Here is a 72089-nt window from a genome sequence, read left to right as displayed (position 1 = left end):
ATAATGAATTTTTCAACCAATCAACAAGATAATTCAAATATATTTTCAAAGACACATGAAATTTTGCAAAATGTGACCATGTATTAGGCCACAAGAGGTGTCTCAACAAATTTCAAGGAATTGAAATGATGTAGAATATGTTCTCTGATCTTACTACCATAAACTAGAAATAAATCACTATATATATACGTATATATATATTTAATCCACACATCTGGAAATTTAAAAGAACAAAGAAAAAAAAACACAAAAACACCTTCTGACTAAACCATGGGTTAAAGAGGAAATGGGTATACTTGTGAGACTGGATTTGGTAGATCATTGGCTATGCTAAATAGTTTCAATAGATAATGTTGATGTAGTTTTCCAAAGCTGTTATACTTTTACTCTCCCATTGCAGTATATGAGAGTTGCACTTGCTCTCCATTCTCACTAACATTTGGTGTTTTCTTTTACATTTTCATCAATCTGCTGTGGACATGCAGTAGTAAAACATTGCAGTTTTAAATTGTATTTCTCTGATGACTAAGGAAGGTTAGCATATTTCATATGTTTATTATCCACGTGACTATCCAAGTCCTACTTTTAACTCATAGTATTTTTGGCTACTGTCTTTTCTCCCCTTCTTTGGTCTGTCTTACCAGAATTTTTCTGTATTATTAATCATTTCAAGCAGTGCATGTTTGTTTCATAAATCTCTATCATATTATAATATCCTTCTACTTTATTTGTATTATATTATCCTTTTTCTAGTTTTTAATAACAGTTTTATTGAGATATAATTCACATACCATACAATTTTAAGGTGCACTGTTCAATAGTTTTTAGTATATTAACAGTGCAAACATCACCACAATCAATTTTAGAACATTTTCATCAGCCCAAAAGGATCCCATACCAATCAACAATCACTCCTTATTTGCCCCCAATACCCACACCAGCCCCAGGCAATAACCAATCTATTTTTTATCCCTATGGATTTAACTATTCTGGACATTTCACATAAACAGAATCATACAATATGTGGTCCTTTGAGACTGACATCTTCTATTTAGCATTAGATTTTCAGTGTCCATTCATGTTGCAGCATGTATCAGAAATTCATGTCTTTTATTACCAAATAAATTCCACTGTATGGATACACCACTCCCCTCCCCACCTCTCATCAGTTGATGGACATTTGGATTATGTCTACTTTGGGGACATTGTGAATAATGCTGCTGTGAACAATCATGTAAAAATTTTAGTACAGACATGTTTTCATTTCTTTGGGGTTTATAGTTTTTTGTTTTTTGTTTTTTGTTTTTTTTTTTGACTTAATGCCTAATTCTTTTATTTCAGTCTTTTGGGTTGTCCAATAAATACTTCTTATAAATACCTCCTTAGTTGCATTCTGCATGTTATGATATGTAATGCTTTCATTGTTCACTCTTGGTTATTTTACATTTAAACTCTCATTTCCAGTTCTCCTCCCAGGCACATGGAATTACGTTTCCCATACCCTTGAAATTATGGGTAGACATGACTTGCTTTAGCAAATGAAATGTGATCAGAAGTGATACCTTACTTCCAGGTGGAGCATCAAGAGCAAGTGTATGACACACCATGCTTCACTTTCCTAACATCTCAGAGGTAAGCACTGCTCTAGATGGTGTCTACCTCTTCAGTCTGGACCTCAGTGAGAATAATGTGGAGCAGACCCCTCGGCTGACCCACCTAGGGCATGTAGCTTGAATGAGGAGTACAGTTTTACTTTTTTAAGCCGCTGAAACTTTTGGATTACTGGTAGTGCATAATAACCTAGCTTAGTTTGTTGATCACAAGGAATAAACATATTGCAAAGTAGGAAGCACCATTGTTATTAGTTCTCATCAATAGAATGACAGAGTTGGGATATCTAGAAGACTCAAAATAACAAAATATTAGTACTCAAAAGAATTTGGTGATGCAACTGGATATAAAATAAATTTATAGAGCTATCTATTGTTCTTTCAATAACCAGTTTAAAATAAAAAGAAAGATTCCTTTTCACAATAGTTGCAAGAAATTAAATATGTTAAAATCTCTTCAGATATATTTATCAAGAAATATATAAGGGGAAAAAACTATACAAATTATTGAAGCGTAAATCACGACCTTAGTAAATCCATTCTTTACATAAGGATACTTGCAATCATAAATATTTCAAAAATTCCAAAATTAACCTATAAATGCAATACTGTTTTTTTTATTTTCATACTTTGGGTGAATTCTGCCTTTATAAAAGAAGAGTCAGTGAAGCAATTTGGACTGTTCCATTTATGTTGTTGGTATACCTCGGTATTTAGTTGGAAGAAAATAAAATTATATCCCCACCTTATACTGTTGTAAAAACTAAATCCTTATACTCTATGCAAAAAATAAATTCCAGATAAATTAAAATTCTAAATTTAAAAAAATGGAACTATAAAAATATTTGAGTAAAATGCAGGGGAATAGTTACATAATCTCTGGATAGAGGCTGCCTTCCTAAATAAGACATAAAGAGGGAAAAAATAAAGATATTTGACTATGTAAGTCACAAGAATGTATCTATGAAGCACAATGTAAAGAATATTAAGAGGCAATGGTAATTTAATTTCACCAAAGATAGCAAAGGGTAAATATCCATCCTTAGCAAAGCTATCCTACAAATTAATAAGAAAAATAAATGAAAGGGGAAGTCCTTGAAGAAGAAACCAGAAATGAAAAAGAAGGAGTAGGACCAGGAGAAGCAGAAAGAAAGTATTATCTGCCAGAGTAATTATCAGGAAAATTGCAAATATAACCAAGGATGAGATACCTTTTTCCACTTATCATTGGCAAGAAATAAAAAGTTTCATAACATCAAGTGCTGGCAAGGTGATAGGCCCTGTATTATACTATTTGTGGAGATGCAAATTGATACAATTTATTTTTGAAATACAATTTTTAATTGACATTTAAATAACATTTAAAATCAACATAACTTTTGACTAAGCAGATCTGTCTTTATAAATCTATCCTCATTAGAGGGAGATATAGATGTTTAAGGGTGTAGACATAATACATTGGGTCCATCTGTTGGAGAAAAGTAAAATAAATTATGCTGCTGTAAAATAAATTATGGTGTGCAATTATTAAAAATAATTGAGTGGGTGCATTGAGGCTAAGTGGGAAAGATGAGAATGATATAATAGCAAATCAAAAAAAGTAAATAGAAAAGCGATGCATTTTCACTTTCATAAATATATGTATCCATTAGAGTATATATAATGCCTAAGATATACTTATGAAAATATGGGGAAAATGGAAGGCTATACCCCAAACTCTTTATTGTAATTACCTTGGGTGGGTAGTGCTGAATAGTGGGGAACAAGGGAGATTTGGCCTTTTATTTCTTAATTTGTAAAAATGTTGCAGAACTGTGGGTGGTTTTCCCTCTATGCTTGTGGAGAGGTGTTATTGATTTCCATGTATAAACCTTTCTGAAAAGAAGGTGTAAAAATTTCTTGAGAGGGACATTTGGATATAAATTTAATATACTGATGGAAAAGATACAGCAGTAGAAGCTTTAAAAGCAGTAACAATAATAATAGAAGTTGTACCAATCCAAATCTATCATCCAAAATCCTCCAGGCCAGATGTCTTTTAGAATTCAGATTTTTTCATATATCGTAAAAGTAAGATGGCATTTTTACTTCAGCGAGGTTGGGGGCAGTACCCCATAATAAAATACAGTTGTCTCTCTGAAGCAAAATATATGCCTACTCACACTAAGATAAGGATGAAAAATAGACTCATATCAATTTAGTTTTGCTCCAAAAGCATTTTCTGGAAAATTTATTTTGGTTTTCAGAGTTTTCTCATTTTGGGAATTGTGAATAAGGGAGTTGAAATTCTTTTAAATAAAATACCATGTCATCATCATATAACTAGAAAGAATAAAAGAAAGACAAAAATAAGGGGAAAAACAGGAAAAAGTGGAAAGAAAAGAAGAGGAGAAGAGAAGAGAAGAGACGAGGGGAGGGGAGGAAAAGAGGGAGGAGAAGAGAATGGGGAAAAAAAGAATAGAAAAGAAAAAGAAAGAAGGGAATGGGGAGGAATGGAAGGAGAGTTTGACACAGACGGGAGCCCTAGTGTGTTATGCCACTGGCATTATTTGGGAAAAAATTTTGGCCCTGAATTGTGAATCAGCTCTCATAAATGTAGAATAGTCTGGCAGAACCATGCAATGTAAGCAAGAACTATCAGATACTGGAGTTAGACACAACCTCTAGGATGTCTGTAGTGATGTATATGTGAGATTATTAGACCTGAACTAAGGTGGTAGTATTGGAAATTGTGGGAAAATTGTGAATTTGCAGGATGTTATCATTTGCTTCAAGATATTACAATATGAGACTGATATTGCCATGTTTCATAACAATTCTGATTTATGATGAAGCTAATAATATTTCTTATCTTGGAATGTCTCTATCTCAATATTATATGGCAATTTTTCTTCTTTATTTAGCCCTTGAGCTGAGGACAGCTCAGCAGAAACTTGCCCAGGAGGCTCATATGCAACCCACTCACACCTACACATCCCAGCGGATGCCACTTACAGATGGCGTTTCTCCCACAATTGTGATTTAATGTCAATCATCAGCAAATTAAGCCCAGAGATTTTTCTTATGAAACCTTTGTCCCAAAGTGACTTGTCCAGGAACACACAGTAAGTGCAAGATGTTATCTGAAACTTCAGCTCCTGGCTCAGTAGACCCACCACATACAGACAACCCCTTTCTCCTAAATCAGAACATGAACAAAGAGAAAAGCTCTCTCATGTAACTGACTGATTTCTAAACTTGTTCCATTTTTCTTACTTTTCACTTTGTCTTATTAAGAGGGCTCCTTTGAGTCAACTGTAAAAGCAAATCACTACCTTGCAACTATCATTTGCTATGATACCACTCACCAAAGATCCACATGGAGATAGGTATTTACTGTACATTAGGGGAACTGAACATGAAATATGAGCTACCCATATAAATCCTGTTCAAACCAAGGAGAAATCAAGAAAGGAAACAGAATTGACACTTTACTACAAAGGAGCCAAACTCATTCTTTAGGTTCAGTATTGCTTTGAGAGGTGATTTGGTATTTAAGTGATTTAGAATAAGGTTAGAAGCTGTTTAAACAATTCAAATGGAGGAAAATGACAATACAGACAACACTTCAACTATTACTCATGCTTTTATAGTATAAGTATTTCCAGATTCCTAGAACATTCAGTGATTTTTTTTTTCCCTGCTTTGCAGAGAAACTGAAAAACCTTTACAAAAACATGGTTAAAAAATAGTTTTCACTGAACCATAATAATGTAATTTTGTTAGTTTAAGACAAATGTTTCAAAACCCCGTGTTATAGTTTGGTATTTTTATTTGTTTCCATTTTTTTTTTTTTTGAACAAACAAATGTATTAGCATGAATAAGAGATGACTAGACAGAAGCCAGATGTTTTTAATATGGCTTGAGACAATTCACACCTTTCAGACTCCTGCCTATTTGGTTCCACGGGGTGTCTTATAAACCTATTCCTACCTGACATGATCTCTTGCCAAATCTTAGAAAGACTGAAGTAGGAAAACAATAGCCACTTTGCTGAGAAACTTTAAATGTTGCTGTAATTTGGACAGAAGACTCAAGGCCTTCTTCTTGTCAAGTTTTCTCTATGTCTTTGTTAGAGAATGTTATCACAATGGGTCGTATTCATAGTCAGAGTAACAAGGGTATCTTGAAGTTCTTCATAAAGCAATAATTAGTAAGAACTCTGGTTGGAAGTTACAAAACAAAATTGAGCTTTCATTAGTTAAAAGGAAAATGGAAATTTATAACAATATAGAAAGGTCCCATGAAAACGAATTACAGAAATGGCTGGAAATGTGAACAAGAAATCCATTAGAATCAGGTACTCTCTACTTTTTAACTGTGTTTCTCTAAACATCTTCATTGTTTCCTCTGCAGATCTCTTTTCCAGCTGCTCATTCCATGTAACAGAGGTCGCTGAAGTCACAGTTCCCAAGATTATAGCACCTTTCAAAGCAATGCTCAGTTAGAGTCTCTCAGTCCAAATTCAAGAACTATGGTGTAGAACTTAGTTGGCCTGGCTTGTGTCAGATATCTACCCCTCATTCAATCAGCTGATCGGAGAGACATTACTCTCAGAAGCCCACCACCATGGATTAAAAGTGAAGAAAGAAGACTGACTGTAGAATGTCATTTTATAAGGAATATACACTTTGGAAAGTGTCAACTAAAGCAAACTCTTTAGATCCTCCATAGGCAAAACACCCTCCTCTTCCCACACATACAATTCCAAAGACATCTTTATGTAAGATTGTTGGTAGACTCCTAGATAGTCCCCAATAATGTCTCTAATCAGAAGAAGATGGCAAAGGTGATAGGATGTTGCTTCCATGATTTGGTTACAATAGATGGTGGCTTCTAACTTGCTAGCACAGTTTCTCTATTGCCTTCTTGATTTCCATACTTTGATGAAGCTAGTTACCATATTGGAGAGGCATACATGTAAGGAACTGAGGAGATCCTCTGGCCAATAGCCAAAGAGGAACTGAGGCCCTCAGTCCAATGGCCCGTGAGAAACTGAACCCTGCCAACAATCACATGAGCTCCAGTCAACCCTTGAGATGACCACAGCCCAGCTGACACCTTGATTATAGCCTGGAAAAGACCCTGATACAGAGGACCCAGGAAAGCTGTTCCAGTTCCCTAAATCACAGAATCTATGAGATAATAAATGTGTGTTATCTTAAGTTCTTAGTTTTGATGCAATTTGTTACATCAGCAATAGAAAACTAATACATATAACATGATCCACCTATCTGATATACAACTGCAGTTGTTCTCATCTCCAGCCTAAAAAGGTGATCATCCAAAGTCATGACTTTGTCATACAGAGATGGTATCTTTAAGCCCTTGTGCCTGCAGTTATGATCTCTTGGTGACATCCTTTCTCATCTAATTTGATCTTTAATTGGTCCAGGGTGACTTCTTTCTAAATGATAAATTTAACATTCATTGAACACTTACTGACAATCTTTAGTCTGCCAAACATTGTTCTAACCTCTTGGGTATGAAAAAAACATACAAAGATTCCTGCCATTATGAGCTTATATACTGGCATAAGGAGATGGGGAATAAAAACTAAACATAATAAATGTATATTTCAATAAGCACAAGATACAAATTGTTTTCCACATTTTAACATCTATAAAATCTGGGTACATATAACAACTGGTGACACATCAAATTTGAAAGCTTTACTTCTTTGCTTGGTTTGCATAAAATAATGGTATGTCTTAAAATTGTTGATTCTTAGATGTGATGAAGTACTGAAGAAAATGATATAGTGTATTAGAAGGTACAAATGTATGAAGAAAAAGTTTAGAGATATAAGGAGGACTGGGGCTGAGGATAGATGGGAGGGGACAGATTGACGGATTCAATAAGGTGGTCTGGATAGACCTAACTCTGACTATTTAAAAAGTCACATTTGAGCAAAACATTGAAGATGATGAGAGACAAAGTCAAGAAGATACTTGGGGAAAAGCATTTCAACCAGAGCAAACAGCTCAAGAAAAGACCCTTAGACAGAAACATGCCTGGCTTTTTCAAGAATAGCAAACTGGTCCCTGTAACTGGAGTAGAGTAGTAAGGAGTAAAAGAGAGGAAGGCAGAGCAGTAAGGGGAGGTCAGCTCAGGTGGGACATTATGATGCTTTTAAGGATTTTGGCTTTAACTCTGGATGAAACCAGAAGACCCTACTACAGTTTTTGAGAAAAGGAGTGAGAAAATGTGACTTTCTGGCTTCTGCATTGAGAATAGGCTAGACTCTAGCAAGGGTTCTGCTATTTTATGATTTGCATTAACAACTAAAAATATTGTGAGATGTTCCTCTTTCTTTTGGTTCATCTCACTTCCTTGTTGAATGGGGAAAAAAGTCATGTTTCCTGTTCATGGTTGGTGTAACTAGACCTAAGTTTTTACCTTGATTATTTATTTTGTTGAAAAGGAATGAGAGATACTGAGATTTCATTTGTTTATAATTTTATTGAAGATTTTTGGGGTGTGAGGATAAAAATCCCATGTTTTCCTTTCTCAGCATATTTTACTGTAATTAAAAGAAATATGTAACATATTTATGTTTCATGAATTGCATACTGTAGAAAACTTCTCTCTGGTTCCATACCATCCATATACTTTGGCATGGTTCTATATAAAAGTATAAAATGTAATTCATTCTTTTAGACTTTTCATAATTCTTGCAGTTGAATTCATGGTTTCAATCACCATCTATATGCTGATCACTCCCCAAACAATCTCCCAAATCCACATCCACATTTCAACTGCCCATTAAGCATCTCCACAAATAAGTATCACAGAAACCAAAAACACAGTTTATTTAGAACTAAATTTACCACCTTTCCCTCATAAAGCCACTCCATCCTTATCCCCAGTAGAGTTAAACTCTCTCTCCCTCGTTCCACTTCACCAGGACACTTTATATATCCTAAGTCATGACTTGATAAGATGTCATCAAACATATATGCTTTCCTTCATTCCCACTATTATTACTTAGCTAAGGTCATCAACTGTCATTAGGATAAATGCAAAAATGGAAAAATTCATCATCAATTTTCATAATTCTTTGGCTTAATTCTAGTGCTAGATTTGAATATTCCTGAACCTGTTTAGATATCTAACACAGGTCATCAACTGTCATTAGGATAAATGCAAAAATTAGATATCTAATTAGGATAAATGCAAAATTTATCCTAATTAGCAAAAATTTAAATTTAAATGCAAATTTAAATGCAAAATTTAAATGCAAATTTTAAATTTAAATTTAAATTTAAATGCAAAATTTATCCTAATTAGCAAAAATTAGGTATCTAACACAGGTTATCAACTGTCATTAGGATAAACGCAAAAATGGAAAAATTCATCATCAATTTTCATAATTCTTTGGCTTAATTCTAGTGCTAGATTTGAATATTCCTGAACCTGTTTAGATATCTAACACAGGGCTTTAGGGAACAGATGAAAAAGAGATTAGCTTTGCCTTAAAACAACTTGCCATTTGAATTTGCGGATTGAAAAGGGGGGTGGGGTGGGGATTAGTGTGATATTGGGACATATAATACACATTTGGTTTCTCTTGAGACTTCCACTTGCTCCCATTTGCTTTGCTCCAGTACATTGTTAGCCTCTATTTCAATAAGAGGTTAATCTTATGCTCTATTAAAGTGAGTTATGTTTGAAGCACATTGTAGTACATCTGCCAAAAATAATGCTTAAGTAATGCAAATACTGGCCTTTTATCATCACAAAACCCTCCAATAGACCGATTAATTTCAGAATTGCATTTTATGGATCCAAATCTTTCTATATTTGTGCAGATTCATTTTGATAATGAATGAATTATCCTGGTTCACATTTCCATTGCAATCTTAGTGGAATTACTCCAGCCATCCAAACACAAATGCATAATACTGGAATAGGAACAACAACCAAACAAAATAGGCTCTATAGGTGATCATTATTTTATAAATGTAATACTTAAAACTAACTGAAAAATAGAAGTAATTGGGAGTGAGCCAGTAACCACACTACATGAATACCTCTCCATGAAAACAAGAGTTTACATTGTATAGAAAATTTATACTATGTCTATGTTAATTGAGCACATTTTTAATAATCCAGTGTCCTTGCTCTGCTGTGAGCAGGTCAACCTTGAAATTATCACTTAACAATATGAGCTTCAATCCTTCATCTGTAAAATGAGGAATAAGATTAGATGGTCCACAAGGTTTCTTTCAGACCTATAAGGGTGATTCTCAATGTTTATATTCTGTAATTAAATGTGAAGTATAAAGAGTTGTTATGAATATAACTAATATTACTTTTACACATTTACTCTAAATTAACATTTGCTCTTTATTGCTCACTTTTCCAACATCTACAATAATGGTCAAAATCAATAATCAGTCATTACTGAGATTGAGATTGACAGCTGATATTTTCTCACGTTAAAGGCCATAGTGAAATGCTTCCAGCTTTGCACAAGCTGTTCCCTCTTTGTGGATCACTCCTTCTCAGGAGCCTCGTGATCTCCTAACCACCCACCCACTCACACCCTGCCACTTTTCCTGGCTAGCTTTAGTTCATGTTCCATGATTTGTTTTAAGTCTACTCCTGTAGCACTTGGAATTTCTCCCTGTCATTATACAACACATTGTAAATGCCTATTTGTGTCTGTGTTCCCTATTATACTGTAAATTTCATGGAGGCTGGGACCAAGTTGTCTCTTTCATCCTTGTACCTGCCAGTGGTTAGCATGATACCTGAAGCAAAATCCTAGTAAGTAAGTGCAGCTAGCTGTCTGGCACAGAGAGTTGAGAAAGGAGGGAGTGGAGTGTATATCAGGGCTTGGGGGAGGTAAATAGATAACCCAAAGGCAAGGACAGCTAGTTCCAAACACCTACTCAAAGCCCAGATGCTAGAATATATTCCCGTGTATGTTTCAGCTCCTGAGGAATGGGCCATAAACAATCACATCTGGGGTTTGTCATCCCCTGGAAAGTAATTAGTGTGGGGATCAGGAGTGGGGAGGGACTCAGAGAACATTACTCACCTCTCTGCTACTTTAAAGCAAGTAGAGCAAAGGCAATCAGTAGAGCAATGTCCCACCAGCTACCCAAACATCTAGATCTTCAACCTTCGGAGGAGAGAGAGGGAAGAAGGGAGAAAAAAAAGAAGGAAGGAGGGAGGGAGAATGGGGAGAGGGAGAAAAGTGATTTATTTGAGTGTGCAATGTTTGCTAGCCTCTGTGAAAAAGATTTTCCAAAATGATTCCTTCTTTAAATGGCAATAAACTATTTTTTCATAAGCTCACTAGTATGTTAATAGATGTGAAAGAATTTGGTACAGAGTCAACTATAAGACAGCTAGGGAAACAGAATTTTTTTTTAGAATTGAAAATTAAGTTTAAAAAGCAAATACCCTGGAGTAATTGTGTTGTGAGGCATGAATGTATGACAATCAAAGTGTAAATGTCACCATTTTATTATGGCAAATAGGCTGGCAGCAGGTGGTCTAAAGGGGGTGGATGGGCCTGCTACAGCTGGGTCAAAGCAGAAATAAAGCAGGCAAATATCAATTCCTCTGTAGTTTTAACAGGGGCCTGCCGGTTTTTCTGAATACTCATCAGTGCAAAAGCAAATTGATGCTGTGGGCAAAAATATCACCCCCTGCCTGGCTGTGCATGCAAACCCATTAACAGGAATAATAGAGGGTGGGAAGTGTGATGAAGATGCCAGAATGGAACTTCTGCCTTGCAAGTGGACACCTGCTCATGGTGAACAGCTACTCATATTTAGTGATAACTGAAGAAGGCTGATTTCATCTGTTTTTAATCTTGTCTGCCTCCCGCTATTTCAGGAAGATATATTAAAAATCTGGGCTGCTAAAGGCTGAAAATAGTGATTTGTTTCATAAGAAGTCACTGCAGTCAACAAATATCCATTCTTTTCAGGAGTTTGATACATCCTCTTAGATTTCTCAAGTAATCTCTCAAGGAATTTAACAGAAAAAAGCATTATCATGTGGCCAGTTAACTGAATTAATTGAAAACCAAACATTGTAAATTTTAAATGAATGTGGGTAGTAATATATATATATAAACATACAATTGTGTATCATTTACATAACTATATAGCACTTCTTAAAGTATAGTAAAAGCAAACGAGCTTATGGGGAAAAGCATTCTACTATTATTCCAAAGAATGTGTACCCATATGGAGAATAATTTGGCAAAACAGGCCTTCATGAAAAATGGAACTTAAATAATACTGCAAAGGCTAAAATCCTCACAGGCTCACTCAGTAACTCAGTGATAGATATTAGTCCCTTAGCTCCTATTTCAAACATCTCACCAGCAGTGTTTCATAGACTCCATATATGCTCAGTATAGTTAGTGTTTTCCTTAGTTTTCTTTACTGGAACAGATGCCCAGTTATCTGACTGACAGGGGGCAAAAAAGGAAAAAAAAGAAGCTTATAGAGAGATACAGAGAAATCTGACAGCGATTCTTCAAAATCTAGCTAATAATGGACTGGTATGTGCTAAATAAAACTTGAGATACAGTGGAAGTGGTTTCCTTGGCAACAACTACAAAAGTAATTTTCAAATTTGCAAAACTCTTTGTGTATTTTTACTGTAGATATTTAAGAGGCACAAGTAACAAAATCAAGAGTAAAGTGATGAGGGAAATTAGGGAAGATTCAAACCCCTAAATGTGGACACTTTGGTTAATGCAGAGCAAACCAGGAGTAGAACAACAGGTTAGGTGTTATAAAAAGCTGAAAATAGGGAAGAAATGAATTATTTAGCTTGGTTCAAGGGAATAAAGCCAGATATGAAATTTAGAAAAGAAAATTTAGTCTGTCATGGGAAACATCCCAAAGAGAGAAAAAATGAGTTAGTAGTTGGGTTACTGTATTCTAGACTAGAATGAAAAGAAGCCATGCAAAACTCCATCCTCCAGGACAATGGAAAAGTGAGTCATTACCAACTTTAGAGGCAATGTTAGAGCAAATCATATTATTTATTCCAAAAATGGTATGAAAACTTAAAACCCTTAGGATACTTTCCAGCTCTAACTATTATGACTATTTGGCTCACATGATCTGTAATAATTTTTAATTTTTACAGAAAAGACTAAACAATGCAACTGCAATCTAATCTGCAGAATTTCTCTAAAAAGAAAGCAAATCATAAAGGGCTGGCTTTCATTCTTAAAAATGAAGTGAATTTGTGAAAACTCTCAAAAGAAAGTTTTCCAAGTTTATGGAAGTGGTGAAGTGCCTGATCCCTGTAATGGGATTGTCCCCCGATGGAGCCAACCGAGCACTAGCATCCTATTTCAAACATGGCCGGGCAGACACAGCTAAAGGATAACATTCACAGGCCAAGCACTTTCACAAATCCTTACACACCTGTGAGAATGTGTCAGGAGTCATGGGGCCACTTTCTCCAATTGAGACAGTCTCCATTTAAACAAATGCTTGGATTAAAGTGTACACACAGAAGGTCCCAAGGCAGGCTCTATCTGCTCCCAAAGGAGGAAGAGACACTTTTCTCAGGCACCTTTATGTCAATTGTCTCTTACTTCCACTAAATACAGAAATAAGATTTCTGATCGAGTAATCATTACCCACAGTTTAAATTACAATAATAGCTTGCATGTTTCAAAGACTTACAGTGCATTATCTTCAATCTTCTCAACAGCCCTATTTGCCTAGCTTTACCAATTTTGTCTGTTGGGTCTAAGCTTAAATAGAAAGTGGTTAAAGCAGGGTTCAAACTCAGCTATGTATATCTCCAAAACTCTGCTTTATTTTACTACACTTCCAAACCTTATTCCTTGCATTCAAGGGCTTTCATAACCTTATCCCAATGTACATTTTTATCTTTTTTTTCCTGAGTACTCTTTATTATATGCTGTACCTGTAAGATGAAATGAACCCCTTATTGTTTTACATATATTTTCTGTACTTTCCCGTATTGATCTTTTTGTGCATACTAATCTCCCACACACATTTCCCTATGTCAAATCCTGATTGTTCTTTAAGGCCTAGCTCAAGTATTTCTCCTCCATATCATTGTCCCTAATCACCTACCAAGCAACCTCTTTTCCTTTGCTGTTCTTTCAAAGCATATTTTTCCTCATTTAAGTAACACTTATCACTCTTAACCTGGTTTAAGCTATTTGGGAATACTCTTATCTCTGAGATAACCTGTAATATCCATACCTGAATTAACTTAGCTTCCTCTAAAGTATCTTAAATATGTTCAATGATGAAAATGTTTTTCTTGCATGGTTTCATTAATGAACAAAACCCAAATGATCCATGTATAGGTCAGTCTTGAGGTCCTTGTTATCAGCTTCTCTGCATAGGTAATAAGTATAATATAAACTCATTGAGCAACACATAAACAAATCCTTTCTAGATGGTTATATATAGCTTTACAGAACTATTAAAATATTGGCCTTCCCCCAAATTCCACACATTTCTTTCCTTTCCAATAACACAACATTTTATGACAGACAAGATGTTGGAAACTGCCAGAAACAGTGACATCTGGTGGTACACTGAAGGGGTTGCTCGGTGAAGTCAGGTGGAAGAAATCACAGATGGTAAAAGGCCCCTTCTTTTTAAAATCCCCGTATCTGAATGCTAAGCAAACTAGAAAGTGATTAAAGCAATCAAATAGTAATAACAATAACAATAGCAGTAATAGACCATATTTATTGACTTCTTAATCTTTAGCAGACAGTGTTATAATCACTTAGCATGTATTAATGCATTAATCTTTGGTTACTATTGTGATTCCAATTTACAGTTGAGGAAATTGAGACTTGGTCAAAGTCACGTAGCAAGTAATTGCAGGAGCTGTGCTTTGTGTCCAGGCAGTCTGGCTCCAGAGTTGCTGCTCTGTTCTGCATTTGCTGTACTGTCAAATGAAGACACAAAACTTGTAATATTGGCTAGACATTAAACCACTACTAGCATAAAACCAAGATTTAAAAGACAATATTACTCTGATCATTCTAGAACTACCTGGACTCCATCTCTAGAATGATATTTTTTGATCCTTCAATTGCAGATACTCTAGAATTTCTGGTATGAAATGATTCTCTTACATTTAGTATATAGGAAAATAGTGTTTGTTGATCCAACCAAGAGGAAACCATCTTTCAGGATTCCTGTTTAATCAGTGTCTTTGATAGTATTCAGAGTTTCTCATTGTGGAATCTTCAGAAAATAATACAATGTTAGTACTAAGAGGGGTTAATTAGGATTGTGCTCCCTTTATTGGAGTGCACTATTAGAAAACACTTTCAAAATTCAAGTGTGTTCTCACTGCCCATTCTTATTCTTTTTAACAAATATTTATCAAGTATATACTAAGTGGTGGACACTGCACTGGTCTCTTGAGATAAGATAATAAACAAAATACAATCTCTGTACTAAAGTGTGCTTCTGGTCTAATGGGAGAGAAAGACAAGTATTTTGGTAATCACAATCAGTAACATGCATGCTGCAATGGGTGATTTACATGCATATAAAAGTAATATCTTGTTCAGAGTTGGAGAAAATCAAGAAAGTCTTTCCAGAGGAAGTAACATTTGAACTAAGACCTGAGGGATGAGAAGAAGTCAACCAAACAAAGCGTACAAGTTAAAGAATATGGTTTTCCAGGCAGAGAGAAGATAATGTACAAAATCTGAAGCCAAATTGAGAATGGATCATTTTGATGGAATTTATAGTAATTTAATTTGACTGGACTGTAGTGTTCAAAGAAAAGGTGTTACGAGATGAATCCAGGGTCAGATTGTGATGATGTGGTTATGATACAGAGAATGGATCAAGAGGATATTTATTGGAGAAAGGAAGACCATTTAGGATATTACTGAAATCCCAAAATGTCAGCAACTCAGAGATTGAAGCAAAGTAGACAGATTCCAGAAATATTTAGAAGATAGAATTGACAAGCCAAATTATTGATTGACAATGAGGGAGAGTCACTGAAGACAACCAATTTTTGGCATGGGCAACTGACAATTTGGCAAGTGCTGTCATTCACTGAGATGGGGGAAATAGGGGAAAAAATAGGAGTTACATGCACAGATCTCAGGGGAGTTATGGTCTGGAGGTAAAGATTTGAGGATAACAAGAAGATAATTGAAATAGTGGGAGGGGAAGACATTACTTATGGCCTATGATTCAGGAAGAGACTCAATGAACACAAAAGTTTCAAGGACTGGTAAAGGAAGGGGAGGTTCAAAAGAAACTTAGAAAGTATGTATAGAAGAATAAAGAAAATCCAGAAAGAATCTTGTCCCAGAAACCCAGAAAAATTGCATTTCTAGAACAGAAAAAAAATCAACAACAACATAAGAAGACGCAACAATCTAATACGAACTGCAGGCTATTTATTTAATGTTTACATAAACCCCATGAGGCAGGTTCTATTATTAACTCCATGATACAAAGGAAGATAATAGTGGTACCTAAATCATAGAATCCTTGTTTGAGTTTATATTGCAAATGCTACTATTCCCACGAGAATGGTTCCAATAGCGTGATTAAGGGTAGAAGCCGCTTGCAGTGGATTGAGAAGGGTAAGGGAGGACAGCAGTCAGTCAAGGGCAGGAGGTGGAAGAAACATTCAGTGAAGAGTTTGAGGATGCAGGAGCACTGGTGTGCCTTGAAATGGGGATTCTTGAATGATTAGTGGATAGATTTGGAGGAGGGAGGAAAGCAGATTTGGATTGAATTAGGAAAGAGGAATGCAGAACATGAAGCAACTGAGATAGACAGTAGTGATGGACAATTAAGGATGTCCTGAGAATAACAGATGTGAGATCACCACAGGGTTATCAGAAACATTAGTTCCAAGTTGGGATGGGTTTGGAGGACCCTTCTGGTTCATCTGTGCTTCTATGAGAGCCCTTGAACTGGTGAGCAATTCAGCAAAGGATCAGTTCACTTCAACTGCCGGACTTTCAGCATTTATATGAAATGGATTCTGGTTTCCCCATTGTATTACTAGACCCAAGATGCAGCTTTATGATTTAAGTCATTTCACTTAGGTACATAGGTTTCCCTTTTCTTACCTTAAAAAAAAAGAGGTAGGATTTAGCAATGTGTAAGGACCTGGGGCAGAAATACATCTACTATTGTAGCTCAGATGGTATCTAGGTATTCCTTGATGCTGTAAAGTTTGGCTAAATTTTGCTTGACCTCCAATTGATTTTCAATCCATGGGACACTCTAAAGCCTGACCAATGATTTCTGTGAGTTATTAGTAACCTCGTGGCTTTCTCTGAGTCCACACCTTTTCTTGGGATGTAATGCCTCAGAATGGTCCACATTAGACTAAGTGTTTGTGAAGCCCAGGTCCTATATCTTATCCCTATCAGCCTAAACTCACCTCATGTATTTTGTAACTGTATCCAATAATGTGAGGGAAGTCTCAAAGACATCATGTCAAGATTGCCCTTTTTTAATATCATTAGCTCCATTCCCACTTTTATTCTAGATTTCCTTTTCTTTCTCTCAGTGTAACAAGTAAATCATTTCCCTTAACTCGAGCCAAAGAATTCAGCCCATATTGAAACCCTAGAGGTTCAGCAGGTTTAGCAAAGCATCTTCTCAAAGATGTGGTGATCTCAACAATACTCTCTCATGCTAACTACTGATAAATATTTTCCCTACATCTTGACAACAAGGATGTCAACATTAAATATTAAGATAATAAATTATCTTCGAATGCAATTCTACCCTTATAAATTCCAGGTCTCCTCACATACCTCATAAGCCTCAATCATCTTTACCAATACTAGCTACATCTATCCTCACCTAGGGCTTACCTTCTACACCTGAAGCTCCCCTTTCCCCACAAGGCTGAGCCTATCCTAACGCCTGGCAAAGCATATACATACAATGGTCTATTGACTGAGCTCTAAATTCCCAAAAATAAAGGTCACCTTTGGGTTGAACTAGGTAGGAAAGATAGGATGGTGTTTCAGTTCAAATGTCACTGTAAAAACTTGAAGGTCCAAAGTGTTCCTAAAAATACTAGGATTGCAGAGAAGGCAACGTAAAAAGACACAGAGCTTGAGGGCCCTGGTCATTAACTTAAACAACCTTACAGAATTGCTTGAGGCTGATCCTGTCCCCAGTAAATACAATGTATAGGTTCTCTTAAAAAACAAATAAAAACGGAAAATGGGGAAAAGGCAAAATTGGTAATAAATCTCTCATTGAGCTTGCTTTTCAATTTCGATCAGAATGATATCCCCATCAGAAAAAAGCTCTAATTGGATCTTCAACTTTCATCTTATCCTAGCAACATAAGCCAATTCTTATTTCAATAACAGACTAACATTTATGTAGTAATTTCTAAGTTATAAAGTTCTGATATACATTACTTTGTATAAAACACTTGCATTGTGTGCTAAATGTACAGAGAAGAAAACTGAAGTTCAGAGGTTTATGGTTGCAGAGCCAGTAAAGAAGGGAGCAGGGGTTAAAACACAGGGCTTCTGACCCAAACCCTCTTACCCATTTGCTATTAATTATGAAAGAATAACTGATTAAACTGAGGTCTTGTTTCTCAGAGAGAATCTGACTTTTCACTACCATATGTATTTGCCAACCAGAGTTAGGCTAAAATATAAGGACAAAGTGGTACAGAAGTATAGATCCTGTCTTTGAATATTTGGTCTTTAAATCCTTGGAAATGAATCATGGAAAACTGCAGAAATAAAGTGGAAAGGTAAAAAATAAAATACCACCAAAAGTTGAATAGCTGACCCTTATTTCAGGGAAACTGAGACAGTATTTTTTTAAACAATGAGCCTTTCCCACTTATGAAACTGAGGTACTTCACAATCACAGTGTAAAAAAAGTCTATAAATTTATGTTATGGTGAATTTATCAAGTTTTCTTTTTTTTGACAAAAATGAATGGCCATATTGGTAAATCATATATACAGATTATTCAGTATATTAATAATTAAGATAAAGAAGGTAAGAAATTAGTCACATACTGTGGTGGTTTGAAGCTCTCTGTACCCCAGAAAAATATGCTCATAAATCTAATCCATCAATTTCTGTGAGTAAACCCCTTGTAAGTAAGATCTTTTGATGAGACTTTTTCAGTTAAGTTGTAACCCGCCTCATTCAGGATGGCACTTAAGCCCATTACTGGATTCCTTTTTAAACTAAATGGAGAGAGAGAGAGAAAGCACATGCGTGCCATGGAAGCAAAAGGCTGAAAGCAACAAAACCTGGAAGAGAGACAAACCGACACCACTATGTGCTTTACCATATGGCAGAGAAGCCAAGATCACTGGCGGCCAGTCTTTGGGAAGAAAGTATCACCTTGATTTTCCAGCCTCAACCACAAGTGAATAAATTCCTATTTTTTGTAACCAGACCCATTTCCTGGTATTTGCTTTAAGCAGTCTGGGAAACTAAAGCATGTACCTTAACTTCGTATCGGAACCCATGCTTTAAATTAGTATCTCATTTAATGCTTTGAACCAACCATAGGTAAAGATTGTTAGTCCCCTTTTGCTGGTTAGGCAGCTGCAGATCCTAGCAGATATCCTCAAAAAAGATCACTTCATGAGTAAGATTATGAAAGAGGTCTTCTCACTGCTCATTCTACCATATAACACTGCCTCCAAAAGTACAAAGTGAAATTTAAAATTCAACATGCATTATGGAGAATATTAGTAACCTTCAGAATAACAGGAAAAGTTTGTGAAAAGGTTAAGGGATCTTAATACCTACACTGAAAACCCAGCTGCCTCCTCTTCATGGGAAATCACAGTCTCCACACTCTGAATCAATTACAGGTTCCATGACTTGTAGCATAGACATTTACTATGTTTCATAAGTTGACAGTATGATGTAAGACACCTGACCCAAAAAAAATCACACTGTAAATGTGCAACACTTCAGTTTACAAATAAAAGCCAAAATGAAAAGCTACTATCAAAATGTGGGCCACAGATTTTGGAACACAACTGAAATAATACACTATAGATTCACGAAAGGAATTAAACTGAAAATAAATCCCAGAAATTCCAACAGAAGAGAAGGAGACTGAGACTAAGAACAACCACCTTCAGGGATGTCACCTGAATCCTGAGTTTCTGTGCCTGCCTCAGGGCAGGTGAAGTGCTCCAGGGCAGAGTCTGTGTCCTCTTAATCTTTGTGTAACCCTGGGGAGATGCAGTGAGAATCCCTAACCTTCTCACTAGGCAGAGGACCAGCAAGTTTGGAAAGTTGCTAGCTAAATTTCACAGCGGCAGTTATTTTCCTCTACTCTTCTTGATAAGGTGAGAAAAGCAGATAAAAAGAGAGGGGAAAAACACTGCAGGGAAGACACAGCAACTTTCCTGGGGCTGACCGGGAGGAACACTGGTTTTTATTCTGTGCTAAGACTGAATGTGAGCTCCACGTTGGGCTTGGGAGCTCATCTCCCTCCCACTGAGCATGGACCCAGAGTATATCTTGTCCCAGACATTACTGGATGTGGTGCATTTTGTGGAGTTCCATGGAGTTCCAGGTGTCTCCCTTCCTGAGCTTTATACATGTTGTTTTCTTCACCTACATACATTCATCTCACCCCTGTCCACCTCGAGTCTCACCTGGTTGATTCTCTGCTTAGATTCACCGTCAGTGATCCTGAAGGCATGACCCATATAGTTACTCCAATTATAGCAAGCATCACAGTTTATATTGATTGTCCATTTCTTTCATTCTTTGAATAAGCACTATTTGGGCACTCTGTCAAAGGAGGAATGGTGTTACTTGGTAGGAAGGACATAATGATGAGCCAAAGAGGAACAAGAAGAAGAATAGACAATAATCCATATCTACAATTGAAAAATGCATAAAATGCTATGAATGAAATTTACACAGCATTATGAAAATTATGAACCATTAGGGATGATTTCCCTTGGAGCTAAGATAAGATGGTTGAAAAGAGTTTACTAGATACAAGAATAGAGTTGGTGAATAGAAAGCACAGGTGTAAGAAGAGCAGTGCTGTGCACAGACATTACAAGTAAAAGGAGCAGCATAGGAATAGGCCCTGAGATGGGACAGAACACTTAGTACATTTAAGGATCTGAAAGAACCCATACTTTCTGGACGTCAATTTTGTTCACCATATTACCCCCAATAAAATGATATTTAGTGGGCATTTAATACGTGGTTGTTTAATGAACACTGAACGAATGAATGAGCTAAGAATTGTGAGTGTGTGCCTGAACAAAGAGGCAGCATCTATTAGCCAAAGTTTCCTTTGACAGCTGAAGAAACAGCGATTGCTCTCTTGGTTCTATTATGACTGCATAGTAATGGTGTCCAGCTGTTAAAGATGTCCCACAACCCATTGCCCTTCGATGATAATATCATCACATTATAAAACAGATGTTTGTTTAAAATCTGTTTCATCTGCTAATCTGTGTACTCTTTGAAAGAAGATATCTTTCTTTCTTATCTTTGCATTTCCATTAACTAGGGCCTTGCACACATAGGGGTCAAGCATTTATTAAATTGAATAATATAATCTTTGAGGTCAGGGGTCCCTCTTTTGATTACTTGTAGCACATGTAACAGTGCCTTTCACATAGCAGGCAATCAATAAATATTTGTTGAATTAAATTGAAGCACTAGATTCTACTATATGTATATTTTTTAATTTTATTAGAGAAACTGTGGGTTTACAGAACAATCCTGCATAAAATACAGGATTACATGCCCTATCCCACAACCAACACCTTGCATCAGTGTGCAACACTTGTCACAATTGTTGAAAGCACTTTTCATAGTTGTACTATTGTTTAACAGTAGTTATGTTTGTTACAATTGACAAAAGATTATTAAAATATTAACTATCATCCACAGTTTAGATTAGTTTCATATTTTTTCCATATACCTCCCTATTGTTAACACCTTGCATTAGTGTCACACATTTGTTATAATTCATGAAAGAACATTCTTGTACTTGTTCCTATTTCTCCACATCCTCTCCAATACCTGTAGTTTTCTGTTTTTTGTTTTTTTTTTTTAATAGTGGACATTCTAATAGGTGTGGAAATGATATTTCATTCTGGTTTTGATTTGCATTTTCTTAATAGGTAGTGATGTTAAGCATTTTTTCATGTACTTTTTAGCTATTTGTATTTCCTCTTAGGGGAAAAGTCTATTCAAAACTTTTGCTTATTTTTTAATTGGATTGTTAGTCATTTTATTGTTGAATTGTAGGATTTCTTTATATATTCTAGATATTACATGCTTATCAGATATGTGGTTTCCAAATATTTCTCCCATTGAGTAAGTTGTCTTTTCACATTCTTGACAAAGTTCTTTGATGCACAATAGTTTTTAATTTTGAGGAAGTTACATTTACCTATTTTTCTTTCATTGCTTATGCTTTGGGTGTAAAGCCCAAGAAACCATTGACTACCAGAAGATTCTGAAGATAATTCCCTACATTTTCTACTAGGAGTTTATAACCCTGGTTCCTATATTTAGGTCTTTGATCTATTTTGAATCAATTTTGTATAAGTGTGAGATAGGGGTCCTCCTTCATTCTTTTACTTAAGGATACCCAGCTCTCCCAGTACCATTTGTTAAATAAAATATCCTTTCACAATTGATTGGACTTGTCACATCTGTATGACAATATCAATTGACCACAGATATGAGGGTCTATTTCTGAACTCTCAATTTGATTCTGTTGGTCAATATATCTATCCTTATGCCAATACCTTGCTGTTTTTACCATTGTAGATTTCTAGTTCTATTTGTAGTCTGCTGTTCTTTTTCTAATTCCTCAAGGTATGCAGTTAGGTCTTTTATTTCAGCTCTCTCTTCCTTTTAAATGTAGGCATTTAGGACTATAAAATTCCCTCTCGGCACAGCCTTCTTTGCATCCCATATGTTTGGATACATTGCATTCTCATTTTCATTCATCTCAAGATATTTACTGATTTCCGCTGTGATTTCTTCTTTGACCCACTGATTATTTAAGCATGTGTTGTTTAACCTGCACATATATGTGAATTATTCCTCCACCTAATATTGATTTTGAGTTTCATTCCATTTGATCAGAGAAAGTGTTTTGTATAATTTCAATCTTTTAAAATTTATTGAGATTTATTTTGTGACCCAATATATAGTCTATCCAGGAGAATGAACCATAAGCACTTGAGAAGAATGTATATCCTACTGTCGTATTATTTATTTACTTACTTAATTTCTTTATTTATTATCTGTTTTTACCCTTTTGGTTACCCTTGCTGATAATCATCATTTCTACACTCTACTCCAAGCCTCTCTCTCCTGTCCTTTCCTTTCAGCCTGCTAACCCTTTTTAGTATTTCTTGTAGGGCAGGTCTCTTGTTGACTAATTCTCTCAGAAGTATAAACATAAAGTTCTGTTTATCTGTGAATATTTTAAACTCTTTCTCATTTTTGAAGGACATTTTTACCAGATAAAGAATTCCTGCTTGGCAGTTTTCTCTTTCAGTACCTTAAATGTATCATACCAGTGCCTTCTCGCCTCCATGGTTTTTGATGAGAAATTGGTACTTAGTCTTATTGCAGTTCCTTGTATGTGACAAATCACCTTTCTCTTCCTGCTTTCATGATTTTCTTCTAATCCCTGACATTTGGCATTCTGATTAGTATGTGTGTCAGAGGAGGTCTATTAGGATTTATTCTGTGCTTCTTGAACATGTTTATACAAGCCTTTTATGGGAGTTGGGAAATTTTCATTCATTATTTCCTTGAATATTCTTTCTGCACCCTTTCCCTCCTCTTCTCTTTCTCTTTCACCCATGACATGTACATTTGTACTCTGTGCTGTCATTCAAATGTGTGAGACCCTGCTTAATATTTTTCCCATTATTTTCTCTATCTGTCTTCTGTCTGTAAGATTTCAATTGCCCTGTATTCTGGCTCACTGATTCTTTCTTCTGCCTGTTCAAGTCTTCTGTTGTATGCCTCTAGTGTATTTTTAATCTCCTCTATTTTGCCTTTCATTCCCACCCATCATTTATTTTATGTCTCTTTTTATACTTTCAAATTATTCTTCACGCTTACATTGTGTTTTCTTAATATCTTTTATTTTTCAGCCGTATTTTCCTTCATCTCCTTGAACTGATGTAGGAGATTTGTTCAAACAACTTTGATTAGTTTTCCAAATTCTGTGTCTCCTCTGAAGTTTTGATTTGTTCCTTTGACTAGGCCATATCTTCCTGTTTCTTGGTAAGAATTGTAATTTTTTGCTGACGTCTGGGCATCTGATTATCTTGATGAGATTACTCTGGTGGTCAGTTTCTCTCTTGCCTAGGGTTTTATTATTGATTGGCTTTGTGCTAAGGCTCTTCATTGACACCTGGTTCAACTTATTCTAGCCCTTTAGACTAGCCCTTGTTTAACTGATCAGTTTTATTCACTTCATCTGATTCTTACCCCACATATATGGTATAATTTTTGAGACTGCAATATTTGTGTGGTTGTTTCACCCCCTGAGAAAGCTTCCTTTCCTCAGTTCCTTATCCGGGAATGTTGAGCTGTTTTGTTCATTTTTGTTTCGCCTTTATAGTTCTTTAACCCTCCTTTCATTGTCTCTAGGCAGCTGCTTCTGCCTAGAGGGCAAATTCTTAGAGAAGGATCACCCTTGAGAGGACTTTCCCTAGCCAGTATTTCCCAGTCAAAGTAGGGCCAGGGACCCATGAAGAGGGCATAGACCAATTCCAAAGTGCCCTGGGGAGGAGACTGGTGTCCTTTTGGTGGCTACCCAAATCTGTGCTTTCCTGGCCTGCCCCACAGATGGTACTCTTCAGCAAACTGTTCCTTTCAATCATAAGGAGGTACTGTGCCTTTAAGTCTCCACTGATTCTGCCCCTGTCAGAGGCAGGGTTGAAACAGAATCTGCCACTGCTTTTGTCCGGGGTGGGTTGAGACTATAATTGCCCACACGCTGGAACCCAGCTATCTGAGTTTTGTAATCAAAAGCCACAATTAGTGCTGAGCTGTGCTCCCTTCATGCCCCATTCTTAGGTAAAAGGACTTTTACATCTCTTTTGACAGCAGCAATCAGCCAAGGACTGGATCCCAAGGTGGCCTGTCACGAGATGGGGGGTAAGCACCAGCTGCAGCCAGCATGGAGAGTTTCAGTCACAGTCCCTCCCCACAGTTTATCAAGCTCTTTTTCACACTCTTCTTTGGATGCTGTACCATGTTCTTCTGGCCTCCAGAGCCCTGGAACAGTTGTTTTAGACTGTTTTGGCTGTTTACTAGTTGCCTTGAAGGACTGACTGAGTCCTCGAGCTCCCTACTTCACTATCTTTTTTCTGAAACTCTCTTCTACATCTTATAATTTCCCTGTTTCTCCCTTTCTCTCTTCATAGCATGAAACCAAAACTCAGATTAATAGGAAGCACCAAACATTCTATTCTTTCAATTTTACCTCTCTAGGGACCACTCTTTCCTTTGATTTGTAGAATTAGTTTCTACAAACAGACTAACTAACACAGAGCTTCGGCTCCCAGTGAGGTCTTAGAGCATTTCCTAATGCTATATTCTAATTGTTGTATGACATTAAAGATAATTTTCTCAGATTAAACACAGATCCATTTAATAGAGACATTACCGTATCACGCTAACATTGAAGGTATTTCATGTAATGTACCTTCTATAAAAACACAGAATTTTTCTCCAAGTCACCAGACATGCCTCCCTTATCCACATTGTCTTATAACATACCACTCCTGTGTCTCAGCAGAGCATTGCAATGTGTGGCAAAATAAGATGTTTATATGATAGAAGCATAATAACGTAGGAAACATAATCTTAAGTGAAATCAGATGCATAACAGTATAAGCCCAAGTTCTATTTGTTCTGCACCTAGGTAATAAAATCTCAATATTCTGTCTATATAGAAACTAAAAGAAATCCTGAGTGTAATCTTGAGCATACTTAGTTAAAAGGCTCAGAAGTTAATTCATGGAGAAGGGGAATTTATTGTCAGAGCAGTCTTTCAAAACCATCTGCATGGCTGTAGAACCAGGCTTGAAAAACATGTGGCAACTCAAGAAGGCCAGGCAGCAGGCACCAGGGGACAACAGCCAACTTCCTGCTACAGGAATGGCCTGAGGAGGACCCTGCTGCCCCTCCTCCAGCTGCCTGCAAAACCATCACACACAGCAATACACACGCAGTGGAGAAGTTCCAAGCACAGGCAGGAGTTCAGATGCCAAACAGGAAAAAAAAAGAAAGCAAACTTAAGGAAAAACCAAAACAAAACAAAAATAAAGGTCTTCTCCACCTACAAATATGAAACCATGTTGTTCCCCATCACACCTCCTCCAACATTTCAGCTGAAGTCTCTTCCAGTGCTAATCACAAACTTGGAAGAATATAATACAGAGTAACTAGCCAGAGTAATTAAATTCAATAATTATTGTGCTTAGCAAAGAATATTAGCATACAAAAAGTATTTAATATATGCTCGTAGACCTCATCTCGGGATAAAATATTACAATATACAAAGAGTACATTTAAACTCATGAGTTTAGAAAATGGGGTGAGCTAGCATTTTAACTTGTTTTAATAAGTGCTGTAAAAGTAAATTAATTTTACCTGAAATCTTGGAGTATTTTTAACCAGGATAATGCCTCTTAATATAAAATACCTAACCTCCGGTATTCTATTTTTTGCTTGCATTTGTTTAATTGTTCTCTTTGTATTCATTTAAAGCATTTCCTATTTTGGCCACTGTTTTAGCCAAGGTAGGTTAGGTTATGCTGCAATTATAAACAATTCAAATCTTAGCATCATAATGCAGCAAACGTTTAAATTTTTCACACACAATCTGCAGATCTGGGCAAGTCCCAGGAAAGCTGTTTTGTATTGGTTCAGAATTTGGGGCTGCATTACTATGATGGAAGCAACATTTCGTCCTACACTTCTAAGAACATCATGACAGGGAAGAGAAAGCCAGAGACTGGAGCTCTAGCAATTAAATGCTTGTGCCTGGAACTGACACATATCACTCTGGTTCACATTTCACGGGCCAAAGCAAGTCACTCTGTCTCCCCCTAAATTTAAGAAGGTGGAGAAGTGAAGTCCTCTGTATGCAAGGAAATGAAGGAGAAACAGATGTTGGTGAATGCCTACAAATCCATCATATAGGGAGCCAGCAATGTCGTGACCCTTCCTTTAAAAAATGTGTGAATTGCCTGCAAATACATCACACACAGCAAGACACATGCAGCAGAGAAGTTCCAAGCATTTGTGTGAAAAATTTAAACATTTGCCTAACCTACCTTGGCTGAAACAGTGGGCAATTGCAGATTTGGAAAATGGAATATCACTAAGTTTGCCTATATTAAAAATAATTTCCCCAAAAATTTTTTCTTTAAAAAAATTCCTTGATCATCCTTGATCAAATGTACTTAAAAAACTACTAAAAAATTTTAAGGATGGGAAAGTTTCTGCTCTCACAATTATATTGCCATGAAAATTATACTGATTGCTTCAGGGCTAACTCATTCCTTTCCCTCCGAAATGTTGCTATCTTGTGCTGTTGTTTCTGTAACAAATATCCACAGAGCTGCTCACCCACACCTTTAATTCTCATAAATACCAAACTAATTAAGACAAAAACAAAAACGACAAACAAAATGTTACATATTATATTTTAGGCTATCTACTTATCTTGAAATAGATTACTAAGGGCATAACAGTATCTCAAACCAATTGTTTTTATTGTGTTCAGTACACTAAATGTTTTTAGTTCAACACATTTTTACTATGTACTTAGTATGATATTTCTCAATAAGTGTCTAATTTCTCTCTAGAGATCTTAGAATATGAAAGCTATACTATTGTGTAATAAAGATACAAGTTGAAAAGTTAACTATGCAGTTCCAGAAGTACCTTAACTCTGAAGAAAAAATGTGTGTGTGTGTGTGTGTGTGTGTGTGTGTGTGAGTGTGTGTGTGTGTGCGTGTATTGAAGGAATGAAGCAATCTCTTAAAGGCATGGAGGATTAAGGATAAGAAAATAAAAAATAACCCCAAAATGTTTGGTACAAAGGAAGTGACTGAGTTTAAATATATGCTTTATAAAATTATTTACCTTTTTAGTATGAAGAAAACAAAAAGAAATTCACAAGTTCAAAATTAAATTGTGAAGAAATGTTTTTTAATGTTAAATACATAGCTATATATCTGAAAAACAAGCTCCCTACAAAGCATCTAATATTGCTATATGACTTTGTTAAAAATTACTTTTAGTATATATCTGAACTAGAAAGAAAAAAAGGGAAATTCTCAAAGACCAAAAATGAAGTCGCATTTGAATCTAGAAAGGAAAGGAGGCCCTAAAGCCAGCAGCTGCCTCAGGGCATCTGCCAATCTCCAGCAACATAGAGTTGCAATTCCAAAAGCCACATGGGAGACAAGAGAGATGACATTTAGAAGGTTGTTGGATTGAAGACCCACCCATAAAGCTGGGAGACCTATGTATGCGCTACATCCTCTGTGAAATAATGAACTAGGAAAATCTGCCTCACAAGGGAACTCAGCAAGGAAACTTGTTTATAGTAATCTTGCCTCTGAGTATGTGTGAAGTGGGAGGTGGAGTGGTTGAAGAATTTCCAAAGAATTTCCCAAGAATTTATAAGTAGAAGCCAGCTGTTAGGTAGTAAATGCCAGCCTGAAATTACAGTACCTTTAATTTCAAAAAAAAAACTTAAAAAGAAATTAAGATGGTCCAAATAAGGAAGGGATTCCCTGCAGCTGGCAGAAGTAAAAGCAAACCATCTCTGCAGAGATATGCCCTCAATCTAAGCCTCAAATATCCTCACAAATAAAGTTCTTACAACAGGCTTACAATCAGAATTTTTTTAAAGTCATAAAATGACAAGAATACATGAACAAAGATAGGTAGAATAAATAAATACAATTAGATTTATAAATATTTCTGATTTTAAGAACCATTTAATATAGAAATCAAAATAATTTGCTAATGATGCCTAACAAAATAATAGAAGTAATGAATAATACTTCAAGCAAAGAATAAATGAATTTCTACTGTACTTCAATAACAATTTTAAATATCAGATTAAATATATCTGAAAAATAAGTAAATGGGAGATTAGATCTGAAGAAATTATACAGAATGTAAAACAGAGAGGCAAAACAATATTAAATATGAAAAGGGTTAGTGATGTGGAGAAAGTGCATAAAATTGTCTAACAAAGTTATGTCTGGAGTTCTGGAAAGGACCAATGCAGAAAAATTGGGAAAAGTTAACATTTGAGGAGAGAACATCTGATAATTTTCATGACTGATTAAAGAATAAGCTTTTAAATTCATAAAGCACACCAAGTCCTAAGCAATATAATTTTTTTAAAACACATTAAAATAACCTAGACATATTGCAGCATCCCTGCTGAACACAAATAACAAAGAGAAGATTTTATAAGAAGCCAGAGGGAAAAGACAGATTATCGGATTACCTATACAATTCAAAGGACAGCTGATTTCTTAACTGTATTAAAGGCAAAAACAAACAAACTAAAATAAAAACAAACAAACAAACCAAAAAAAAAAAATATTTAAAGGGCCAGGAGAAAATAACTGTTTGTTGTATACTCAACAAAGCTGTCTTTCAAGAATAATTGTGAAAAACATTTTTTAACAATAACAAAAAAGTACAAAATTTGAGAATTTACTCCAAAAACCTTTTCAAAAGTAACTTATAATAGACATAACTCAAGAATAAAGAATATGATCCAGGATGTAGGTTTGACATGCAAGAGGGAACGGTGAACAAAGGAAAGTATGGGCATAGTTAAGTCTAATGAAAGGGAAATAGTATAAAAAAATAATACTAACATATAACTTGTAGATAATAAAAAAGAGCTGAAATATTATAAAATAGTTCATAAGACTAGATAAACTATTTGTAGCTAAAGCACTCTAAGTTCATTGTATTGTACAGAAATATAGTGAAGTTATTGATTAAATGTAGACTTCATAAAGTTGAATATAAACAGCATAATTCCTAGAGTAACCCATACAAAATATTTAAGATATTGTATAACTTCCACACCAGTAGAAGGAAAAGGTATAATTATAGGGGAGGAAATAATCAATGGAAAATAAGATTTGCAAGAAAAAAATGTGGAGAAAAAAACACAGCCAGCAAGAAAAATAGAAAGCATAAAATAACATGATAGATATAAATCCAAATATAGAAGAGGGCACAATAAATACAAATATTTCAGATGAGGAACTAAGATTGCCATGTATTTATATCAACTGTAAATATTAGCTAGGTATTTATAGCAGACACATGTAAAACAACTCCTGAGGGAAACTAATGAAATAGAAAACAAATATAAAACACAAAAAATAAATTACAAGATCAAATAAATCAAAAGAGGTTTATTGGGGGGCACATTAAAATTGCTAAAAAAGATATAAAATTTGGTGAATAAATTGAGGATATAATTGCAGATGCAGAAGAGAGAAAAAATTTAAGCCATTAATTTGAAAACTAGTACAGTATGGAACAATGCCTAGAAAAATATGATTTACCAAAAATAGATAAATTTAAAGATAAATTGAGAGTCTGAATAATACTGTAACTTCTAAAGATATTGAATCAGTATTTTAAAATATTTTCATAAAGGAAACATTAGGCCCAGATGATTTCTTACAAATGTATTGTATTACATATTCAAGGAACAAATAATTCCAATCCTAAGCAACTATTCCTGGAACTACAAAGAGAGTGAAAATATTCCACTCATTTGATCAGGGTCGCATAACCATGATTCAAAAGCTAGAGGACAGGGAAAACCTAAGATGGCGGCTAGATGAGACAGAGCAAAAAAAACATCTCCATAAAAAATACTAGATAAAAACCAGAAAGTGACCCAGAACAGTTCCAGCATAGCACCAGCCAGACAAGGTCTGCTAAATCCACAGGGACCGTGCATTTGGTGAAACCAGGAGTCTGCATTCTGAAACGAGTGAGTGAACCAGCTGAAAGTCTGGCAGCCACCCTGCAGTGTGGGGAAATGGTGGGCTGGAGTTTGGAGACAGACTAGTTCTTTAACAGCAAAAAAAAAAAAAAAAAGCCCAGGAGCAGCTGCAGATACGACAGGGAGAGCTGCACAGTGAAGCAGGGTGGGAGCGGGTTGGGCTAACACCTCAGTGTCTGGCTTGGAGGATACCCCTTCCCACACCCGCTGCTGATTGTCTTGGGACCAGGGGAGCAGAGGGGAGTCAAAAGGAGAAAAAAACTGCACCCCTTGCAGCCATCTCCCTGGCGGGCTAGGGACACTCCTGCCCGGGCCTGGACCCACAGCCCAGAGCTGCGCCAAGAAACCCAGTGTGACAGGGAGTCTTTTGCACAGCACTGCACACATGCCACAATATTGGCTGTGAACAGTGGCCTTTAATGCACCTATGGCTGATTGCCCCGGAGCTGGGAGGGCGGAGATGTGCAAAAAGGGGGAAGTTAACGCATCTCACTCAACCATCTTTGAAGCGGGCTGGGAGCACCCTGCACAGCCTGGCGACCCAGGGCTTCCCTGGCGGGCCGGCACACACTTGTGATGTGGCACACCCCTCCTTCAGCAGAGGTCCTGGAAGAGCACAGCAGGGAAGAGGGAACCACTCGGAAATCCCAGGGAACCTATGCCGATACCAAGGACTTGTGAGCCAGCAGCAGAGACAAGCTGTGGCAAGAATGAAATGAAGACTTAGACTCTTGCAACAGCCTTAAATCTCCAGGAACACCTGGGAGGTTTGATTTTTAAAGCTGCCTAACCACCCAGACACATGTCCCACATTCAGGGTGGACAGCACCAACAACACACCCAAATTTAGTGCACCAATTGAACCCCACAAGAATCAGATCCCCACACACCACAAAGACAAAGTTGGGGAGAACTGACTTGAGGGGAATAGGTGACACACAGACACCATCTGCTAATTAGTTAGAGACAGTGCATGCCACCAAACTGCAGTTCTGACAAATTAGAGATCAAGTAAAGCAAATGCCAAGAGGCCAAAAAAAAAAAAAAGAAAATCTTAAAGCATATGATAAAACCAGATGATATGGAGAAGCCAAACCCAAACACTCAAATCAAAAGATCATAAGACACACAGTATTTGGCACAATTAATCAAAGAACTACAGACAGGCAACGAGAGCATGGCATAGGATATAAAGGACATAAAGAAGGACATGGCAAAGGATATAAAGGACATAAAGAAGACCCTAGAAGAGCATAAAGGAGAAATTGCAAGAGTAAATAAAAAAATAGAAGACCTTATGGAAATAAAAGAAACTGTAGGCCAAATTAAAAAGACTTTGGATACTCATAATACAGGATTAGAGGAAGATGAATAACAACTCAGCCTTCTCAAGGACCACAGAACAGAAAATGAAAGAACAAAAGAAAGAATGGGGAAAAAAATCGAAAAATCAAAATGGATCGCAGGGATATGATAGATAAAATAAAATGTCCAAATTTAAGACTCATTGGTGTCCCAGAAGGGGAAGAGAAGGGTAAAGGTCTAGAAAGAGTATTCAAAGAATTGTTGGGGAACACTTCCCAAACCTTCTACACAATATAAATACACAAAGCATAAATGTCCAGCAAACTCCAAATAAAATAAATCCAAATAAACCCACTCCAAGACATATTCTGATCAGACTGTCAAATACTGAAGAGAAGGAGCAAGTTCTCAAAGCAGCAAGAGAAAAGCAATTCACCACATACAAAGGAAACAACACAAGACTTAAGTAGTGACTACTCAGTGGTCACCATGGAGGTGAGAAGGCAGTGGCATGACATATTTAAAATTCTGAGAGAGAAAAATTTCCAACCAAGAATACTTTATCCAGCAAAGCTCTCCTTCAAATTTGAGGGAGAGCTTAAATTTTTCACAAACAAACAAATGCTGAGAGATTTTGCTAATAAAAGACCTGCCCTACTTCAGATACTAAAGGGAGCCCTACTGACAGACAAAGAAAGGAGAGAGAGATATAGAGAATTTTAACAGACATATATAGACTATACATACCAGGTCACCAGGACACACATTCTTCTCTAGTGATCATGGATCTTTCTCCAGAATGGACTGTATGCTGGGACATAAAAACAAGCCTCAATAAATTAAAAAAAAAAAAAATGAATTTGTTCAAAGCACATTCTCTGGCCACAATAGAATACAAACAGAAGTCAATAACCATCAGAGACTTGGAGAATTCACAAATACCTGGAGGGTAAAAATGAGGGGGAGATGAAAACATTCCCAGATAATCAAAAGCTGAGGGACTTCACCACCAGTAGATCAGTCCTATAAGAAATGCTAAAGGGAGTTGAGCAGGCTGAAAGGAAGTGACATTAAACAATGGACTGAAACTACATGAAGAAATAAAGATTTCCAGTAAAGATCACATGGTAAATATAAATACCAATACTACTATATTTTTGATTTGTAACTCCACTGTTTACTTCCTACAGGATCTAAAATACATAAACTGTAATGATAAATCAGTGGTTTTGGACTCAATGTAAAATATGTAATTTTTGACAAGAACTACATAAAGGTGGGGGAATGATGGAGTATAGGAACATAGTTTATGTGTCATATTGAAATTAAGTTGGTATCAAAGAAAAACAAGATTGTTATAGATTTAAGATGTTAAATTTAAGCCCCATGGTAAACACAAAGAAAGAATCAGAGAATATGACCATAGAGATGAAAAATAGAGTATGGGTTCTAAGAAGTGGGGAAAGGGGCAATGGGGAGTTAAGAAATGAGAGTATGGTTTCTGTTTGGGGTGAAGGGAAACTTCTAGAAATTGATGGTGGGAAGGTGATAGCATTGTAACATTCTAAATGTGATTAATCCCACTAAGGGAATGCTAGGGAGGGGGTGGAATGGGAAGATTTAGGCTGTATATATGTTTCCACAATTGAAAAAAAAGACAGTCTAAATAGATGACAATTAAATGCCCAGGATCATCCTGGATGGGATCTGAGGATGGAGGAGAAGAGGCTCAAAGGGATACAGATGGGACATAAGAAAAAGAAAAGAAATATAGAGTGTAAGCTTTATATCAATGTTGAATTTCTTGAACTTCTTAGCTGCGCTTGATGGGATTGCATAAAAGAATGTTCTTGTCCATAGGAAAGGTATATGTGAATTATATTGTTTGTTCAAAGATGTGTGCAGCTTGCTCTCATATGTTCAGAGGACAGAGCAATAGACGATGGATGATAAAGAGGGAGGAAGGGAGGGAGGAAGAGAGGGAGGGAAAGAAAGAAATGGTGGTGTGACAGGATGTTAAAGTTGGTGGATTGGGGTATCAGGGGAGGGGGTCAGGGTATGCTGGAGTTCTATGTATGGAGTTTGTACTGTTTTTGCAACTGTTCCTGTAAGTTTGAATTTATTTCAAAATAAAATTTATTAAAAAGGCACACACACACACACACACACAAAACCTAGAGGACAGTATAAAAAAGGAAAATTACACACCAATATTGCAAAAAAGATATGAACACAACAAACTCAGCAATATATATAATATAGACTATGGCACAACTAAATTGAATTTATTCTAGGAATGAAATTTTGGGTTAACAGTAGAGATACTTTTTTCAGGAGAAAAAAATATATCATCATCTCAGTAAATGCAGTAAAAGCACTTAATAAAATTTATCAGCCAAGTAGGAAACTTTAAGTAGAGTACTTCCTTAACCTGATAGAGATATGAGGATAAAAAACTTACAACAAACATCATACTGCATGGGTAAAATATTAAAATCTATTTCCTTTAAATCCGTGAATAAAGAAGAAGTCTTCTATCTTTACTAGTCAACATTGTACTAAATGTCTCCTTAAGGAGAAAAAAATAGAAAAAAGAAAGAAATAAACATTGTGGAGATTGGAAAGAAATTTTTTAAATCAGGTTTTTAATCCCAGATGATGTGTTTCTACACAGAAAACCCAAAATGTTATACAGATAAATTACTAGATTAATCATGGAAATTAAAAAGCATGTTGAATAAAAAGTCCATTATACAAAAATCAATTGCAATTTATATAATATCAATTATTAGAAAATGTAATTTTTTAAAAGATATGTTGCAAACTAGTGACATAAAGTACATAAGAATAAGTCTAAAATACAAAAAATAAAGTTCAAGACCTTTATGGAGTAAATTATAAAACTACATATGATTTATTAAATAGAATCTAAATGTAAAAAGAAAGGTGATTATTCTGGATAATTAAACAATATTGTAATATTTTCAGATGTTTCCAGATGTTTCTACATGTCCTACATGAATCTGGTTTTTCAAAGCATTTGGCAAGCTGGTTACAAACTGTCCAAGAGGAATCACTGTCTATGGCAGCTAAAGCCCTACAAAATGTATTTCTTAAACAATAAAACTTGAAACTTGAAATGATTCCTCGATTCCTGGGCTTCAGGGTGGATATTGTGTTAGCAGGCATGAAAACAGCATCTATCTCATGCTTCTCCATCAGAACTCTTACGTGACCAGGTGCATTGTCAGTGAGCAGTAATATTTTGAAAGGAATATTTTTTCTGAGCAATAGGTCTCAACAGTAGGCTGAAAATATTCACTAAACCAACCAGTAGACCGATGTACTCTCATCTAGGTTTTGCTGTTTCATTTAGGGCCCTGGGATTTTTGGAATCATAAATGAGCCTTGACTTGGACTTAAAGTCACCAGCTGCATTATCCTCTGGCAAAAGAGTCAGCCTGTTCTTTGAGTCTTTGAAGCCAGGCATTGACTTCTCTCTCTAGTTATGATAGTCCTATTTGACATCTTCCAATGGAGGGCTGTTTTTTCTATGTTGAAAATCTGTTGTTTAATGTAGCCACCTTCATCAATTATCTTAGCTAGATCTTCTGAGTAACTTACTGCAGCTTCTACATCAGCTCTTACTGGTTTACTTTGCACTTTTATGTTATGGAGACGGTTTCTTTCCTTAAAACTCATGAACCAACCTCTACTAGCTTCAAACTTTATTCTGCAACTTCCTCACCTCTCTAAACCTTCACAGAATTGAAGAGAGTTGACACCTAGCTCTGGATTAGGCTTTGGTTTAAGGGAATGTTGTGGCTGGTTTGCTTTTCTATCCAGGCTACTAAAACTTTCTCCATATCAGCAATAACTTTCTTATCATTTGTGTGTTCACTGGAGTAGCACTTTTCAATTCCTTCAAGAACTTTTCCTTTGCATTCACAACTTGGCTAACTGTTTGGGGCAAGTGGTGTAGCTTCTGGCTATTTCAGCTTTCCACATGCCTTCCTCACTAAGCTTAACCATTTCTACCTTTTGATTTAAAGTGAGAGCTGTGCGACTCTTCCTTTCACTTGAACACTTAGAGGCCATTGTAGGTTATTAACTGGCCTAATTTCAATATTGTTGTGTTTCAGGGAATAGGGAGGCCCAAGAAGAGGAAGAGAGATGGGGGAACATCCTGTTGGTGGAGCAGTCAGAACAAACACAACATTTATCAGTTAAGTTTGCTGTCTTATATGGGTGCAATTCATAGTATCCCAAAACAATTACAATAGTAACATCAAAGATTAGTAGTCATAGATCACCATAACAGATATAGTAGTAATGAACAAGTTTGAAATATAGTGTAAATTACAAATATGTGACACAGAAACACAAAGTGAGCACATGCCTTTGGAAAAATGGCTCTGAAAGGCTTGCTCGACAAAGAGTTGATGCAAGTCTTCAATTTGTAAAAAATTCAGTATCTGCAAAGCACAGTAAAGAGAAGCACAATTATACAAGTTATGCCTGTTATTTCAAACATACACAAAATCAAGCCCTTGTTGTCAGAAGATTTAAGGTCAGACATAGTAGCATATCCTGAAAATCTTGAAAATAGGATAAAGGTTTGTGAGCAACATACAAAGAACACATTTATGACTTTGGAAGGATTTTTGAAACTAGATTTAAACAAGTCATAAAATGTGCAAAACATAAAGGGAAAAAATGATTAATTCAGCCATAGTACCTGAAGGACTTCTGTCCATCAGGTTTGATTTAGCCAGCTATTGTAATAACACAGTATAGCAAATGCCAAAATTCAATCACTTACTTACAACTCCAAGCCTTATTTTTCTTATTCGTGGGTTTATAGGTCGATTCCACTTCAGGCTCTAAATCAATTGGGTTTGACTCCAGGGTTGGCATTGAGTTGAGGCTTGCTTCATGTGTCCTCCTTGGACTGGTGGCTAACGAGGGAATATTATTCTTGTCAAAAATGGCAGGAGTACAAGATTTCAAGCTGAACTCTGCAAACACATTTAATGCCCCGCTTGCCTCACATCTGCTCATATCCCCTTGGCCAAAGCAAGATTTGTGACCAAATCCAGCATAAACATGGCAGGAAGTCATACTCCCACCACTCAGGTGGGTGGGGTACAACAGATAAATGCAAAGGGTGTAAATGCATCATCCTATTACAGGGGACTGAACACTTGGCACCAATATTCCTATTAATCACAGACACTTTACACCAAATGAAAAGTAAGCCAAAATTCAGATGAAGTTATTTACCACATATTTAACTGACAATAGATTAGTCTTCAGAATATAAAAAGAAATGCTATAAATCAATAAGAAGATAAACAATGTGATTTACAAATGGGCAGAAAATGCAAAAGGCATTTTCCACAAAAGGAAGCATGAAAGGGCAATTTTTAAAAAGGGGTTCAAATTTATTACAGTCAGAAAAACCAAAAGACAGCATTTCACACCCTCATATTTGCAAAAATTAAAAAGTCTCACAATATTAAGCTTTGGTAGAGAATATGGAGCAATGGGAACTTTTATACAGTACTGACAGAAGTGTAAATTATTATATTCACTTAGGAAAACAATTTGACAATACCTTGTAATCATGGAGGATACATTCTTTGGCCCAGAAATTTTACTCCAAAACCTCTTGCCCAAGGGTTCCAAAGGTTATGCACACTGCAGCATTTTTGTGAAAACAAACAACTAGAAACAACCCAAATATCCATCAAAAGGTGAATAGATAAATACAAGATGATATAGTCATACAATAAAATATTTATAGAGGTGATAATGAACTACATATCTCCAGATATTAGCATGGATAAATATCAGTAACGTGGTGTTGATTTTTAATAAGAAGCAAATCTCTGAAAAATATAGGGAGGGAATATCATTATATGAAGTTCAGAAATAAGTACAACCAAACTTACGCTACTTAGGGTTTATGAATATATGGTAAATGTAAAAAGAAAAGCAACAGATAGAGTGAGAAGCATGCAGCTTTCTTTGACAGCAATGCGTATGTGTTAGTTTTTAACCATATTGTGAATACATGGGTGCTTGTTTTATCAGTCTTTACATCTTATATATGCACATTATGTGTGTTATTCTGTACATATTAACTGTTTTACAGTTGAAAAAAGTCAAAAATTAAATTATCAAAAGTTATCAGATTCTTTTTTTTTTCTTCTTGAGCTCATATTATCTCTTCAAAAATTGGTATTTAGTCACTGATTTCCAAACTCTATTCACCGTTGATTCTATAATTTTTCAGTGTTCCCTAATTAAACATTTTCATACTACAGCATAACTTTCAACTATTTTCAATTAAGATGGAAACACTAAGCATTGCTCTGATTAGTGGGGAATGCTGGCACCTTTAGATGTGGCCAGTTTAGATAAATACCAAGATCAGATGGTTTATTAGTGTCCTAGGGTTGCGGTAACAAAGTCCCACAAACTGAGGGGCCTAAAACAACAGAAATTTATTGGCTCATAGTTCGAGAGACTGGAAGTCTGAAATCAAGGAGTTGTCAGGGTCATGATCACTCTGAAACCTGTAGGAGAGGATCTTTCCTTGCCTCTTCTAGCTTCCAGTGTTTGCGGGCAATCCACGACATCCCTTGACTTATAGATGCAATGGTCCAATTTCTGCCTCTGTCTTTGCATGGCCTTCTTTCCTCTGTGTCTGTCTGTCTCTGTGTCCACATTTCCCTCTTCTTATAAGGGGACCAGTCAGATTAGGGCCCAACCTAATCCAGTTTGGCATCATTTTAAATACATCTATGAAGACTCTGTTTCCAAATAAGGTCACATTCACGGGTACCAGGGGATATAACTTCAACATATCTTTTTGGAAGATGCAGATCAAACTGGTAACACCTGGATAAAGACAATATTTTTTAAACAGCACAACTAACATTAATGAAACATTTTCTCCAGGCCAGCCAGTGTTATAAATAATTTGTCCTAAAATAACTCAATAATGTCCACAACAGGCCTGTGGGCTGGGTTCTGTTAGCAGCCTCCTTTTTTAGGTGAACAACTTAAGGCACAGAGATGTTATGTAAATTTCCCAGTGTCACACAGCAATTAAGTGGTGGAGTTGGGATTCCCACCAAATGATACTGCTTCATACTCACACTCTTATCCACTGTGCCAGACAGGATCGAATGCTGAAACAAAATCAATTTAACTGTCAAGGCATAAAACATGTAGTGGGCTGTCATTTGTGAAATACAAACTTTTTTAAATCTGTGTATTTAAACTGTATATAAATTAGCATAGGATGGTACCATTGGAACTTTGTTGCTCATCTGTCCATATTTCCTCTCCCTTTCCTTCCAACTATTCATTTTTGTGCCTCACTTCCTTTTCTCTCTCTCTCTTTTTTTTTCCCCCCTGTAGGGCTATCTTCACTGCTTTGTCCCCTCCAAAATGGCTCTTCTCAAATTTTTTCACAATTTCATATAGTTTAACTCCTTTGCAAGCACAAAGGGAACTCAATTTATGACTTGCCTCTATGTCTGCTTATGCAGTAGCCATTTCACCCCTGCCAAAAGAACCCTCATTTTCTTCAGTGTCAGACAAGCTGCAGTAGATTCTCAGCCCTTTAATTTGTCTGAGTCAATTACACCCATTCCTTTCTCTTGCCAGTGATTAGGTTAGCACTATGGGAAATGTGCAGTTCTGTCAAATGAGATATGAGAGTCTAAATGCTGAGAGGCCTCTTGGAAAACCTTGCTTACTCTTGAAACAGGGATATGCTGAATGACATGCTGAAAATGACAGAGTAGAAAAATGGAAAGAACCTACGTCCTTGAAATTGTGACTATGCTGCTGAATTAACCAACACTGGAAATGCCATGCCTTAACTTTTGTTTTCCTTGTTATTACATTGATTTTCTGTTACTTGCAGCTGATAGCATCTTAATGCATGCCCTATGGTCCACTTTATCTATTGAAGAAAGAAAATTGGAATGATTAATACTAGTTTTACTGGGAATGCAGAATGCAAATGAAATATCTGATTGAGAGGCATCCATGGGCTGAAGCTCAACTAGCATTCTAAGAGTCAGTACAAGCAGATTCCAACATGTCTCAGCAAAAAAACCTGGGAAAGTGTGTTCTATTCTGGACAGCATAGATACCTCCACAGTATTTGAGGTTGAGATTTTCTTAGCCAATCTCTTTAAGAACCCCAGCTCTGTTCATTACATCAGAAAAATATAAATGGAACCCTTTAGCAAATGATAAAAATGCATGGAAGTAGCTCCCAAACTTTTCCTGAGCCCTTTGTGCCACTTTCCTATCTCAGTTATCACATTAATTAGCTTCACTCTTTTTTTTCCTTTTTTATTTCTTTTATAGACTTTTTTTTCTTTTATAGAGAAGGTATGGGTTTACAGAACAATCAAGCATAAAATTCAGGATTCCCATCATGACCATATTATTAACACCTTGCTTTGGTGTGGAGCTTCTGTTACAATTGATGAGAGCACCTGTTTATAATTGTACTATTAACTATAGTCCATGGTTTAACTTAGGGTTCACTGTTTTTGTTGTGAAGTTCCATGGAATTTTTAAAAAAATTTTATTCCGTTACTATATATACAATCTAACATTATCCCCTTTTAATCACATTCAAATATAAATTTCGGTGCTGTTAATTATGCTCACAATGTTGTGCTACCTTCACGACTATCCATTACGAAAATATTCCCACCATTCCAAATAGGAACCCTGTACATTTTAAGCCTTATCTTACCATTCCCTACCACCACCCACTCTCCTGGTAACCCATATTCTAGATTCTGACTCTACGAGTTTGCTTATTCTAATTATTTCAGATCAGTGAGATCATACAATATTTGTCCTTTTGTGTCTGGCTTATTTCACTCAACACGGTATCTTCAAAGTTCATCCATGCTGTCATATGTATCGGGACTTCATTCGTTTTTATGGCTGAATAATATTCCATTGTATGTATATCCTATATTTTATTTATCCATATCAGTTGATGAACAGTTGGGTTGGCTTCACTCTTGGTGTGAAGAAACTATGCTGCAAAATTCCCTCTAATTGTATATACCAAACGATCACTAACCGTCATCTCTTCTCCATGGCCATTCAGCAAACTCCATAATGGCACAATCATAATGTCCTCAAAACCTCTTCGATATTCTCACCCCAGGGCCAATATCAAATCAGACAGATGCCTCACAATGTTTTGAAAGAACAGAAATCTTGTCAGTTGCAAATCTCCAATGCTAAACTGACTGCTAAATCAATTTCATTTTGATTTATTGAGCAAATATATTTTAAAAGTGTAAAGATGACTCTTTATACTATTTATACTATACTTACTATTTATACTATTTAAATCAACTTAATTTTTTTCTAAGAAAAACATTTATTCTTTTGGTTTGGGAGCCAAAGTTTGTTTAAAATAAAAGCTTAAGGAAGCCAGACTACCAAACTCTCAGAGAAAAAGTTTTGGAAGCATCTTTGCAAATACAATTCTTTACCGCCCAAGATACAATCTTACTTCATTTTTAACCTATGAATTACTAAACAGATTCCTGGCATTGTTATTTGCATGACCCAATAAATACCAATATTTCCGTTTTTCAGTTCTTCAGGGACTATCATAACAGAGTTATTATTGAGTCTGGCTGTCTGAAATCATCTCCTTAATCCCAGTTTACTGATGTACCCGGATCTGATTAACTGTCCCAGTGGAGGAAAAAAAGTTGTTGTGGGATCTAACTCTATAATGGATTAATTTCTGAAGATATTAAAGCTAAGTTCTGTATCTAAAGGTGGATTTCCTAGGAAAATTCCACATTAAACCTGACCATACTTTAAAGAGATGCCATTAACCAAACAAACATTTCCACTTTGCTGAACAATTAAATCTGCCGTATTGCAATGGACATTCTCAAACATGCTGGAAGATGCTCCCCAGTAGAATTTCATTCAATGAACTCTTGGCACACATATCCTGAGCCTCGCCTTGAAAAGCCCAATATAAACCCCTGTAGTGCTAATGGGTTTATTATAGCAGTCATTTCAAGGAAAGGGCAGAGTAGCATTACATTTCTTGAAATGATTTTCACCTACACATACCTAGGGAGTTGTAGGGATGAATAAGAAGATTTCTTATAGCAAACTCAAATTTTACAAATATCTGTGCTAGTCATTTGTCCATGTACCAAATGTAGTGTAGTTAGAACAGTGCAGTAATTTATATTCCTATTGTTACCATGTTGAATTTCAGGACAGCATAAATTTATGCAAGCACATTGTTAGAATACAACCACAGCATGTAGAAACAAACATTTAGAATAAATTATTTTTATTAAATTTAAATCTGTTCCAGATAGTTTCAGTCCCAAACACTTGGAGGGGTAAGCCTTGGTAAATTTTATCCCTGGTAGGTACTCAGAGATAAAGTCAGTCTCAGAAAATGTAGTTGACACTACATTGGTTCCCTAAAATCAGGGGAAAAGGAGAGAAGTTTCTCCAATTGCTTTTGTTTACACAAAGACAGACAGACACAGAAGGCAGAAGGTCATGTGAAGATGGAGGAGGCAGAGTGAAGCCAAGGAGCCCCAAGTATTGCTTGGCAACACTAGAAGCTTGAAGAGGCAAGGAAGGGTCCTCTTCTACGAGTTACTGAGGGAGCATGGCCCCACAGGAACCTTGATTTCAGACTTCGGACTTCAGAACTGGGAGACAATAAATTTCTGTTGTTTAAGCTATCGAATTTGTAGTCGTTTGTTACGACAGCCCAAGGAAAGTAAGAAAACATATTTGGAGAAGGCTTATTTTTGAGAGTTTAGAGTATCCCAAAGCCCATCTGGAGAATCATAAGCAGAGGAAAAAAGAAGTGCATAGGCCCTAGGGGACCAAGGTAGAGGGGGTGTGGCTGGAATAGGAGGGGCAAAAAGAGAACTGTTGGAGGGACTTATAGGCTGCGATAAAACATAACATTTATCTCTGGTGGAATGGGAAGTCATCAGAGGATTCTGAGCAGAAGAGTGATGTGACTTAAAATCTTAAAAATATATCAAATGTTGAAAACAATAATCAATTATTAACTACCTGAGAAAAAGATTATATGCTTCCATCTCACTCAAGCACTTACACAATAAAAATTTAAATTTAAAAAATCAAGTTTTAACAGAGAATTACCAAAATTCAGATGAAAAGGTTCCCAGTAGCACAAAACATATTCTGTAGACACACAACTGAGACAACCTGAGGGACCACCTGGTTTGAAGTTTTCCCATTTGCCTGAGCCCTTGATGCAAGAGAAGTTTCCCACAATGTTTTTATTTTAAAATATAACTGACTTTGGCTTTTGATTTTTGGTGTTTATCTTCTCAGATATCTTGACATAAGAATCTAAAGCTGTCATTATCATGCATATTAATAAAATGAAGACACAAAAGGAAGCTTTGATATAAACAATATGACAAAACAGATCCAAGAAAGAAACACAGAATGAAGCCAGATCACTGTCTCAGAGAAAAGCTCTCTAAATTTCTCTTTTATTTAAAAAGAAACTTGCATGAAATGTAATAAACGAAGTTACAATACAGCAGAAAGTCTTGCTTATATTTTTGTCCTAATTTTCTTTTTGTATGATCTTAGGCAGTTTATCTGTCTCACTCTGACTCAGGCTCCCATCTGGAGAAGAGGGTAATAATTATTTGTTTCACTGAGGTGCCTGCAGAAATGAATTAATTCATAGAGATGTACTATTTTGAAGATGAAATGTACCGAATAAATGCTATATGAGTGACTGCAAATTTAAAAGAATTATTGTAACAAATAAAAAGTTGTGACATTTCCCTGTCAATTACCTCCTTTTGTATAACTTAGCACACTGGTTTTAAAGTAACAATGCATGACTTTTGAAAATAGGAATAAGTTGTTAATATTTGCAACTACTTGACTTGTCAACTGGTAAAGGCTTATTCTCATCAAACAAACCAAGAATAATGTTTAAAATGTTATAATTCCAGTGAACTTCAGTAGTATAAATGCATTGTTTTGATAAAATAAAATATTTAAGTGCCAGTGTGCTGAAATAATAGTGTATTGATCATATGTTTATCTTAATTTTTTCCTTATAATTTATTTCATCAGAGATGAAAAAAGATTTCCCTATAATAAGAATGCCTTGGAATGGATTTCAGCATACCCGGGGATGATACAATTCATATGAGAAGAAATGGCATTTTGTTTAGGAAAACACCCTGGTGGCTGCTTCGGGTAAGAAAGAAGTTCTCCACCCACGGTCTTGAAGGAGAACGCAGAGCAAAAGAAGGATGAGCGTGGGGTGAGAAGTGGAGTAGAGATGGAATGAAGATCCAAAGACAGCGTAATGACAAAAACAGCAAGTAAGGCAGAAGTGAGGGTGATGAGTGGAACAGAGAGAAAGAAAATAGACCCAGCAATATGGTAGGAGGTCACAGAGGAGGGAAACACAGGGATCCCTTTGTTACTAGAAATCCCTGAGGAATCATATAGGAAAAATATTATAATGTGTCTTGTTTTATCTGCTATATGATGGTATGAAACCTCTTCAGCAGCACCTGTTTCCCCCCAAAATATAAACTCCAATAAAATATATGCTGTGTACGGTATCTCCTGTGAGCTATTCTTTGGGAGAACCATAAAGAAGGGCTGTATTCCTTATTTATGCTGATCTTGGATGAGGAAGTCATCACAGCCACTGGACATGCTAGTCATGCTAGTCAGATTGAGAGCTCAGTGGGAATTGGGAATTGGATGCACAAATTCCTGAAAATTCCCAGAAATCACAGGGAAGACCATGCATGGCCTTCCCTTGGGGTATGAAATATGGCCCAAATCATGTTTCACAAACATTAAAGAAAATTTTAACCCCAGTGTTGGACTTCCCTGGTGGCTGGACTCACTGGGTGGCAGAACTCTGGGTTACATAGACATGGTAGAAATTATTGTGAAGCCATTATCTCTTATGGAAGTTATATAAAAAATAAAAATTATTGATGCAAGCAGATAATAAATTTAAAAAAATTCACTAGAAATAACTTTTTGATCACATATATATACTTCTTCTAGTGTAAGCTATTTGTAGTTCTTTTTCTAAATAAAACTTTGAAATTCAAAGAGTTACTCAAAACTTCCTGGACCGCATTTTCTTATTTCTTCACTTTTCACTTCTGCGTTCAAAGCAGTCAGCTAAAAGAATAACTAGCACAGTCTATTCTCCCACCCCACCACCAATCAACTTTCCAGGGTGCATCATTGTGTCTCCCAAACTCTGTAGGGACCAATCATCTGTCACAAAGACCATTAATTAAGGGAGATGGCTGATATCCCAAATAGCTAGAGAATTAAAATGTTTTATTTGCCCAGTCCACTTGTTAGTTATGAGATGCCCAGAAAGGTTAAGTGACTTACCCAGTATCACACAGCAGCTTAGAGTTTAGACTCCTGGCCTAGTGCTCTTTCCCAGTATACCTTACTTTCAAGGGCCATGTGGTATAGCCACATTTTCTCCAGCTCGATGTTCCCCATAGAGTATTTCCAACCTCAGGAGGCATGGCAGAGCCCTCTGCTATATCAGGGTGTAGGTTTTGCTTCATAGTTGGCAATTCTGCCCATAGCACTGTGCCACTCTTCTGGAAATTGGTATTTCAATGAAGCATGTATCTCTCAGCATAATTAAATAATGACAAATAGGCCAGATATGACTCTTTTAAGGACTCCATTTCATCATGTTAAATGTAGAAATATAGTACACGCAGCTGCCAAATACACCTTTCTAAATGATTGTTTTATACCATAATATGGTTCAAGAAAATTGCCTACCTGTCTGTGGTAGCCAGACTCTATGACATACCTCCTGGTAGTCACGCTCCCACCTTGTACCAGGGTTGGTCTGTGGGACCCATAGAATAAGGCAGAAGTGACAGTATGTCAATTCTGAGGTTAGGTTACAATACAAACAGCAACTTCCATCGTGATTGCTTTCTCTTGTGCTTTTTCTCTCACCCTTGGATCACTGGCCCTGGGGGAAATCAATACTGTGAGCAGCCCTATGGGGAGGCCCCCAAGACAAGGAACTGAAACCTCCTGCCATCAGCCATGTGAACAAGCTTGGAAGCAGATCCTCCAATCCCCAAGCCTTCAGAGACTGCAGCCCCCACCAAGGCCCTGACAGCCACTTCATGAGAGACGTGGGCCACAACCACCCAGGTGAATCACTCCCATATTCCTGACCCTCCGAAATTGGTGAGATAATTGATTGTTGTTTTAAGTTGCTAAGTAATGGAGTCGTTTGTTACGTATGCTTTCTGATCTCCTTCCTTTGGCAGGTAGATGCAAGTAGGTGAGAGGCTTTGGCTGGTGCAGGGACCAGGTGTGGGAGCATGACATTGCCAGCCTGTGGTGCCTGGAAGGTATTTCAAGAAACCATATCTTTAGGAAGTTACGGATAGAACAAAGTAGGGAATTTGAAATTAAGATGCTATTATGAAGTGGCCTAGGGAAAGAGATAGGACAAAGGAGAAAATTCCAAAGGAATGGAGGGGAATGCAGACTGGAAAACTTCTTCTGAAAATCTGGGATTTCCTTACCTGGTTTCTGTGCCCCCTGAAAATGGCGTCCTAGAAGCACAACAAGAGGTTGCTCCTGAGCCGATATTATTCTGATGTTTAGGGACTTCCATAGTCTGGATCAATCATACTGTTTCTCTTTTCACCATAAAATCCTTCTCTCAGTTTCAAACAAATATAGTGCTTTCCTGTCTCTGTGCTTTTATGAAAGCCATTACATACAACAAGAATTCCCTCTCTCCTGTTCACATATCCCCTTGGACTGGATCTATCTTTTAGCTCCTGCCTGCTTCCCTTTCCCTTTGAAATCTTCCCTGAATAACACAACTCTCAGGGATTGCTCCCTCCTCTGCTAATGAAATCACTATCTGTACCACTCACATTCTGTGTTTATTTTTTTATGCCTCTCTCTACAATATATAAGCTATTTCTAGAGGGCAGGAACCCTGCCTAATACTTCATTGTTTCTTCTGCAAAATTGAGGCCTGTTGATAATGTCAAGGACAGTTTTTAAAGTCACTCAAAGAGAGGAAGTAAAGTGAATTTACCATCCAGCAATAGCTATTCAATATTTTGGTGGTATAGTCTTTTGGGCAGATATATTTATATATGTATATGTAGGGGTGTGTGTGTGTGTGTGTGTGTGTGTGTGTGTGTGTGTTCAAAATGGAATAAAACTCTATATATTTATTATGTGCTTGCTTCTCTGACATTGAAACCATATTCACTGAATGCTCCATTTGGACCTGGGGATGTAATTTCTTAGATGTAGCTCTACATCAATGTTGTGGTTTTTTATGCCTGCGAAAGCAATAGGTCACTTATTTCAGGCTCATTATAGAGTATTTCATTAAAAGTAGCATTATGTTTATGGGCAACATTTTAAGTTGGTGTGGATTTCAATGTCATGTCATAAGCAGCACCATCTTCTGCAAAGGAAGCAAACAACTACTGAACCATTTTGGTGGGATTTAAATAAAAATGCAAGGAAGTCAACTTGCAGCGAAGAAGCCAGGTATCGCTCATCTAGTTTTCTAATATTGCCCACGGGAAGGGTTATTGTTCCCAGAAAATCTGTCTGCTTTCATTCTGTCAAGTTTAAAAACAACAACAAAAAGAGTAGAGAAAATGAGAGTTGGCTCTCCCTTTCCTTTCAAATTTCCCTTGTTTTTGTCTTTCCTTTCTCTGTAGTCAAAAACACATACTCATGTGATTTAACTTCCATTTCAAAACATATAAAATGAGAATGACAATGATACGTACTTTATGTTGGTATTTGAGAATTTAATGAGTAGTGCCTAAAAAAGATGCCTGGCATATGGTAAGCACCTAAAAATGCTACTATGTATTTTATCTGTCTTATTTTCTCACCCTAAAATCCACACTTAAGCATGCATGCATGTACTTGCTCACACACACACACACACATTCACTCACTCACTGTCTTTAAACCAAGGAACACAACTACTGTTTGTGTTGTGTGGATTCAGTCTGAGTCTCATTCTTTTTTCTTTCAATCACCATTTTTTAAATTGTATAATATATCATATTTACATAGAAGTGATAACTTTCCAAGTGCAGTTTAACAAGTAGAGAGCAAACAGTTGTTTCCCTGTTGTGGAATATAACATTTATGCAAAAAGGTACTAACTTTCAAGGTATGATTTAACAAGTAGTTATATATAGCCATTCTTTGATGACCTCAAACAAGGGCCAATTCCATAATTAATTAAGCAGGGAAGTATGGACTTCTAAGTAAGGCCAATATAGTTCTTCTGCCTATAGTTCTATAGTAAAATGACCATCATTTAGAGGAAAGTACAGATTAAAAATTACAAGTAGGAAACAACTAGATTGTTTGAAGACTGCGTATTGATGCACAGTCAAAACATTATAAGTATTATCAATAACATTTGTTTTGTTATTGAGAGTGAAGGGTTGGAATCTATAGATTCATAATGTAAAGCAGAATATTGTCTGAAGAGCCCTGAAATTTAGTCCTAATATTCTCCTTGTATTCTCTTAATAACAGTTAAATGTGCCATGATCCTGGCTGTACATTATGACTACTACATCCCATCTGAAAGAGGTAGATTGAATCTGACAGTATTCACCCCAAAATCATAGCTGCAGCCAAATCTTAAATTCCCAGGCTGCTTTCTCAACAACTGAATATTGTGGAAGCAATTTTAATGGTTCCAACTACAATTCAGTCATGGAAACCCTTGGGCAGCAGAGTACTCTGTGGACAGAACTTGGGTGTTCTCACATCTTTTCTTTGCCTGTTTCTCCCTTCAAGTGCCCTCTCCCAACCCGATTACGCCCTGCAAAAAAAACCCCATGCTCTCTTTCCTTTCCCCTATCAAAACCTAATTTCTACAAAGTATATGACAAGTTTATTTACACTAAGGTATGTATGAGCAAAAACCTTGAAGTATTATTTCTCCAGTTATTTATATTCTAATTGAGTCAAGCCTTAAAATAGAGCACAACAATAAAAGTAAAAGTGTAAGCATCAATATTAAATCGCTGGCATTTGGGGGCCAAGATTCTTTGAAATCACATACATAGCACCTTAAGAAGGCCAACCTATTGGCCAGTATTAAATCTGAGAGTGCAGTGGCCACATTCATATTAGTCTACCTTGCATCATCTGATCAACTATCCCATTTACAGTGTTTGGATTTGGATCTGCTTTTTCTATCAGTAGAGACTGGCTATAAGAAGATTTGAAAGAGTTCAGGTGGGGAAAAGGACAAAGATATTAAGAAAATAGATTGATTTAATAACAATTTCATTTAAATAATTGATTTTTAAGAATCAAACTTATTTGAAAAATATCGCATTTGAAAGAAAATGGGATAATTTTATCAACAGTTCCACAACCCTAATAAAGCATTGTTTATGTTTACACATGTATTAAGTGTTCACTCATAAAATGCCTGTTGAGAACCTTCCGTGCGCCAGGCAACTTGCCGTGTGTCCTTCTAATCATTGTCATCCTTACACATGAAGAATTTTAAATAGCTAGTAATTATAGCATAGATAGAATTTTATTATTTTCCTTCACTTACTGTGTCATAAGCATTTTTATGCACTGCTATTTAGAGATCTGACTTAAATTAGATACATTTTCAGGAAAAATCTTATTTTGAGTTTAGCTAAGTTAGAGATAGGTGAGAAATGTTCCTTTCCTGTCATTAATGAGGGGCATTATTGACGCATGAAAGCCTTCCCAAATTTCCTATTTTATCCGGACAATTTCCAAGGAACATCATCACTTGTGCCGAGTGCAAGAATGAGACAGCTTTTACTGGTGTGGAGAAAAACTAATAGCCCTCTGAGAACTTTTTAGGTGTAATCTATTTTCATACTAGATATGAGTATGTGCTTACAAGGTGTTTTTGGTCTTCTTTTTAAAAAATGGCAAAGGCTAAGAAGAGAAACTGCATTTTGCTTCCAGTGAAGCTTCTAGGGACTTGTAGTCTTCCCTGTCAAGGATCCAGTGAGTTTTAGAAATTCATCAAATGAAAGTGATGGATTTGCCAGGTCAAAGGCCTCCTCTGTGTACAATCATGTGTTGCTAAAGGGTGAGCAGCAGTATCTTTGACTTCAAATGAAAGCAAGCTACATAAAGAGAGGACTTGGCAAAGCTGTGAAATGAGTGGGGGAGGGACAAATGAAAAGGAATGGCCAATGTAGAACTCATAAGTTTAAGAATCAGGCTTCTAGGTTGGCTTCCTATCTGTCTAAAATAAACACTATAGTTCAAGGAGAAAGATTGTAAAATGTCATTAAAGCTCTATTCCTCCATCATTAAAAAACACGGGTGAAGATAAGTCAAATTTATCTACATCAGGCCCTGGAAACAAGACAAAAGTGACGTTCTGAGACAAGGTGAGCAAGGAAGGTAGTCTAACCTACAGGCAAGAGTTCCCTGTAAATACACTGCTCCAACATGAAAATCTTAGATGCCAAATAAACTTGGCAAGAAACTGAAGATTTGGAAGATAAGAAAAGCTTAGCTGTTAAATAAACTTGTCAAGAAACTAAAGAATTGGAAGACTAGAGGTGTGTGGATTTTATGTGTATGATGGGGTGAAGATATGAATTGAGAAGAAGAGTGTACAAGGGTGAAAATGGCTCTCTCTTCTTCCTTCTTTTTCTTTTTCTTTTCTGACAAAAGTGTTTTGTTGCAGTAGAAGCCCATTGATGATAAAATCTGCTTTCATCATTATTTTGCCTAGTGCTGCTCTGAGCATCCACCCCACCATTCCTTCCCACAATTCTGTAAGAAGGGACAACACCTCATATGTCATGAGCAGTCAGAGACAGAACCCAAGCCACTAAGTGTAGAACTTCTGCTTCCTATTCCTCCTCTTAGCCTGCACTCCTACTATGTAAGAACTGGCCTTAGAACAAGGGCTTGACAGTGTTAAAAACTAGTAGCAGTAGTTATTATCAAGAGCCTGTTATGTGCAAGCCTCAGGTCTATCCAGCTCCAAAGGCCTGCTCTTCCTATTGCATCACAGATACTCTTCTTGGTCAATATTTTCTTACAGGTTGTAAGTTTAAAAAAAAAAACTAAGACGGATCAATAGACAGATAAAGAGGCTCCTTTACTCAAGGACTGCTCAGAAAAATGAAATCTCATGTGGCAAAAACAGGTTAAATAACTGCCATTAGAATAAAGCAAAAATTTAATAAAGAGACAAATGTCTGCCTTGGCAAATTACAAATTCATGTTAACTAATTTCAACTGAGCTTTCACTGCTGCTTGGCAAATCTTCTTTCCTTGTTGATTACATAACACATTTTCCAGAGCGGCTGTCCCAACCCTCTTTGTTCTCCTGAGGTCCCAGACCTGCTTCCCCCAGTCCACCTCTCTGCACCCCGTTCCACCTCTCAGCAGATGGATTGACTCCTACCTCCCCTGAGAAGGGGCAGATGGCTGGCATAAATTCCCTCGCTTATTCTCCTCACTCCCTCAACCTCTTTCTAATTCCTTCGAACATTTCTTGCCCTCATTCCTTAACCACGCACTTCTTCCTTTCCTCCCTGCTTTAATAGAATCACGCTTTCTTTCCCAAATCCCCTACACTCTTTTCTCACTTCTAGGGGGAAAATTGCAAAAGCCTAAGTTATAATCTAAGAAATACATGCCTAAAGCCTCCACCCAATTGCATTGGGGAATTGTTTTGTTTTGCTTTGTTTATTTGTAATAGTGGGTGGTTTGGGCTTTTATCTAGTGGAAGTGCACATTTGGGAAAAAGATATTCCCTATCTCCATATATGTTTACCCTGAGGATTAAAATGAAGTAGGGCTCTCCAAATGCATTACAAATACAAGTCTCAATTCAAAAATAGAAGTGTACAAGAAAGTCAATGTCTATTTCATGCTCTTTTACCTCAAAATGGAGGGAAAATCCAGGTCGGTTCAACAAGTCCCCTGACACTCATTGCCTGCAATTCCTCTTTAGCAGGATTGTGTCTGTTCTGGAGAGTGGATGAAATCAGACTGAGTTCCCATTTTCTGGGAATCCACCATCTTGTGTGGACTCTCGCTTGCTCTCCTTTTGTGTCTTTTGGCCCCTTTTGGCTCTGAAATTCACTCTACTCCTGCCCATGCTGTGGAGCAGGGGACTCGGTGACTCACACACACCTGCCTTGAACCACCATCCAGGCCCTTCCTTTCACAGGTTCTATGAGCTACAAGGGCACTACCCAGGAAAGAGAAATAAATACACTCTGCAATTGCATCCTCCACAACTTCCATAGGACTTTAGTCATCACTGCTGAATCTCAGTTTGTGTGGGCAGGTAACAGGCCTCCCCTTTCCCAGATACCCACAGTGACTATCCCCTCTGCTTCATCTTTGCCTCTTCACCTCACCTATCAACCTGAAGCCTTGGGGAGTCAGAGGACTTGTTCTGACTCATCACACATTCTCTCTGCCCTGAGTTCTCTCAGGGTATAGGATTTTTGAAATTCCACTGAGCTTCTGCTGTAACATTCTTTCCCTAAGGCAATTGATGCTGCAAGTTCTAAATGCCCAGATTACTTGTTAGTATTACAAAATATTATCCTGCCACAATGTCTGTTCCGATTTGTTGTAACACCACCCAAATTGATACATCAAACCATGATGCTAATTGGGTCCTCACCTCTTGTACTAGGGCCATGGGTGTAAGGCAGAAGCCCACAGTCACACTTCTGGGCCTGCTTTCCTACAGCCATCACCCACCTCCAGCCTATCCCATTGGGGCTGTACCATGGTCCTTCTTATTGCAGCTATCATCACTCTGCTTCCTAACACCAACTGCCACAGGGCTCTTTAGCACTGGAGGCACAGCTCTCATTGTTGCACAGTGTTGCCCTTCAGAAACTCCAACTAGGAGAGCTGTTCAGAATCTCATTTTAATCCTCTGTGATTGCTGCAAGTCACAATTCTCTTGCTCAAGAGGAACAGGTTTTCAGCTGATACTGAACGGCTTGACGTGTTAGGTCCTGACCTTCAAGGTAGCCTGGCTCTTAAGGCTGGGCAACTTCCTCTATAGAAGAAACCACACCTTCCTTAGAGATCTCCCTGATTTTTGTCCTTACCCCATTGCGCCTCGCTCAAAGACTATTCTCATATAATAATGAGTGTAAGACATAAGAAATACCAAGTCAAAGCATGCCACACATCTGTTCAAAGCCCTGCAATAGCTCTATGCATGATTAAGATGAAAGCCAAATCCTTATAAGGGTCTACAAGGTCCAGTTTCCTAGTATCTTTCCCAATTCTCTTCCTTTTGCTTCTTCTGCACTAGTGCCTGTTCTGTCTTTTTTCTGGAGTACGCTAGCATGCTCCACCTCATGATCTTTGCATTGTCTGTGTCTTTTCTCTAGAACACTCTTTTCTCAAATTATCCCTCTTCCTGCAAATATTTGCTCAGGGAAGACATTCTCACTGAAGCCTACTCTGGCCCGTCTACTTAAGGCGCCACTCCCCGGCACTCCTTTCTCCCTAGCACTGATTGGTTTTCAAGCTCACCTCATATGTAACTTACTTATTTACCATATTTACTGTCTTTCTTCGTTCACTACAATGTAAGTTCCACAAGGACAGTGATTTTTGCCAATTGTTTTTTCACTGTTCTATTTTCAGCATCCAGAAAAATGCCTGGTACTTAGTACTCATACAATAAATATTTGTACAATGAATGAATGAGGCATGATTCCTCAGAAGCTGGGCCAAAAGGCAGAGTATGGTCCTCTTCCATTTGGTGTTAGCAAAAGGAGGCCCCCCTTGAAGCTCTTCCATCTCACGAGAGGTGTCACTGCTCAGTAAGGCAATCCGAAAGGAATTCAGGAAAGGCTCATCTCTCTTCCTTTTTGTGAAGGATTTGGGCTGGGATGGGGGTACTGTCTGCCCCACAGATCTTTTATAATCTGACTCAGTAAGATTGATGAGTTCCAAGCAAATCAAAGCCATGATGCTGTACTCTAAAATCCAAGCGTTTCTACTTGACCATGGTCATCCTAGGAACATTAGAGTAATGATAGGAATATCTGTCTTTCATTAAGAGTGCTTTCTGCTAGTTACTGCATGGAGTGCTTTTTATATTTTATATTTATTCTTCAGAACTCCCAGGTAATAAAGATGCAATCTCCATTTTTTACAAATAAACATGAATCTCAGAGGGAGAAATAACACTCCATAGTTTACCAAGCTCAAAAATATCTCAGAGATTTTGTGAACCCCTGCAATACTCACTAAGACTTCTATTCTGAAGACACAAAAGACTTTTGTACAATCTTATGACCTTGCTTGATTTTATGCTCTAGTAAGCTTTAAACGGATTAGTGGGACCTAGGTTATGTCTTCAGCACCTAGCAAATACCTGCCATGTATTTAGTACTAAATAAATATTTACTAAATTGAATGAAGAATTGAATGCCACAATTTGCAGGAACATTATGCTTTTACTGGAACTAATCCCCTAAGGTAATGTTTTATTGCTTTAATAGATGCTCAGAATGATGTGAGACTATGGGAAATTTAGAAACATAATGTTTCTGAACAGACATACAAGGAATATTTAGGTAAACTATTGTAATTTGAGATGTGCTACTATGTTATCACTGATTTTCAGCAAACAACAAGAGCCACAAAAATCCATAGATTTTCATTAGCCCTGGAGCAACAGTTGATGCCAATAAATTAGGAAGTAACATCCCCATGGAAATGGTCAATATTTCAATCCTTTGATACTGTTGTTGCCAATACTCTCTGAAAGAATGAGTCCACCCCAGGTGGCATGAATGAGGAATATACTACATTGTCATAGAATCCAATTGAATTACGGGTGATCAAGAGCTGCTGTGGCTGATGCCTTTTATACTTACGACATTTGGTAATGCTTATTACACACAAAATTGTTTTTGTTATAGTATAGCCACCTTATGTCTGTATGCTATTTCTCTGTACCATATCCAGACATATTAAAAGTCCTAAAACATTCTGTATTTCCAGAATGCAACACAATCCTATTACATGCCCAGCTGTAAATTTTTGTTTTACCTCTACAGTAAGTTAAGTGATTTTCATGCTGGCCATCTGGAACTATGACTAGGTTTAAAATGGCGTAAAAAAAAAAGTAGCTGAAATAATATTTCTAAGATCCATTTTCCATTTACTCAGAAAACAAGTGTAATCAACCTAAAACGAGAGAGATTATTTGAACTTCCATTTAATCACTAAAAATTTCTATGTAATATTTATTCTTTTTCATGTCCAACTGAAGACAGTGCCTCTCTCTGGGGAATGATATCTGCTGGTTATGGGACTTGTTTTCCAGGATTTTAGGGCTGCTCATTGCCCTGGCACTAAGAGAAACAGTGTTTGTTCTGGTCTCCCGTTTTGTATTCCAAGTCTATTTATTTTTTTGTGCGGAAATTGCATCTGATGCTCAAAGAGAATCCCTTCTATTAAAGTTACTTTTATATAGATGGAATTTTTAAGTATCTAAATAATGATGACCTGATTCTCTACCACAAAGGTCTATTGAAGCAAATAATGTACATTATTAGAGAAATGTGAAAATAGATTATCATGCTCTGATAAACCTTCAAAGTACTGAGGCAAAGCCCTTCACCCATCAACTCCAAAGGACCTGATTATGGAGTATGTTATTCCTTATCATATAAGCATAAGAAACAAAAGAACTGAACAGAACATCTGGGCAAACAATTCTAGATTAATTACAGTTAAATGTGATATCCCCTGAGATCAAATTATTTCATTTTACAACATGGTTTTCTTCTTTCAATCAGCTGCTTTTAGAACTGATTTCCAAAGTCTGGATTTACAGACTAAGATTAATCAGGAAAAGAAGTAACTACTGTCTTAGCTCAAAACATCTTGGAATGTTCTAAGCATAAAAGATGAATATTGCCAATACAATGAATCAAAAACATAATAAATTCTCCCTCACATACAAAAAGCATTAATGTTGTATCTCCTTATTTACACCTATTTTCCATGAGCTTGAGTCAACATGGGCAAATGCTAGATCAAGTCTGTTTTGCTTGACAGTGACAGTGATGCAAGCATGTTCAGATCTCACTCCAGTGAGAGCCTTCCAGGAGGAACGCAGTCCCTCCCTAAAAAAAAGCACAGTCTCTCCAAGTTTAGAACATGAATGTAGTCCTTTCAGCTACTAGGCTTTGGAACTAGAGCATGTCACAAAATGTATTGGCACGCCATCCAAGAAGCCAGTTTTCAAACAGCCTTTCTTTCTTATAGGTGTTGAAATGTGCTACTCCCCAAGGAATAAACAGGCAGTGATTCATTATTATAATGGCATAGAAACACTTTGAACTGTGTGAATGAATTATTCTATTGCATAGGGTTGTGGTGATGAATCATCATTCCCACCCAATACTCCTCCTTTCGTCTTCCTTTGGGCAGCTTCCCTTCTTGAAGGAAGATATTATGAGGAAGACACCTCATAAACCAGAATTGGGAAATGATGCCCTTCAGCTTTGACTCAGAGACTTCACTTAGGAAAGTCAACTATACATACCAATATTTCAAAGTCGAGTTCAACATTTTTATTAATATTGAGTATTCTGGACTTTTTTTTTTCCAATTCATTTTTTACAGAGACTATAAAGGACTAACTTTAAAAAAAAAAAATAAGCTAGGATGACCAGAGGTCCCTTTTGTAAGATAATTTTCCCTTTAAAAATGTATTTTCCTTCAAAGCCCCAGGATATATTTGTATATCAAACTTTCCTTGCCTCTGGGAAGGGGTTTTTCTTAATTGATTGCACTAGGCTGGGATAATTTCTCCTGATCAATTATTTAAAAAGTCCTTTTAGCAAGGAACGGGAAGTGAATTGAGGCTCTTATCGATCTTATCAGGGATGAAAAACCTAACATATCCAGCAATTTTCTGAAAGTTATAGCTAACACCTATATTTGCACCCTGAAAAACCCTAATTTATAGGTTTTTGGAATGACAACTATTAGCTCTACCCACAAGATCTTTATCTCAAAGCATATTCTCATCCAGTAAATAATGGCATGAAAAGAAAGGGAAGAGGTGGTCAAGAAAGTTTAAAAAAAAATTTAAAACCCATGTGAATTCCATTTCACTGTTGATTGTTCAAAAAATATATATAGCTGGGAAGCCAGCTGAGAGGCATCCAGGAATAAGTGGGAATTAGTTAGAATGTCACTGGATTGGGTCAAAAGGGCTTGAGTTTTATTTACCTCAGCTCTGCCACTAACTGGCTGTGCAATCTTGGGAAAGTGTCTTAGAGCCTTGGTCTTTCACTTCTGATCCCTAAATTGAGGGGATTTGGACAAATGAACCAGTTCCAGTGAGTTTCCCTGTTTTACACAAATTCCTAGCTAAAGAATACAAAGCTAAAGTGAGAACACAATACGGTCTTTCACTTGTTTATCTTCCAACAAGGAGCCAAAAAATCTGTGAATTCACCCAAGGGAAAATAGTCATGCAGGCTGGAAACTTTAGTAGCACCACTATATTCCACCACAAGCCTTCTAATACACTTGGGAAAGAAGCAAGAGGAAAGCTGTGAAATTAATTCAAATGAAAATATTTTCTCTGTTAGGTAGAAACTCTCAGATACAGACACATAATGTGGTTAATAAAAATAAATTCAAACCAAAGATTATAAATAAGAATGGTAATTATGATAAATTGATAAAAGTTAATGATTACTTACTCGACTTTTCTAGTTTTCTTTTAAATCTGGATAAATCATAACATAGTTTTAAAAATAAGGTTGAGGAATCCATCCAATAAATGCTATCATAATGTCCAACATGCTTTGAGTCATTGCAAAACAGAGATTTTAAATGCACCATTTAGTATATTCTTTGTAATAACTCTTTGATAACTATGGAAAGCAATGTTATCAGCTGAGGAAATGAAGACAGTTGAGCATTCTATGTTTCTATCCTTTGATCTTTATAAAAAATAGAACTAGAACTACAATAACAAATGTCACTAATACGAAAACCCATTCAATACCACTCATGATAATGAAGTAGAACAGGACTTGGATTCACAATATATTTATTCTAAATGAAAGTATGGTAGTATAGAAACAACATGAACTTTGAAACATAGGTCAGAGTTTAAATCTTAATTTGAAAACCTACTAGTCTGTTATCTTGAAGTTATTTAACCTTTCCAAGCCTTAGTATCCATGCCTGTAAAATGAGTTTAGTACTAACTAATTTGCATAATTGTTATAGAGATTAGAGATAGTGTATATAAAATGTAGCTATACTAAGGACTCTTCAGCTGTCGGATCCCTCACTTGCACCTCAAACCCTGGGAGGTGCCCAATCAAGGCATTTGTAAAGTTATATCTGTTTGTAAAATTGCATTTAATGTCACTATGGAGACACATAATCTGATTTCCATCCCCTTGCAGGTAACTTCCTTTCCAATAGGAAGACCATCAAATTCTTTCTTCATTCTGGAGTTTGGTAACTTTATGAGGATGTGTCTCAGTTTTGACGGATTCAGTTGTTTTTTTTTTCCTGGAACATGGTTTTCTTTATAAATATTTCTGTTGAGGTTTTATTTCTTGTTCCATTTAGTTATTCTCTACTTCAGACACCAGAAGTCTGATTTTGTTTAGATCTCCATTATCTTTCAATAAAGTATAATTTATTTTTCTCAAAAAAGGGTAGTTACAAAAATCACAATATCCTTATCTCTATTTTGCCTATTCTCAACAAATATTATTACTATCAGTGTACTCTGTTATCAACCAACTTTATAAATCCAAAAGTGCTGCAAAAATAGAGGCACAAACTTGCCCTCTACATAATATGTGCCCCTTATGGCCAATCTCTGCCAGACCTGACATCTGTGTAACACCCCCTCATGATTCCTGTCTTCTGCTTTATGCTCAGCAACATGTACTGCTTATCAAAGAAGGACTAAGTCCCCAGTACTCTAGGTCTCTATAATTTGGATTTTTACTTACTCATTTGCATGGCTCCTCCTTAGGACAGAAGATTGCCAACTGTCCTGGCACTCCCGAGTTCCAGTGGAAGCCCGTAAGAGAATTTCAACCATCCAACTCTCAGTTCGGGCACCAGCCTACTTACCATTCCTCCTCTCTTTACCTCTCCTATTTCAGCAGCCTTGTTACCTTCTTCACCACCCAACCTTTGTTAAAAGAATCCTGATCTATTCAAAACCTTCTCAATAACTGTTTACTTCACCACAAAGTGATTCCTATCTTGACCTCTCCCTGCCCTAAAGACCTCGGAGTCTCATAATACAAACCTTTGAAGATTTTCACCAAGAACCCCAGCTCCCCAAAGCAATGGGTAGAAAGAAAGGGCATCAGGTCACTTCTCCACATGATTTATCACATATGTATAGACACACTCTCACTACATCAAAGCTCTCTTCTCTTTCTTGTCTCCTTTTACCTTCCAACCATTGCAATGCTCCAAAATAAGTGACATTCTGTCTTACTCAAATGGAATTTATGCAAGTTTTCTCTGATCTATACTAATTTTCTCATCACTATATGAAATTTACTTTTATCTTCTCATCTTTGCATCATTTGAAAGAGATTATCTTTTTTCTAAAATTAATTCTTCTACCTAGATTTTATTCCTTTCCATATGTTAAAGGAACTCACTCCTTCTTTCCCTAACTTAATGCACTCCTTCAACAGTGTTTTTCTTTCCCAGCTGCTATGCCAAATACCACACAATAGATTGGCTTAAACATTGGGAATTTATTGGCTCACTGTTTCAGACACCAGAAGTCCAAATCAAGGTGTTAGTCAGACCATGCTTTCTCCCGAGGATGGTTACATTCTGGCTGCTAGCAATCATTGGGTTCCTCGGCTGTCCTCTCCTTTCTCTTCCAGCTATGGCTGACTTTCACCCACTGGCTGCAACCTGTGTTTGTCTCTATCTCTCTGTTTGAATTCCATTCTCCTTATAAAGGACTCCAGTATTCCATCTTTTCTTGTGGCCTTGACTTTTGCCATCCATCCGCTCTTATTTTCCTGTACTATTTCCATGAGAAATATCACCCACTTTCATAGATTGAATTATGCCTAATTTTCAAATATGTATCTTAAGCTCTGGTGCAAACCTTGAAGCTTTTTTCCTCGCATCCACCTAACAATTTCAATGGTCCAAACCATGAACTCAATATCTATCAAAATTGAATGAACAATTCTACCTCCATTCTGCTTCCACATCTGCAACTCCCAATATCAGAGACTAACATTAAAATTTTTAGATTCATCTTTGATTCTTATCTTCTTTTTATTTCTTATATCTAATCAGTCATCAAATCTGTAAACATATCCATCAAAATGTCTAAGATATGTCCTTTTCATTTTAATCCAAATTCTCTTAGCTTCTTGCCTGAATTATTGCAACAGCTTTTCAACTAGTCAATCTAATTTCAGTCTCTCTCTCTCTCTTCCATATCCTGAACACTGTGTTCACTTTAGTTTTCTAATATATGACAGCACTATTTTCAGCACTTATGAAATCAAATCAGATATCTTATTCTGACTTGTAGTTTGTGAAAAAGTGGTCTCAGTTACTTCTTCAAACTTCTTTCGTTTTATAACATAAATAATTTCTCCAGTGTTTTCTTACCACTTCCTCCAATATGGGGCTCAGATTCCTTTTTATCTTTACCAAGCATCTACATTCCAGGCTCAAACTTGTCTCCAAGTTTTTGACAATTCTGTTCTTCTGTCTAAAATTATACATCCAAAACCTCTCCTTCTTACTATCATTTTGACCTCTAATGCTTCACTCTCTTCCTAATTTGTATAATATTTGTTAACCAGACCATATACTTTAATACTTACATCAGGGTGGTTACCCCCTGAATAAATGAAGGTACGAGTATTGCTGGGGTTTGAATCACATCCCCCACAAGAAGCATGTTAAGGTCCTAATTCCTGGTTCTGTGGATGTGAACCCACTTGTAAAGAGGACTGTTTTAGTTAAGGTGTGCCCAAACTGTGAGGATGGGCCTTAATCCAATATGGCTCTAGACCTTATGAGCAAAGGAAATTAGACACCGGAGAAAAAGCCACAGGGAGGAGCCAGAAGCTGCAAGTCAGCCAGAACCAACAAGAGAGAGGAGAGGACATTGCCATGTAATGGGAAAGCCAAAGAACCCAAGGATTGCCAACCAGACAGACTATTACCAACACCAGGGGGAAGCAAGCCTTCCAGCCAACACCTTGATTTGCACTTCTGGCCTTAGAAACTGTGAGCCAATAAATTCCCATTTTTAAAGTCAATCTATTGTGTGATATTTTCATAGCAGCCTGGAAACTAAAACAGTATTTATTCTCAATTTTAAATATTCAGTTCACTATATGCTTAATTTATAAAATTTTCCCTATTTAAATTTTCTTTTAGTTATGCAATTACGGAAATTGTCTCATTTAATCTTCATTAGCAATCATTCATCTCTTTTTAACTCAAGTTTTGTTAATGCATTCTGATTGTAGTAGCTTTAATGGCAGTCACTGGCAGGAAGGAAAGTAAAATATGGAGAAAGGTAGTAAATAGTAAATACCTTGAATCTTAAATCCCAGAATCCACAAGGCTGCCTTTCAATACAGAAGACCACAGAATTTTAAAGTTGGAAGGGAAGTCAATTCAGTATGAATTCCTTGAACATTTAGTGTGTGCAATATACTGAGACAGTGTCCTTGACCTTGTAGAACTGATTGATAGTCAAATGAGGAGATTTATTTCTTTTACAGGTGACTTATGATCAATATTTTTAAAATTATCTAAAACTCAAAATAAGACAAATAGAGGACATCGTGCCCTTTTAATGTCATATTGGAACAATTTGTTAATAAAGCTAAATTTATTAGAACTCATGCAGTAAGGCAAAATACATGTTAGCAGTGCCATAGAAGAGGGGAGTTGGGGGAGATATTTATAAAGTTTTGGGTTCCGGGATTAAGTGGTTTAAGGTGGGCCTTTCAAGGATTTCCAAGGAGAGTAACTTTGGGGAATGGGCAAAGATTGTAACAAGATAGTCTGGGATGCAATGAGGCAAGAGTCTTGGAGTGAGTCTTCATAAGTAAATTATTGTTTGTGGGAAAGCTGTTTTCCCAGATAAGCAGAGTGTTGTCTCAGAAAAATTGATTTACAGGAATTTCCTAAAGCACACAAAAAACTGTTTATTGGGTTATAGTCTTATCTTCCCTGAGCAAAGATTTCCCAGGGCAAAGCCACGTGGACACAGGTCGTCTTAGTTCTTAGTCCCAGTAGGTAGATCTTGTGGTCTCATTTCTCACAAGACTCTATCACATTGGCATTCTCCACAAATGCACCAAGTCCAATACACTGAGCTTTGCTTATTTATTCTGTTGGTCTCATGGGTATTCAATCAACAAGAGTTATATCATTAACTTACAGAAAATATATTTTAGCACTAAGTCAATCCTAAGTTCAAATAGGTGATTCAACAAAATTTCTGGGAAAAACATGACATAAAAGATAATTTAATATTCTATTGAAAAGTGGGGGAGCTATATATTTATTATTTTACTTGTTACCTAAAAATGTCATAATTGAAATATTTCTATTGTTTTGATAGCAAATTTTAACTCCGTCATTTTTATATATGTCAGCAACTTTCAAAGACCATTGTGGAACCCCATGGGATATGTCATGACAAGAGGGTTCCAATTTGATAAATGATCATTTTGTTGTAGACCCACATTAACATACTAATTGAATTGCAAAGCTTTAAATTGAATCAGTTTCAGTTTTACAGAGCAGTTGCAAAACTTTTTTGACCACAGAATTTTTTTTTTTTTAATAACCTTTAACAGCCTAGAGGACTGGCTTCAATATAACATTTGGGAGAAAATAAATGATGATTTTGAATATGCTTTTATTCATGTTATAATATGAGCTCAGAAGCACAGATACAAAGTTTCTATTATAAGGCATACACAGAGAAACACTTGATGGTAATCATGATCGTTTTAGTAAGTAATTGACTCAGAGCTAAGGATATTCTCTAAAATATGCGGCAACACAATAAATCCAAATATTTTGTTTTCCATGGTTTCATCATTGTTGGTTTACAAAAGTTCTGCATATATCTTATGCTTATAAGACTTGAGGGAGAACATTTTAGGGCTGATTATTTTTTAAAGTAAATAATTTATCTGAAATAGCTATTGAATAGCCTTTTCTACCACTTCCTATTGTCTATTCAAACTGAATTATATCTTGCTGAAACTTTAGAACTAAAAAACATAAAATGCATTGAAAAAGAAAAATCATGACATTTCACTACAAATTATTGCAATAAAAATAATCAACATGTATTAAAGTTTTGGGGTAAGTAATACTCCACAATTACTCCTAATGATTCCTAGCAATTTTTAAATATTATTGGAATTATAGCTACTATTTATTATTCCATATAACACAAAAACAAGTAGAAATTTTTTAACTTTCCTTTGGAATTAGCTCAAATTTTAGAGATGCTGATACTGGCTATTGATTTTCACTTTCTAATATACCCCTAAACATGGTTTAATAAAATGGTTTAAAATATTAATATCTATTGATATTTTCACTTCATAATTGTTCCGGTTTGCCAATGCTGCTGTTAGGCAAAATACGAGAAATGGATTGACTTTTGTAAAGGGAGTTTATTTGGTTACACAGTTAACAGTCTTAAGGCCATGAAGTGTCCAAGGTAATGCATCAACAATCCGGTACCTTCACTGGAGGATGGCAAATGGTGATCAGAAAACCTCTGTTAGCTGGGAAGGCATGTGGCTGGCATCTGCTCCAGAGTTCTGGTTTCAAAAGGGCTTTCTCCTAGGATGTTCCTCTCTAGGCAGCAGCTCCTCTTCAAAATGTCATTCTCAGTTGCTCTTGGGACAGTTGTCCTCTCTTAGCTTCTCAGGAGCAAAAGACTGCTTTCGAAGGCTGTCTCCAAAATGACTCTGTAGGCTGCAGCTCCTCTCTCAGCTCCTGTGTGTTCTTCAAAGTGTCCCTCTTGGCTGTAGCAAGCTTGCACCTCTGTCTGAGCTTCTATAGTGCTGTAGAAGGCCCAGGCTGAATGGGCGGGAAGACCCTCCATGGAAATTATCTAATCAGAGTTATCACCTATGGTTGGGTGGGTCACATCTCAGTGGAAACACTCAAAGAATTACAATGTAATCAACACTAATACGGCTGCCCACACAAGATTGCATCAAAGATAATGGTATTTTGGGGGACGTAATACATTCAAACTGGCACCATAATATACCCCTAAACATGGTGTAATAAAATGCCATAACCAAGGTACTTTGAATTATCTATAGGAAAGCCCAGTGAATTTGGGTTATTGAAATAACTTCATCAGAACAGGTAACCTTTCCTGGCATTTTGAATTTGAGAACTAATTTTTATAAGATTAGGTCCCTTTCTATCTTTTGTTTAGAGAAGGTTAATATTCCAACCTCTACAAGCACCATGAATTGTACTTGAACAGAACACGATAAAATAATCAACAGAACGAGCTGAAATCTTAGTAAGACTGGAAAAAATTTCTTGGGCCTCAACAGTCAGAACCATCTTCATCCAAGTCAGAATTTCAGCTGAAGCTACCAATGTCCTTTCAGAAGCCACCTTATAATGCAGATAATATTGCTACTCATTTTTCTAAAGGACCTGTGGCTTATCTTCCCAAGGAAACACTCATACAGAACACAAACAGCAAAGGAATCTAGTTTAGTTCCACAGCCTGGCAGAAAACTACATGTAAAAAGAGAGAAAACATATGCACAGAGAATATTGCAGGATGTAGTCTGCCTTATTAACTTTGAACATAAATTGAATACTTAAAGGAAAAATTCTAAATCTTGAGTTTGTTCTTCTCATTTTTTCTTTTGTATCATATACATGGCATAGCAGAGTATGGATCTGTTTCTAGCTTATCTCACAGCCTCAAGACACTCCCTGATCTTTTTTTTTCCAGTTGATTAGTTTGTCTTTGATTTTGCCTTCGATTAGTCTGGGCAGTGACTAATAGAGGAGGAAATTTCACTGGAATTTGACTGAGATGTTTCAAATAGGCACATAGACACTTCAAGCTTATAAAAGCTAAAACAGTGGCCATTTCCCTCTAGGTGTAACAGTAACTTATAATTAGCCAACTGTTCATCAGGAAGGAGACCTCATTCTCTCAATCCCCTAAGTGAGCTTTATGCTTTAGGCTCTGTTTTCTTGTCTATAAAAACTGCGAAAGGCATGACCTAGAAACACAGCAAAGGATTTAGCATTTTCTTATCGGGACATGAATCACTTTAGTCCATCCTTAGAAATAACAGATTTCAAGCATTATAAGAAGCCTGCATCAAGTTAGAAAAAAGGCTATAAAATATAAAATTAAGCAGAAAAATTGCACAGAGTTACATAAATGAGAAGAGGCTAAAAGCAAGATGGCTTACAAGAATTACTGGATATCTGTAAATATAAGTATAGGACAAAATTTCCTTATCTTACTTGCCTTGCCTTGCAACCCCATTTGGAATGGACTTTTAGAAGAGAAAGTGGTCAGTGTCAACTGCTACACAAAGCATCTCCAAATCCAGGGGCACCTCCAAATCTGATACCTCCAAATCTGATATCTCCAAATCTGATACCTCAAAACTGAAGCATTTCCAAATCCAGGACCTCAAAATCATAGACTTTTCTTAACATAAGCTCCTAGGTGGGGATCTATATTATATTCATCCAATGTGAAAAGATCTGTGCTAGCAAGACCAAGTCTGAGTTTATGGCGTTTAGAAAATTCTTTTATTTGGAAGAATAAGACAAAATACAAAAGAACCATTTCTGAGTTGTTTTTCTTAATGATTACATAAGTATTGCATAGTAAAAACCCACTTACAAACCTAGTCAAAGATAACATTTTCTGAATAAGCAAATTTCACAGTTTTTGAATCAGTTTTTAATTTTTGTTCACAATTTTAGTTGGGAATATTTCTGGGATAATTTCACATTTCCCACCTTACTAAACAAATATACCTAACAACTTTTTTCTGAGTGGTTCAAACTCATTATAAAACACAGCCATTATAATACAAGGCTAGACAAACAATACTAGCCTTGGTACTACTAAAGTATGCCAGATAATTACCCTGAACTAAATGGGTCAAGATTTATTTAGTTAGTTAGTTTTATTTTTCTGTGACTATTTAAATAATTTTCTTTCTTCTTGTCAACCTGTTAGCTCTCACTATTCTCATTCTAACAGTCCCTTTTCCTTTTCTTCTCCCTGAGTTTGTCCTTTTAATCTGCAGCCAATCAAAACTGTCATAATGTTGTCTGTTATAAAAAGGCATATTGTGAATGGTGAGCTAGACAGCAACAAGGCCCATGAGCTTAAATTCAAGTATATATATTTTATCCCACACAGATTTTTTTTAAATCAGTCTGGTTTTTCATGTGTGTTCACTAGTTAAGTGATGTTCCAGATAAGTGACTTTCAGTTGTATGAATTATTATTATCTTTGTAAAAAAAACAGAATCTGATAGATTTATTGCATTTTGTATGCTGAACAAATTCAGTGGCTGTGTGTGTGTACACATATATACATATACCTATATATAATCACTTATTTTTTCCTAATATCTTATCTCTCATCAGCTGGCTTACCTGTCATATAGTAGATGACCATAGATATTTATTGAATGAATACATGATATATATTCATATATATAAATATACTTATACATACTTATGTATTTGTCATGGGCAATTTTAACTAGGGTATAACCACAGGAATTCTTTATTAAGTTATTCATATTAAGTATATGTATAACCAGGATTTTCTCTGCTCAATTCCTTCTTGCCAAAGATTGCAGCTATCATTTCTTCTTTTCTTAGTATTTCTGAATTCTCATCTTTTCTTTCTCCTAAGCATCCTCTTCATTCTAGCCTTTCCATGCCTACAGTCCCTTCAGCAAATATTCTTTGCAGTAAGGAGAGCAAGAACCTTAAAATGGAACAACTGTTTGAATGTAGGCCACAAAGATTCCACGTGATAACTCAGGGAATGTGTTTGTGCAACAATTCCTTACTTGTGCCCAAGGGCCCTGTTCTACAATATTTGAGCTCACTGTAGCAACACGTCAATGCTCGTGGTGGTGTTTATTAAGACATCACATGGAAAACAGATGGTTACTAACTAATCTCAAACAAATGCTCAGCATGAACATGTCATCACCAGCTACATGGTTTCATTAATCTTACTTTGTGAACCAACTGCATAATATCCTATTTCTGGAATGTTCACTTACGCAGTGTGTTTCTTAGAGTTTTCAGAAGAATATCATAATCATATTCAATTAATAATGGATACTTGAGAAAAATAGAGGCTAATGAGATTCCTGTGCTATATCAGATTCAAGAATTAGCAACATTTCCCTAGCTTTAATTATTTAATTGGGCAGATACCAGTTGAGTATATAAGTCCAGTCAGAGAAGTTGCTCACAATTAGAGAGAGGAAAAAGTACGTGCAGTCATTTTTGGAGAGAAATTAAATCACCTATATTTCTCCATCTCTCATCAGAGAAAACTGGTTTCCTGGCATATAGTAAGTGCCTGTGAATATTTACTGAATGAATGAATGATATGCTGATATTTGATCAAAATTTTAAGAAGCCATGTTTTCCCTTGGACATTGCCAAAGAAATGCTAACAAGTAGAAGTTGAGACTTCAATGCCATTATCCAAAAGGTAAGGTCCAGGTACACTGATACTGCCCTGCCAAGGCCTTGGTTCCATTATAAAGTAAACTATCACCAACATCATTGACAGAGCAAGCCCACTTCACCTTAGATGACTTTCCTGTGTCAACTCTTTAAGTCTCCTTTTAAATAGTTTTAAATGTATTCTTTCTAAATTCCAGTGGAGTCAGGATACTGTGATAAGAATGTACTGTCTCTGTGAGGGAAGAAGTAACCATGCTCGTTTACTTTGACTCAGCGACTGTTCTCAGGAGTGAAACTGAAACGGAGCACGGGGGGGGGGGGGGGGGGGGGGGGGGGGCGGCTGAGCTCACAGCCTCTTTCTCCAAATTGTATGCAAATCATTTAACATGTGACAAATTAAAACAAAGCTAATTGATTCCATTTCTGTCATTATTTATTAAACCTTAAATATTTTTCAAATACTTCATCATTCAATTGTCTAGATTATCTGGAGCAAGCCTGTTCCTCCTAACACGTAATGCTTCCATCCGTTAAAATGGCTATTGACTGGTAGGACTTCCTTTCTTTTTTTTCTTTTGGTTCTGCACATTTTACTTAGGAAAACGGAAATATCTTAGTGAAACTGAATCCATCTCCTTTTTTCCTAACCCAGGAATTCCTTTCCTCCTTAGAATCCTGCTTTGAAATGTCTCTTGAGTCTTAAGCTCTAAAAACATACTTTGCAACTCATGTGGAAAGGAATTGTGTGCCACTGAGTAATGACCCTGCTGAATGCACTGTGGAACCGCCTCCGCGGAACCTCTTCCTACCGTTCCGCTGCTGCTTTGGTAACCAGCTCAGAGCAAGGAGTGAGCCGCGGGTTGGACTGGGGTCACAACCGAGTAGCAGTGCTTCCCCGTCAGCACCTCTCATGACGCCAGCAGCAGGGGCGAGGACGATACTTCCTGGACAAATGTCCCTGGCATTCTTAAAGACAGGTGGGGTGCCCACTGTCCTACAGCAAAATAAATACAGCAATATTTCTTTGGTGTGCAGAATCACAATATTACTGTAAGGAAGGACTTGAAAAATTCATCTAGTCCAATGAATTTATTTATTTTTATATAAAATGTATTTTGTTATTATTCAAGTAATGCATTTATACTGTAAAAAGATTAAAAAAGTAACAAAAAGAAGATGATTAAGGTCACCTGAAATTGCAGCCCTTAGATATATCTCCTTTTGACAGTTTGGAGAAAATCTCTCCAAATATTTGTGTGTGAGTGTGTGTGTGTGTGTACATATATATATGTATATCTAGATATATAGATATAAATATAAAACAGTTGCTTTTACAGAAAAAATGGGATCGTATTATATTTTTAACCCACTTAACCCAGCTCTGCTACTTACCAGTTAGGTCAAGTTACCTAATTTCTGTGTCTTAATGGCTTCATCTGTAACATGGACATTTTAAAAAGTCCTTATCTTATAGAGTTGTGAGGATTAAGTGAGTTGGTGCATGGATGTGCTTAAAATAGTGCTCAATAAATGTCAGTTATTATGCTACAATATGTTAAACATTTCCTTATTATTGGTCATATAAACGATAGCCAATTAATCGCTTCATGATGCAGATGAGAAATGTGAAGGCCTGAGTAGTTAATTGCCTTGACAACATCTTCCCAGCGTTGTCCACCTCCCAGCACCCACAGGACAGCTAATAGCAAGAGCTAATATGTACCAAAAGCTCACCAGGTACGAGGTCCTGTGCTAAACACTTCATATCCATTAATTCACACAATCCTGACAAATAACCCTAAAAAGGCAATTGCTATTGCTATTGTAATCTTATCCGTGAAGAAACTGGGACACATATAAGTCACAAATTACCAAACTTTCCCAAGATGTCACAACTAGCATGTGGCAGAGCCACATTTGAATTCAGGTCTTTCTGACTCCAAAGCCCAACATCGTCTTTTGCTGTGTCGCGTGAATGAGGATTTCTTCATACTAATAGTGATAAGCCCATAAATCTTTAAAGCTCATTAAAATTAGCTAGGTTATTAAAATAGCATATTTTTCTACTGATTGAACTCATTATAAAAAGCCTTCAGTACCACGAAGAATCCTGTGGCTTGATATTCAAAGATGTAACTCAATTCGCCAAGGGTACTTATATTCCCACTATCTGCCTCCAAGATTCTCAGGTACATGTATGGAAAGAAAATCTCCCTCTGTGCCCATATCTCACTCAGTACACCCTCAATTTTCCTAATTTAAAAAAAAAAAAACAAAAAACAGTTGCTTTCAATTGCTTTTGCAAAAAATGCTTTGGTAACAAGAGTAGAACTTTAAGATCCTAGATTCTTCTCCAACAGTCTGGGAGGGATTAGGGTATTTGTCAGGCCTGAGCTCACTGTGCTCCCCCATGGCTCTGGGATACATTTTCAGCAATGTAGGAAAAAGCACACATGCTGACAAATGTTGAAAAGATTTGTTTATAAGCCAGGACAGAAGGTCACATTTCCCCTCTTGAATAGGAAAAAAGCCTAGGCAATCTTTTGTGTTGAAATATGAAATTATTCCATCTTTTCAATTATTTGCTGCTTGCATATATTGCTCACTTGTATTTCATCGTGAGTCATGCCTGCAGCAGTCTAAGGCTTGCCTGGCTTCATTGTAACCACCTTCTTTCTCATCAGCTCAGTTGATGAAAACTTCAAGTCAAACGACAATATATGCTTCTACTGATTTTTGTGTCCAGACAAAAGCCCACAAATGAATGCAAAAAACTACAGCCATATATTTCACCCATAAACACATGCAAAAAACCAACTGACCACTTAAATAGAGAATTTTACATGCTTATTTCAGAGACTAGTTGCAAAAATATCTACAGAATTTTTATCTTTATATACAGACAGAGGCTTCCTGTATTTAGAAGAATATATGTTTTTGCTCAAGTGAGTTCCTGATAGACAATTCCAATATTCTGTAGAACACTTTGTATAAATAAAGATAAATCCAGGGAAGCAAAGAGAGTAATACTGCTCTCCAAGTGGGCTCATTTGCCCAATATTCACAAAAGGCAATGCCGTGACACCAATATTTTGAGACAAGAAAGGATTTATCATGTAGTCAACCAGTAGGAAGACCAGAAATACACCCCAGAACAGTCTGCCTGAGCAAAATGGGAGCTGGGGTTTTATACTGTCTAGGGAAGGTGGACTTAAAGGAGTGGTGAAGGATGGGGTAAGATGACCTGGGTTAGGGGGTGGACTAAAGTAAAGCATGCTCAGCTCTGAATCACGCTCCTTCATGCACCACATGTTCAAAACTGGCAGCTTAGCATCATCAGTGGGAGTGATTTTTACTGTTACAAATTAGGCAAAGATGATTTTAGGTTAGGGATCCTCCTGACTGTGCATGCTCCAGTGGCTTGAACTAGCTGGAACTGGACTTAGCAGGTGCTGCAACAGGAAAGGAGACTTTTATTGCAGGGAGGCAAACTTCTGAATAAACATGGGGGGAGGGTAACTCAAACAAAGAAAATGAAAACTTTTTCAAACCAGTAAGGGAGGAGCTACTTCAGTGGAAAAAGGGGGTTGGTAAGTGGCAGTTTCAGTCCCCTTTTTTTTACATTCCTCAGTCTTGAGGGATAAGGGACAATAACAGGTCTACTTACTTCTGCTGACTCCAGACATAGGTAGGGATTCAAGGAATGGAACACCATGGCATGCATTTGGAGGTATCCTCAGGTCACGGACTGAGGAGGTAGCTCTGGGTTGCTCACTTTCCCTTCTTTAGCTGGTAGCACAGGAACAGGCTGGTAATCCTGCTCTCTGAGGACGGCTGCAGAGTAGAAGAGTACAGTGGACTGTAATTTCTGGGATAGACATTTGACAACAAGGTTTAGAATTGGATTTTGTTTAGGGGTTTGGATGGCATATTCAGCAATTGTGCAACTGCCCTCCCCAGACTAATGCTTGTGATGATTTTACAACAAAGTTTTCCTTTTCCAAGAAGTAAGGAAGGCTATAGGCAGACAGAGCCACATGAGTTAAAGTAAAGAAAGCCAATCTTTTGAAATTTTATAACTTCAATCCTAAATAGCACAACTAGAAAGAGAGTATGGTATTTTTATCCCTTAATGTTATTTTTAC

The 72089-nt window shown here is 36.6% G+C and overlaps 1 long non-coding RNA gene across 1 annotated transcript; it reads right to left on the bottom strand.

The window, feature by feature from the left end:
* Window positions 1–36867: 36867 nt before the first annotated feature.
* Window positions 36868–71711, bottom strand: LOC119529017. The gene is made up of 3 exons (XR_005215805.1): window positions 71612–71711; window positions 37642–37751; window positions 36868–36982 (listed from the first exon to the last, which is right to left on the bottom strand). It is a non-coding gene; the product is annotated as an uncharacterized LOC119529017 (long non-coding RNA).
* Window positions 71712–72089: the final 378 nt, after the last annotated feature.

Source organism: Choloepus didactylus, chromosome 3, assembly GCF_015220235.1.
Source record: "Choloepus didactylus isolate mChoDid1 chromosome 3, mChoDid1.pri, whole genome shotgun sequence".
NCBI lineage: Eukaryota > Metazoa > Chordata > Mammalia > Pilosa > Megalonychidae > Choloepus > Choloepus didactylus.
The sequence above is the reverse complement of the archived record's forward strand: the minus strand, read 5'-3'. Positions and strand labels throughout refer to the sequence as shown.